Genomic DNA, 71,375 nt, shown 5'->3' with positions numbered 1-71,375 from the left:
ACCCTGGGTGACAGAGCAAGACCCTGTCTCAAAACCTAAAAAACAAAACTGAAATATCAAATATATATTGAAAACAGCGCTGGTCATGGGTACATAGATGATGGGATTTTATAAAGTGGATGCACATGTAACCAGCATCCAGTCCAGGACACGCTCCTGACTCCCCGATTCCCCTTCCGCTCAGTGCCCACCCTCTCGAGGGTGGTGTCCTGACTTGTAAGTGTCGATTACTCTTGCCTGGATGGAATTGTACACGTGTTCTTTTGTGTCTGCCTTCTTTAATTAAACATTGTGAGATTCATCTAAGAGTTTCAGACGGTGTGGTTGTGGCTTACTTTTTCACTGTGGCGTTAAGTATTCAACTGCATGAATAGACCACAGTTTATGAATCTTACTTCACATGGTGTCCTTTTGGGTTGTTGCCAGGGTTTAGCTATTACGATTACTGAGACTGTGGACGTTTCTGTGTATGTGTTTTGGTGCATGTATGTACACATTTCTGTTGGGTGTACACTGTATACCAGCTTTTCAAGTCAAGGAATCTAATATCCCTGCCAGCTGCGCATGAGAGTTGGCATCCTCGTCAACACCCAGTGTTGTGTTTTGCATTTTACCTGCTCTGGTGGGTGTGTGGATTTGGTATATGTTTCACTGATGACTAATCCAGTTTTGTAGATTTGCTGCTCATTTGGATATCCTGTTTTTGAGTTGCTTGTTTAAGTCTTTGGCCCATTTTACTATTAGGGTTTTTTTTTTTTTTCCTAGTTCTAATTGAGATTCCAGGTATTCCTGATATAGTTTGGCTGAGTCCTGTAACACATATAGTTTTGTGAATATCATTTTCCTTTCAGTGGCTTTTTTTTCTTTTTTCTTTTTTTGAGGCAGAGTCTCGCTCCGTTGCCAGGCTGGAGTGTAATGGCACGATCTTGGCTCACTGCAACCTCTGCCTCCTGGGTTCAAGCGATTCTCCTGCCTCAACCTCCTGAGTAGCTGCGGTTACAGGCACCTACCAACATGCCCAGCTGATTTTTGTATTTTTAGTAGAGATGGGGTTTTACCATGTTGGTCAGGCTGGTCTCGAACTCCTGACCTCAGGTGATCCACCCGTCTCGGCCTCCCAAAGTGCTGGGATTACAGCTGTGAGCCACCATGCCCCGCCTCTGTGGCTTTTTATGCTCTTAATAGGAGTATTTTGATAAGTAGAAGTTCTTAAATGTTATATTGTCCAATTTGAAATTATATTTTCTTTTATAGCTTGTATTGTTTTCTCTTGCACTTAGATCATATACTCCACCTGGAATTGATTTTTGTTGTTCATGTGAGGAGAGGGGTTAAACTTTTTTTTTCCCCCTAGAGATAGAAGCTTAAATCATTGATTTCAACCTTTCTTCTTTCTAATACATAGATCAGAACTCTTAATTTTCTTCTAAAATTGCTTTAGATGTAACAATGAATTTTGATATATTTTCAATATCACTCAGTTTCAAATGTTTTCTGATTTCTGTTACAATTTCTTCTGGTGTACCATGGGCTTTTTAGAAGTAAGCATGTGGCTTAATTTTGAAAGGCAGGATTTTTTAGTTACTTTTTCTTATTGATCTCTGGCTTAATTTCACTGTGGCCAGAAAACAAATTGAGGAATGCTAATCCCTTGAAATTTGTTGCAACTTGTTTTATGACTTGGTACAGCTATTCGTGTGCACTTGAGAAGAAAGTGTATTCTGTTGTTGAGTGCAGGGCTCCAAATATGTAATTTAGATCCAGTTTGCTACTTGTGTTGTTCACCTAGTTGGATATTTACTGATGTTCTTGTCTGCTTATAGAGTCTCTGTCTTGGTTCAGGCTGCCATAACAATACCACAGACTGGGCAGCTTAAACAGCAGGAATTTATTTCTCACAACTCTGGAGGCTGGGATGACCAAGACCAAGGTGCTGGCCTCAGTTCCTGCTGAGGCTGCTCTTCGTGGCTGGCAGATGGGCACCTTCTCCCTGTGCCCTTACTTGGCAGGGAGAGAGAAAGGGAGTGCTCTTGCGTCTCCTCTTGTAAGGGCACTAATCCTGCTGGATCAGGGCTTCACCCTATGGCCTCCTTTGACCTTAATGGCATCTGTAAAGGCCACATGTCCCACAACAGTCACACTGGGTATTAGAGCTTCAACACAGGAATTTGGGGAGACACAATTCAGTCCATAGCATTCTGCTTCTGGCCCCTGAAAATACACGTAGAAAATAGATTCCACCCCAGCAGCCCTCAAAGTCTTAACTCATCTTTAGATGCTCTATAGTTCAGAATCTTATTTAAATATCACCTAAATCAGCCGTGGGTGAGACTCGAGCTACGATTCACCCTAAGGCAAAATTCCCTCTCTGGCTGTGAGCCTGTGAAACCGAACGTGTGATCCAGAGTAAAAAGATGGGCCAGGCCTGAGGTAGACACCCCTATTTCAAAAGGGAGAAGTAGAAGGAAGGGATCACAGGTCTCAAGCAAGCCCAAAACCTAGCAAGACAAATTCCATCAGATCCTAGGGCTCGAGAATGATCCTCTTTGGTTGGTGCTATGGCCCCGGGCCCCTGGGGTGGCAGTGTCACCGCCATGACTTGGCGAGGCTACCCTCCCCTGGTTTCTCTCTGCAAGGGCAGCCCACTCTAGAGGCCTGCAAGACCAGGGAGCAGGCCATCTTTGAAACTGAGGAAGAAATGGTCTCGTCCCTGGGCCTGGGGTGGAAGTGTTGGCTCTGATGCTCTCCAGCACCTTAGGGGTCATTCTTTCCCTTCTGTGGAGAGTGGTGCATGTTTGCAGCCCAGCAGCTCTGTGGGTTGGTCCTGTGGAATCCAGAAGTCTGACAACCCACCACTGTTCCACTCCCTTTCTCTGAGATGGCTGATTAATGAGCTGCACCATGATTTCTTTATCAAACAGTTGCTCAGTCACACCGTTAGTGTTGTCTTCAGAACATGCTTTTTCATATTTTTGCAATATGGATAGACTGAGGATTTTCCAAATCTTCAAGTTCTGATTCTTTTTTGCTTAATAATTCCTTCATCGATTCATCTCTCTCACGTTTTATGACAAGCAACCAGGAGGACCAAGGGGTCCCTTCAACAGTTTGCTTAGAAATCTCTTCAGCTAGGCTGGGTGTGGTGGCTCATTCCTGTAATCCCAGCACTTTAAGAGGCTGAGGCAGGCAGATCACCTGAGGTCAGGAGTTTGAGACCAGCCTGGCCAACATGGAGAAACCCCGTCTCTACTAAAAATACAAAATTAGCCGGGTGTGGTGGTGCTTACCTGTAATCCCAGCTACTCGGGAGACTGAGGCAGGAGAATTGCTTGAACCTGGGAGGTGGAGGGTGCAGTGAGCCAAGGTTGTGCCACTGTGCTCCAGCCTGGGCAACAAAGTGAGACTCTGTCTGAAAAAAAAAAAAAAAAAGAAAAGGAAAAGTAAAGAAAGAAGACAAAAGAAATCTTTCCTCAGCTAAATATTCAGTTTCGTCACCTTGGCCTGGCCTTCTGTAAAACACTGGAACACAGTCCAGCCAAGTTCTTTAAAGTTCTTTGCCACTTTCTAACAAGGATGGCCTTTCCCCCAGTTTCCAATAACACGCTCCTCAGTTCCACCTGAGACTCATCAGAATCCCCCTGATGTCCATATTTCTAGCAAGCTCCTTAAAATGATTCCAACCTTTGCATATGACTCGCTTCTGAAGCTGCTTGCATGTATTTAGGTGTTTGTTTCAGTAGCACCCCACTTCTTGCTAACAAAACCTGTAGTAGGGTTTTCTAGAGAAACAAAACCAACAGGGTGTTCGTGTGTGTGTGTGTGTGTGTGTTTGAGAAATGGGGGTGGGAAGAGGAAAACGTTATCTTGGTAGGTGCAACCAGTCATCTTGGTAGAGCGCGTTTGTAGAATTTGGAGGTCTACCAGAGGGAGAGGCTGCGGCTTCCCGAGGGAGATGGGAGCTGAAGCTCCGGAGCGAGAGGTCCCAAGTCCTGGAAGGGCTGAGGAGTGCCTTGTCCTCTGTGATGAAGAGAGTGTTGTGAAAGTGTGGGGCAGGCTTAGGTACTGAAGGCCTCATTGGAGGTTCCTGTCCCTCTGCAGTGAGCGTTATCTGCAGGCAGCCAGGAGGGTGAAGCTTGGGGAGGAAGTTTGAGGAGAGTGAAAGGCATAAGTAACAGCTAAGGAGCATGACGAGGATGTGGCGTCTCCAGCCAGCTCCGCCTGGGAGTGGGAGCCTTCAAGCTGTTGCAGGGCCCGGCGGTGGAGGGCCATGGTGGAATGGACAGTGAGCCCAGGATGGAGGATCCCTTCCTCACCACCCACCTCTCACCGCCCAACTGGTTAGGTTTCAAATGGAGGCGGGTAATGGTGCCTGAGGGTTTGGATTTCCCTTCTGACACTTTGTGAAGAGAAAGCCTCGGCTGGCTGGCCTTGTGACGACGTAAGCTCCTGTCGGCAGCTGAATACCTGCACTGAGGGTGGTGCTTCCCGGGACCCCACATCCAGCCAGGGCTACCCAGACACAAGTCACACCCCTTCCCTCGGGCGGTGGCCAGGCCCAGCATACAGCGGCCTCTTGGCCCACTCAGCCCTTGCTTCTCCTCCAGTCAGGACCTGCAGCAGTGTCCCGAGGGACCAGGGAGGTGTGGAGGGGAATTCCCAGGCCCCTGACCACAGTCCTTGGAAAAGCAATTGAGTAAAACCCTCCCTCTCCCCTTGGTTAAAGATCTCACCACCTGTCTAGATGTAAAATGCCCCTTTTATCCATAGTGAGAGGATGTGCAAATATTTACAAGTCTAAAAAGTGATGGAGCAAATTATTATATTTTAATAAGTGTTAATTAGGAAAGAATAGATGCAACCTAAACATTCTCCTTTTCTTTTTTTTAATTTAAATCAGTTTTAAGAATTTCCAACATCGACAACTCATAAAAAGCAGCCAAGCACAGGACACAGAACTGCAGCAAACAGCATTCTTACGGGTAGCTAACAGACATTAGAACTTGCACCCTTCTTTGAGACACCTGAGCTCACTGGTGGCCTCTGCTTGCAAGTCCTCCTGCAAAGCACACCATGACCTCAGTCCACGTTCTCAGCTCATCAGCTTCAGTTCATGTTGCCACACTTACGTGTCAGTAACAGAAGAGAACACACACCACACAGCATTCACAGCAGTTGACAAAGCAGGAGGGGGAATCCGAGTACCATTTCACTTAACATATTCAACTAGTGTGGGTTACTAAGAACAAAAGCTCACTTAAAGCCTTCCAACAGAGGAGGATGTCCTTTGAATGCAAAAAACATTTGTACATTATTTGCTGCCATTGCTCTCTGCACACTCTCTCACCAAAGCCACAGGATTGAGAGACGCATCTTTCCAAGTTAAAAACTATCCATTGTGTCCCACCAAGTCTCTGCATGTGCTCTCCTTTTCTCACTCATACTAGTCTTTCATGCCTCGGCACCACCATCAGTCCCACCTCACCCAGCTAGTTTTTTTTTTTGTATTTTTTAGTAGAGACGGGGTTTCACCGGGTTAGCCAGGATGGTCTCGATCTCCTGACCTCGTGATCTGCCCACCTTGGCCTCCCAAAGTGCTGGGATCACAGGCTTGAGCCACTGTGCCCGGCAAAGCATATCCATTTCTTTTTTTTTTTGAGACGGAGTCTCGCTGTGTCGCCCGGGCTGGGNTCTCGGCCTCCCAAAGTGCTGGGATTACAGGCTTGAGCCACCGCGCCCGGCCAACCACACATTTATTGTCTGTCTCTATAGATTTGCCTGTTCTGGACATCTCATATAGACTGGATTGTACAATACACAATTTGTTGAAGGGGTGGCCTGCCCCTCCACACCTGTGGACATTTCTCATCAGGTGTGATGAGAGACTGAGAAAAGAAATAAGAGACAGAGACAAAGTATAGAGAAAGAAAAGTGGGCCCAGGGGACCAGCGCTCAGCCCCAGGGGAGAAGCGCCGGCACCGGTCTCTGAGTTCTCTCAGTATTTATTGGTCATTATTTCTACCATCTTGGAGAGGGGGATGTGGCAGGACAATAGGGTAATGGTGGGCAGAGGGTCAGCAGGAAATCATGTGTACAAAGGTCTCTGTGTCATTAATAAGTTTAAGGAAAGGTGCTGTGCTTTGATGTGCAGGTACACAAACATCTCCGTGCATTAAAGAGCAGTATTGCTGCTAGCACGTCTCACCTCCAGCCCTAAGGCGGTTTTCTCCTATCTCAGTAAATAGAACATACAATCGGGTTTTACACTGAGACATTCTATTCCCAGGGAGCAGCAGGAGACAGATGCCTTCCTCTTATCTCAACTGCAAAGAGGCCTTCCTCTTTCACTATCTTCCTCAGCACAGACCCTCCCCTCCCACAAGGCCATATCTCAGGCTATCAGATGGGGAGAAACCTTGGACAATACCTGGCTTTCCTAGGTCCCTGCGGCCCCAGTATATTGTGTCCCTGGGTACTTGAGATTAGAGAATGGTGATGACTTTTAACAAGCATACTGCCTTCAAGCACTTTTTTTAACAAAGCAGATCCTGCGTAGCCCTAAATTCATTAAACCTTGAGTCAACATGGCACCTGTCTCTGCAAGCACAGGGTTGGGGCTAGGGTTACAGATTAACAGCATCTCAAGGCAGAAGAATTTCTCTTAGTACAGAGCAAGATGGAGTCTCTTATGTCTACTTCTTTCTACATAGACACAGTAACAGTCTGATCTCTCTTTCTTTTCCCCACATTTGTGACTGGCTTCTTTCGTTTAGCATCATATTTTCAAGATCTCATTGTAGTATGTATCAGAACATTCTTTTTTTTGGCGGGCGGGAGAGGGGGACGGAGTTTCGCTCTTGTTGCTCAAGCTGGAGTGCAATGGCGTCATCTCAGATCACTGCAACCTCTGCCTCCTGGGTTCAAGTGATTCTCCTGCCTCAGCCTCCTGAGTAGCTGGGACTACAGGCACCTGCCACCACGCCCAGCTAATTTTTGCATTTTTAATAGAGACAGGGTTTCACCATATTGACCAGGATGGTGTTGATCTCTTGACCTTGTGATCTGCCCACCTTGGCCTCCTGAAGTGCTGGAATTACAGGCGTGAGACATTCCTTTTTATGTATGAATAATATTCCATTGCATGGATATACTACATTTTGTTTATTCATTTTATCTGGTGGTTGGCATTTGGGCTGCTTGTGCATTTTGGCTATTATGAACAATGCTGCTGTAAACATTCACCTACAATTTTTTTTTTTTTTTTTGAGACAAAGTCTTGCTCTGTCACCCAGGGTGGAGTGCAGTGGCGCGATCTCGGCTCACTGCAAGCTCTGCCTCCTGGGTTCACGCCATTCTCCTGCCTCAGCCTCCCAAGTAGTTGGAACTACAGGCACCCACCACCACACCCAGCTAATTTTTTGTATTTTTTTAGTACAGACGAGGTTTCACCGTTTCAGCCAGGATAGTCTCCATCTCCTGACCTCATGATCTGCCCACTTTGGCCTCCTAAAGTGCTGGGACTACAGGCATGAGCTACCGTGCCCGGCCCAGAAAACAGTTCTTAATTCAAGGTCATGAAGATTTACTCCTATAAACTCTTCTAAGAGTTTTATAGTCTTAGTTCTTACTAATGGTAAAATACTGAAAGCTTTTACTCTAAGATCAGGAGAAAGTTAAGAATGCCTGCTTTTGCTACTTTTATTCAACACAGTACTGGAAGTTCTAGCCAGAGCAATTAGGCAACAAAAAGGAATGAAAGGTATGCAAATTGGAAAGAAACATAAAATTATCTGTCTGCAGGTGATATAACTGTGAATGTAGAAAACCTTTACGATTCCACATACACATAAAAAACTGGTAGAACTAATAAATGAATTTAGAAAAGTTGCAGGATACAAAGTTAGCACACAAAAATCAGTTGCATTTTCTTTACACTAACAATGAACAGTCTGAAAAGAAAATTAAGAAAACAATTTCATTTACAACAGCATCAAAAAGAATAAAATACTTAGAAATTAACCAAGAAAATGAAAGGCTTCTACAATGAAATCTATGAAATATTTCTGAAAGAAAGGAGACATAAAGCCCATGTTCATGGATTGGAAATCTTAATATTGTTAAGATGTCAATACTACCTAAAGATTCAATGCAACCCATATCAAAATCCCAATGATTTTTTGAAACCCATTCTAAAATTTATATGGAATCTCAAGAAACCGCAAGTAGCCAAAACAATCCTGAAAAAGAACAAAGCTGAAAGGCTCACACTTTCTGATGTCAAAATTAACTACAAAGCTACAGTAATTAAAACAGTGTGGTATTGGCATAAAGACAGACATACATATATAAACCAATGAAATAGAATAGAGCCCAGAAATAAACTCTCACATGTATGGTCAAATGATTTTTGACAAGGGTGCCAATACCATTTAGTGGGGAAAAGACAATCTTTCAAAAATGGTGCTGGGAAAACTGGATAGCAACATGCAAAAGAATGAAGTTGGATCCTTAGCTAAGACCATATACAAAAACTAACCAAACTAAGGACCTAAAAGTAAAACCAAGAACTGTAAGACTTATAGAATAATACACAGGGCAAAAGTTTTATGACATTGGATTTGGCAAGGATTTTTTTGGATATGACACCAAAAGTACAGGCAGCAAAAAAACAAAACAAAGCAACAAACAAGTGGGACTTTCTAAAGATAAAAAAAGTGCATCTTAAGACATTACCAGCAAAGTGAAAAGACAACCCACAGAATGGAAGAAAATATTTGCAAGTCCTATATCTGATAAGAGATTAATATCCAAAATATATAGAAAACTCTTAAAACTCAACAACAACTTGATTCAAAAATGGACAAAGGACTTCTAGACATTTCTCCAGAGAAGATATACACATGGCCAATACGCCCATGAAAAGATGTTCAACATCACTGAACATTAGGGATATGCAAAATAAAACTACAAAATGACAATGAGATACTGCCTCATGCCTATTCAGATGGCTATTATAAAAACTAAACAAAATTAAACAAAATTTTTAAAGATAGCACATGTTGGTAAGATTGTGGAGAAATTAGAAAACTTGCACACTGTTGGTGGGAATATAAAATGGTTAAGCTGCTGTAGAAAACAGTATAGCAGTTTCTTCAAAAAGTAAACAGAATTATATATGATCCAACAATTCCACTTCTGAGGATATAGTAAAAAGAATTGAAAGCCAAGTCTCAAAGAGATATTTCTACAGTGCTAAACCAACGAGTATCTGAGACAGGCCTCAATCAATTTAGAAGCTGATTCGAAGTTAAGAAGTTAAATTGTTGTTTACTTGTTAACTTGTTTAGAAGTTAAGTTTTTGTTTACAGTCTCTAGCCAGCTGTCCATGGAACCACAGTCAAGCCTCTTTTAATGCTGCCTGCTGGTGCCAGTCCTTGCTCTGTCCTTGCTGACAGGCTGCCCCTGGCCTTATGAGATCCCTGCCCAGGGGATAGGTTACCCTCATGTAATTAGTAGAACAAGGTGAGTTGGTGTTAAAAAGACAGGCATGGCTGGGCGCTGTGGCTCACGCCTGTAATCCTAGCACTTTGGGAGGCTGAGGGGGACAGATTGCCTGATCTCAGGAGTTTGAGACCAGCCTGGGCAACACGGTGAAACCCTGTCTCTATTAAAATACAAGAAATTAGCTGGGCGCAGCAGTGTGTGCCTATAATCCCAGCTACTCGGGATGCTGAAACAGGAGAATTGCTTGAACCCGGGAGGCGGAGGTTGCCATGAGCTGAGATCATGTCACTGCACTCCAGCCTGGGCAACAGCACAAAAGACAGGCATGATTTTGTACTTACCACTCAGCTTTATAACCACTGGGGGTCCAAATGCTCACCTGGATTCTAACTTTGTTGACATCTGGGCTGAAAAGCCCTGATGCAGGTGAGCAATGTGCCTGCTGGCCAGGGCTCTGTGCCTGGTGGGCTCTGTGCACCTGGTGGACTCTGTGCCTGGTGGGCTCTGTGCTCCTGGCGGGCCCTGTGTGCTCCTGCTTTTGCCCTCCTGCCTCCCACCCTGGTTTGTTGTGGATGCTGTTTCAGGAATTGCAGGTGTGCAGTTTCTCTGGACAGATTTTGACCAGGACAGGTGGTGAATGGATGCCTCTGGTTACGCTGTGTTTGGGCTGGAGGGTTTATGTGTGTATGGTGAGAACATGGGAATGTTAGCATGATGGGATGTGTATGTCACATGCACAGGAGTGGCAAGTCTGGCCTGGGGTGTGAGACACAACCCCTTGGATATCCCCAGCTCTGGTGAGCCCCTGGTAACGAAACTTCAGTTCACAAAGTATGGTGCTTATGATGTTTTGTTTTGTTTTGTTTTTGAGATGCAGTCTCACTCTATTGCCTATGCTGGAGTGTAGTGGTACAGTCTTGGCTCACTACAATCTCTGCCTCCAGGGTTCAAATGATCCTCCGGCCTCAGCCTCCCAAGTAGCTGAGACTACCGGCGCACGCCACCCCGCCCAGCTAATTTTTACATTTTTAGTAGAGACAGGGTTTCACCATGTTGGCCGGGCTGGTCTTGAACTCCTGACCTCAGGTGATCTTCCCGCCTCGGCCTCCCAAGTGCTAGGATTATAGGCGTGAGCCACCATGCCTGGCCTATGGTGCATTTTTGATATTCTTTTTTTGTGGATGTTTTTAAAAATCAAACCTGCAGTGAGTGTCTCAGACTCACACCTGGGAATGTGGGAGAAACAAGCTCCAGTCCTGATGGGGCCCAGGTGAAGACACTGGCTGCCACCCACCAGCTCCGGGGTGGCTCGCTGGTACTGGTCAGTGCTGGGTTAAGGTGACTTTCCAGCCTGCGCCCTGTCATGAGGTTTCTGTGCCACTGAGTCCTTCATGTCTGCAAGCTGACAGCTGGAGTGTCTGACCCCAGAGGCCACAAAGCAATCTCAATATTGTGACAGGAAGGCCTCATCCCAGACACACTTGACTGGATCTTTACAAAATATGCTTCTCCACACACACGCAGACACATGCCTTGCCGTGCCCCGAGGGGTCCAGACGGTGCACTTGAGGCCCCTTTCTCTGGAATTCAGCTGTCAACCGCATCAGCGGCCTTTTCGCACAGCGGGGAGTTTGCTAATGTGTGTGCAGCCAAATGAACTTGGATAAAACCGTAGACAGCCAGCTGGGTACCTCCAGCCACCACAATCTCTCTGCAGAGTAACCATGAAAAATTACCCGGAAGGGTTTTCAGCAGCAGGTTCTCCATGCTGGAGAACCCACCTCCAATCCAGACCTTGCACTGGAAGGCCAGGCATGTCCAGCCTCTCGGGTGCTGCCTTCACCGTGATCAGTCCCCTCACCCTGTGTTCCCTGAGTGTGGTGAGCTTGGCCTGGGGGACTCACCAGCCTTGCACCTCACTCGCGTGTGGAGTACTGAAGAGTGGGGGACCTGGTGAGCCAAGGCTGAGGCCTTGTTTTTAGTCCTGGAGTGCTGAGTCCTCTACACCAGAGTTCCCCACCTGGCACTGAGGACGTGGGTACAGCACAGGTGTCAGCGTGAACAGGACAGACAAGGCTGAGCTGTGGCCAGATGTCTTTGTTGATGTCGAGGCTTGGTCCGTCACCAGAGGATGCTCAGCCCACAGCCTCCCTTAGTACAAAGACAGTCACCTCCACTGCACAACCCATGTTTTTAGAGACAAGGTCTCACTCTGTGGTGCAGGCTGGAGTGCAGTGCCACGATCATAGCTCACTGCGTCTTTGACCTCCAAGCCTCAGCCTCCCAGGTAGCTGGGACCACAGACACCTGCCGCCACGCCTGGCTCCTGCAACTTTTAAAAACAATTCTTTTTATTTTTTGTAGAGACAAGGTCTCACTGTGTTACCCAGGCTGGTCTCGAACTCCTGGGCTCAAGTGATCCTCCTGCCTTGGGCTCCCAAAGTGCTGAGATGACAGGTGTGAGCCACCGTGTTCAGCCCAACTGCAACATTTAAAAAAGTCAGTGGGAGCAAGTGGGTTCTCAGCCTCACGAATGTGTTCGGGGTGGGTTTCCTTTAACTGGGAGGCTCTTGGAGGTTGCCTTAGTGAACTGGATACTGGCCCAGCCTGGAGATGAACTGGAGATCAGAGGTTGACGAGGTCACATCCTGACTGTGGATCAACTTCCCTGTTCCGACCTACACCTCCCCAGCTGTTGGCCTGTCAGAGTCCATCTGGACGTTCCATGGGTGTCTGGGGCACCATCACACTTTATGGCCAAACAAGAAGGGGGGTCCCACTGTCAGCTTAAGAAGGTGACTGACCCCCATGTGTGACCCACGGTCCCTCTCTCCCTCTCACTAATCGTATCATGTGCTGGGCCCCAGCAGACACTATGGCCCCTGCCAACAGGGGCCTATGGAGAGCTTATCATGAGAACCTGCAGGAGCTGCAGGGCCACCGGAAGGACAGGATGAGGCAGTTGCCTCTGTCTTATTGCTCTCATTGGACAAAAGCAACCAAAACTGAGGCTCCAGGAGACTGCTGGAGCCACCGCTGCAGGCAGCACACAGGATGCAGAGGGGCTGAGGGAGGGTCAGGAGGCCAACGGGGGGCATCCTGCTTGGTCACCCCAGGACAGGCCAGAGGCACTTAGCAGCCCCATCAGGTGAGTAGGCAGCCCTTTGCCCACCCCAGCACTTGCACCCCTACAGGGAGGCTTTGAGTTTTTGGTAGGAGCTATCAGTGGCCAGTGCCTGGGGAGGGCCTGTGCCCATCACCCCTCCACGGGCAAGGAGCAAGCTCACTCCTAAGAGTGTGTAGGGAAAACAAGGAGGCCAGGGGAGCCTCATCCCCCAGGAGTAAGTGGATATGTATCAGGGGAGGAGAGTCAGAGGGAGTCCCACAGATCGTACCTGAGGAAAGAGTGGGAGGGCCGCACAGCACATCAGAGCTTCCCCATGGGTGTTCACTGTAGGCTGATGTCACAGGCATGGTGGGTTTAGGGGCCTCTAATTTGTATATTTGTTTTGAGTTTACATTGAGTTTATATCAGTATATATTTGTTATATGATTAAAAACAACTTAGCTTGGCATTAGTGAGTTATGAGATTTTTTTTTCTTTAGAAATTGTCCATGCATTATTCATGCAAGAAACACTGGCCTTGCATGACACAGGACCCGTGTCCCTGGCACTGTAGTGCAGGGGGTGCTAATCAGGATGTGCTGCACTTTGCTGTGAAGACCAGTACCCCACCTCACTGGCATCTTGGGAAAGGTTTTTTTCTTTGTGGGGCTCTGTTCCTGCCCTTCCTGCATCTCAGGGATGTGGTAAGGATGAAGTGTATGGAAGTGCTTAGGAATCTGCATGAGAGACACACTCCAGCCCGTCATCTGTCAATCTATCCGACCATTTGCCAAATCTCTATTGAACCCTCTTAATCCCTCTGCTAGAGGCAGGCCCATTCACACTTAGGGATGCCCACAGAGCTCTGAAAGTCACATTATTCCTCATTTACAGATTAATAAATGGAGCTTGAAGAGGTTGAGAGGCTTCCCCAAGGTCACCCGGCTGCCAGGCAGGCACCAGACTGCCCACGTGTTGTGACAGGCACTGGAGTGATGGATGGTGATTTTGGGTATGTTAAGAGCAGGTCCCCTGTGGGATGGAAAAGGGGTGGGATGGGCAGGCATTGGCTTCTCCATTGCCTCTGCAGGGCTTGCCTTCCCCTAATGCACGGACCTCATCTGAGCTGTTCTGCTCTACTGCACATGGCCCGGGGGCCGTGAGTAATGCTGGAGGAGCTGGGCCCTGGGGAGAGCGAGGGATTGTCTTTCAGGGAAGACTGACCACATCAGCTGGAAGTACTGTAAGTGTGGCCTCACAATGAGTGAAATTAAAAGAATACAAAATGAAATTTTATTAACCCACTCTGAAAGTGAGTACATCGTCTGCCACATGAGGAGCTCTGAACAGATGCAGAGCAAAGTAAATTGAGTTGTGGCAGTGGTGACGCTGTGTTGGTGGTGATGGTGAGATGAAGATGATGTGAAGATGGTGGTGACGGTGATGATCACGATGGTGATGAAGATGATGATGGGGGTGGCAATGGTGAGGATTATGATATGAGGATGATGAAAATGGTGGTGGTGATGACTGTGAGAATGATACTGATAATGATATTGATGATCACTACCACTCATTGCTACTTTAGACCAGACTCTGTATGGGACATCAGACTGGAGTGCAGTGGCACCATCAGAGCTCACTTGCAGCCTCCACCTCCCTGGGCTCAGGCAATCCTCCCACCTCAGCCTCCTGTGTAGCTGGGATTCCAGATTCTGCCCTGTTCTGTCTGAAGTCTTCCTCTGCCTGTCTCTTGTAGGGACACTTGAGATTTCATTTAGGGCCCATTCATAGTCTAGGATAATCTCTACATTACCAGATCTTCAACAATCATTTGCAAAGGCCATTCTTTCCCAATATAATGTAATGTTTACAGATTCCAGGGACTAGGACCTGATATCCTGTGGGGCCATTTATCAGATTACCTCAAACCACCAGTCCCACAGCTGAGCACCAGCCAACTATGGGTGTGGAAGAGAGTCCAGATGAGACAAACTGAGGAATCCCATCTAACCCAGCTAGAACTGATAACCACAGAATCCTGAGCTAATAAATGAGCATTGTTTTAAACCATTAAGTTTTGGAGAAGTTTGTTATGCAGCAAAAGCTAACTGATATATAATAATTTTGTTTGACTGACAGTACCTAAAACCCACTTTTAATCCCAACCTCCCCTCTGGATTTAGTTTATTTTTACAACATGCCTTGTGAAAACACTTGTTTAAGAATTTCCGGCCGGTTGCGGTGGCTCAAGCCTGTAATCCCAGCACTTTGGGAGGCCGAGATGGGCGGATCACGAGGTCAGGAGATCAAGACCATCCTGGCTAACACGGTGAAACCCCGTCTCTACTAAGAAATACAAAAACTAGCCGGGCGAGGTGGCGGTGCCTGTAGTCCCAGCTGCTCCGGAGGCTGAGGCAGGAGAATGGCATGAACCCAGGAGGCAGAGCTTGCAGTGAGCCGAGATCCGGCCACTGCCCTCCAGTCTGGGCGACAGAGCCAGACTCCGTCTCAAAAAAAAAAAAAAAAAAAAAAAGACAAATGGTTACAGAGAAACAAAGTTTCTAGGTGCAGGGGCTCTAAATCTTTCATAAGATGTTATATATGTGGGTTCTGCCAGACACATACTCAAGGTTTTATTGTTATCTCTTGAGTAAAATCCAGGGAACTTCCTACCTTGCTTGCTTCAGTACCTTATCAGTTAATTGGACTCTGAAATGTTGAGAGTCAGCTTACCCANAAAAAAAAAAAAAAAAAAAAAAAAAGACAAATGGTTACAGAGAAACAAAGTTTCTAGGTGCAGGGGCTCTAAATCTTTCATAAGATGTTATATATGTGGGTTCTGCCAGACACATACTCAAGGTTTTATTGTTATCTCTTGAGTAAAATCCAGGGAACTTCCTACCTTGCTTGCTTCAGTACCTTATCAGTTAATTGGACTCTGAAATGTTGAGAGTCAGCTTACCCAAGTTAACTCCTTGAGGAAGGGGGTGGGTAAGGAGTCCTTGAAGCCTTGCAAATGACAGAGCCAAATGGAGTTCGTCCATACGGCTTTCTCAGCTGAGGGAGAGCTTATTCATGTGGAAACAAGGCTAGGTGATGAAGGGAGAAAGGGAGAGTCTACAAACAAAGTTGGTAAAAAACAAGGTTAGGTATTACAAGAGCAGGGCAGAGGAAAGCATAAACAGCACTCCGGCTAGACCTCTGCCTGTCAGGGCACAATGCTGCCCACATTCAGATTCTATGTGAGATTAGAAATCGAACCTTACCTCACAATGGGACGTTTTCATTTGAGGGAGAAGGTTAAAGCATTACTGAGTGCTGGTGATTGTTTTGGTGTTATTTGCACCCTCTGTGTCAAGTTGCAGGGCTTTGTTTCTTTGATGTCTCAGTGTTTTTTGGCTTAAGAGTCCAAGATAACGGACTTCCTGTCATAAAACAACATCATCAACACCCAGGAATCCACAATGCTGTTGAAAAATGGGCAAAAATGGCTTCCCTCTTCTTTCCCCTGCTGTGTGCAGCTCAACAGTCTCTAACGAGCAGAGGACGAGAGGGGTCCCCGCCTGGGCTCTGCACTGGGTGAGTCCCTTGACCTCCTGGTCTTTAGTTCTGTGGTTTCTTTGTCCACTCATCCATTCATTCCTTCATTCACTTGTTCATACACAGAACAAATACTCATGAAGCACCCACTGTGTGTCTGGTTTTTGGGTGACAGTCGTGAGCAGGACAAATGGTCCCTGGCCATCCGGTCATGCCTGTGGACCCATGCTAACTAAGGAGGTCTTACTGGTGATATTCAGGGCTCATTTTAGTTCCTCAACAATGAATTCTGTGGTTCTAAGTCACAGGAGTGAATGGAAGTGCTAGAGTAAGCCTTTGCGGTTCTGAACGCTTTATGGAAGGAGAAGCAGCGGCTATCTGAGCCTCGCCAGGCTCTCTTCTTTTGCTCTGCGGTGGGACTGAGGCCCCACACACCCTGCATTTCAAGGTGTCCTGTGGCCTAAATGTTCCAGTCAACCCCATCCCTGCAGCCCCTTCAGACTGGACACCATCTTCCTGTGGCCTAAATGTTCCAATCAACCCTATCCCTGCACCCCCTTCAGACACCGCCTTCCTGCACACAGACTCCACAGACCACCCAGACTCCGCAGACCAGCCCCTTGTCCTGTGTCCAGATAGTGAATTATGAGCCCCTTTCAGGTGTCCAGGCCAAAGGCTCACTCTTACCTTCTCTGTCTGCGGCCGTCAGGTCAGTGCCCTACGGTGATCTAAGAACTGGGCATCCAGTGGCCTCTACCTGGCCACCTGGGATGGCCCTGATTGCAGAAAGGAGGCCGTGTGGTCCCCCACTCATTCGATGCTGAGCCTCAGCCCTCAGCTTGGAAACATGGTCACCAGACACCATGGTTGTGGGGCCCCTTCCGGGTGAACGTCTGGGCATGTCTGCTGCTGCATGCTCCTCGTGTCCCTTTCCTTTGAACATTTTTGTGGGTTCATAAATAACTTTTTAAGCAAAGAGAATTCTGTATGCATTTCCTGTAGTATAAAATGCACTGAATTAAATGAAGTCGAAAAGTATATCTTTGGAATCCAGAGATTAAGCTTTCAAATATGTGTAATTATACCCATAGAAATAAGTTAAATATTCACCCAGCAATCTGAGAGTTTAAGAAACTTTAATTTTAAGGAAAATGTCAGTAGTTAAGGCCCCAAATCACTTGTGTAGAGATGCAAAGCACGACATCATCTTAACGTCAGACCTGGGAGAAAAATGTCTTTGCTGTTGGGCCTGGAACCCCCAGTGCCATCTTGCGGCCTTCGTTTTGGGAACACTGCTGTTAGGAAAACAGGAAACTGAGTAAGAACAGATTTGCTGAAAAGAGAAGAGGGTTAGTTCAAGGAGTCTAAAATTGATACTTGCTTATTCAGGCTTTGATTAGGAATCTGTTTATTTTGGTTTCAGGAAAGTTTATCAAACCTGGTCTTCAGATTTTCTAACCTACAACAGATGAAAACAAAACACTGGGAAGAGAAGTGAGCAGGGACCCTAGAGATGGGCAGCCTGAGATCCCTGAAAGCAGAAGTGAGGGGTTGCAGTGTCCAATGAGAAGGGACAGAAAACCCAGCAAAGTTGGGGGAGGACTCAAGATGTGGCTATTTGGGGCCATTTAGGGTTCAGGGAAACAGCTGTATATCCCTGCTCAGTCCTGAGGGCATCACCCAGAAACCACAACAGGAGCTGAGGGAAGCAGCAGCACTGTCATGTGATTTCCATCCAAAGCTGCATTTCTGGGGGAAAGTTAGTTACCTGAAGACTTTATGCCTACAGAGGGCCTCAATCCCCAGCAGCACCAGGCAAAGAGAAGTGCCGGTCTCTGCATGGGGTGCTGGAAGTGGTGCATGCAGGGAGTTGCAAGAGGACCACATTCAAATCTCTATGACTAATTCAAGTTTTGGGGGTCCAAAGATAGGCTAAATTATGGGGAGCATCCAGGCTGCTCAGCAATGGCCCAGGAGACACCAAATGGGGCCCTACAGGGGGCTGTGGCTGCCACCACTACTGGCTTCACGTGACCCACATGGCAGTAACCTGCTACCTTTGCAAAATCCGTGTCCCCACTCTGGACCCCACAGCAACCCAAGCCAAGGCTGGGCCAGCTCCATTGCCCCTCCTTGTACTGTCTCTCTGGGCTAAGGCCCTGACATGTCCACATTTGCCAGCAGCTCTGTACTTGACCAGTGTGGTGGGGTGCCCTTCCCTGCTGGTCCCGGTTTTCTGAGACCCTGTGTACCAACACCCACCCGGAGCCTAATGTCATAGCTGCCCTGCATGGACGTGGGAGGCCAGGCCAGGTCAGGGGGGCAGATAGGCTGGGCCAGGCTAGGTGGCACCTGTGGTCTGTCTTTGACTTGTCCCATAAGCTCTGCTGGGCTGCTGTAGTGGTTGCCACCTGAATGTGCGGAGCTGTTGGCAGAGTCAGGAGAGGGGAAGTTCTGCTGAGGAGCCTGGGGAATGGCATCTCTCAGGTGGCCAGCCTGGTGATGGACACGTGGTGCCCCTTCTCTCACCTGCCAACAGTGCTCCTGGCTCTGCAGCACCCCCTGCACCCACTGCTGCTGCTTGGTGGCTGGGTTGGGGTCTGCAGTGTAAGAGCCCCGCATGGCTGAGGATCCAGGCAGAAGTACTGGGGAAGGACAGGCTGGACTCCTGGAAAGCTGGTTTGGCTCCAGCGAGTGGGGTGGATGCTCTCCCTCTCCAGATTTTTCCTCTGGTGTCCCAGGTGCCCCCTGCACAGACGGGGGCTGACCTCTGTACAAGCTGGGACTGGGTGGCCATGTCCATGGAAGGCAGGAGTCAACCATCCATGGGCAGCTGAAGGGGTCAGGCTGGGCCTGCCCTGCTTTCTGCTCTGCCACCACCTCCATGGGGACTGCAACTGGGTGGCCCTGGATGGGGGAATCCCAAATGCTGCCCAAATGGTGGGTACCACATGGGTTGACACATAAAGTGGGGTCTGAGGGGATCAAGGACCCCTGGCCCTGACCACTGTGTGTGGAGGTCCAGGGCATAGATTCCTTGCAAAAATTCAGAACACCAGGGCCTAGTGGAGCCAGGTATCCAGGAACATTTTCTCCTAAAGAGAGAAAGGGTGTATGGCTTGGCTGAAAACCCTGAGCAGGCCGGCTTGGGCTGGAGGCCTGAGGCAGTGGGCTGAGGTCAAATGTTGGCTTCTGACACATCTCAAAGTTCGAAGGCACTGCCTGGCTGTGCCGAGGCCACCACTGTGGGGGGCCCTGGAGGGGGTTCTGGAGTGTGGGGCCAGGGAGAGAATGACCAGTGATAAGACAATCCTGGGGCTGTGCTTGAGGGTAGCTGGGCACCAAGCCCACATTTGGAGGTGGAGTTACTTCTGTGGCTAGCTGGGCTGAGCCCTGAGAAGATGGTGGATTCAGGGTCTGTGGAGAAGTCATGCTGGCTGGTGGGGGCAACCCCACGTTGCCAGTGTCATAAAACTGGGTCTCCTTCTCCCTGTGGAGTTTTCTTCCTTGGCTGGGTGGTGGCAGGTGGCAGTTCTGAGGTCCTGCAGGGCCCAAGTCAACTCCTTGAAGCTTCTCTTCCCACAGACGCTGGTTGAGATTGGTGACAGCCAGGTGCTGGAGGGTGGAGTAAAGGTCGGGCTGTTCTTCCTTGTCCTTCTCCAGCAGGGTCTCGATGAGGGCCAGGAGGGAGCTGCCTTCCTCCTTCTCTTTCTCTTCCTTGTCCTCACATCTGTTATCAGACCCCTGCCTCTCTAAGGGTGAGCCCTGGAGGGTGGGAGCAATGCAGGACAAGTACACGGATTCATTTTGCTGCATCATGGCTCCAAGGAGAGATCCGGGGCACGAAGAGTCCTGGCCAGCTGGAAGACCCTTCCTACCCCTGGTCCTCTTCCTGGCTGGGAGGGCAGTCAGGGCGCTTGGGAGGCTGCTCTCATACAGGACGGCCTCCCCCGTAGTGAAGGTGAACGGCAGCTGCAGGGCCCGTTTGCGCAGGTGCTCCTCCCCCTCCAAGTTCCTGTGGTTAAGGAAACACAAGCCCACATCCAGGAGCTGGTATATGAATGACAAAGGGGCAGGACACCATCTTTTTTTTTTTTTTGGAGACGGAGTCTCGCTCTGTTGCCCAGGCTGGAGTGCAGTGGCCGGATCTCAGCTCACTGCAAGCTCCGCCTCCCGGGTTCCCGCCATTCTCCTGCCTCAGCCTCCCGAGTAGCTGGGACTACAGGCGCCCGCCACCTCGCCCGGCTAGTTTTGTATTTTAGTAGAGACGGGGTTTCACCGTGTTAGCCAGGATGGTCTCGATCTCCTGACCTCGTGATCCGCCCGTCTCGGCCTCCCAAAGTGCTGGGATTACAGGCTTGAGCCACCGCACCCGGCCTACATCTAATTACTTTCAATCTTTTAGTGTCATTATTTAAAACTGTATCTTGTTTAGAAGGCATACAGTTAGGTCTTGATTTTTAATCCATTCTGACAATCTGTGTCCTTTAATTGGAGTTGTCTTAGTCTGTTTCGTGTTGATATAATAAAATACCTGAGACTGGGTAAGAAAAGTTTATTTGGCTCACAATTCTGGAGGCTGGAAAGTCCAAAATCGGGCAGCCTACCTAGTGAGGGTCTTGTGCTGCTTCAATTCATGGTAAAAAGCAGAAAAGGCAAGTGTGCATGTGCACAAAGACCAAACACAAGGAAGAACAACCCGCTCTGTAGTAATGAATTCAGTCCTGCAAGAATGAGAACTCATTCCAGAGAGAGGGAATGAATCTATTCATGAGAGCTCCACCCCATGGCCCAAACACCTCTTACTAGGCCTCATCTCTCAGCACCACCACACTGGGAATCAAATTTCAACATGAATTTTGGCAGGGACAAACCACGTCCAAACAATAGCAGAAGTCTTTTGTCGACTAACCTGTAGATGTAATTATTGATATGGTTGAATTTGGGGCTTCTGTTTTACTGTTTGCTTTCTGTTTGTCACCTCTGCTTTTTATTCCTCTGTTCTGCAGAAAAAGTCCTGCCTAGAGAGAGGATTTTTTTTTTTTTTTTTAAAGAAACTCATCTCAACTTGCCTACTTTTGGCTACACCTTTTGCATTATATTTTATAGGAACTACTTTACACTATTGACTTTTCATTGTCTACTTAGAATTAATACTGTGACACTTTACATAAAACATACGCACCTTGCAACTGTATAGTACACACACCCCTAATGCCTGTTCTTTATGTTAGAGTTGGCAGATTTACCACATCCACATGTTATAAATCCTACAATATGCTATTTTTTTTTTTTTTTTTTTTGCTTTAAGCAGTCATTTGTACTTTAAATAAAGGGGAAAATAATCTTTTATATTTATCCACCTGTTTACCATTTCCCAAACTCTCCATTCCTGTCTCAAGTTTCAATGTTTCACCAGGTATTCTTTCCCTTCATCTTGACAAATTTCTGTTAGCATTTCTTGTCTATTTTTGGCAACAAAGTATTAGCTTTTAAAATTCAAATGATACTGTCATTCATTACAAAATTCAGAGTTGACCAGTTTTAAAGCACTTTAAATATATTGTTCTAATGTCTTCTGATCTCCATTGTTTCTCAGAATTCTATAATAATTGTAATCAGTGTTCCCTATGTATAATGTACTTTTCTCTCTGATTGCTTTCAAAGCTTTTCTCTTTATTTTTGGTATTTGACGGTCTGACTAGATATGCCTTTGTATAGTTTTCTTTGTATTTATCTTGTTTGGAATTTGATGATTGTTCTGATCCATAAAGTTACAATGTTCACTAAATTGGGAAAGTTTCCAGCCATTATTTCTTCAAATCTTTCTTTTCTCAGCTCCATTTGATCTCTGCTCTTCTTCTGGGACTCTATTTGCCCATATATTAGACCTTTTATTATTGTCCTGCAGATCCCTGAAGCTGTTTATTTCTTTTTTCAATCTTTTAAAATCTTTGTTCTTCAGATTGGATAATTCTATTGCTCTATCTTCAAGTTCACAAACTCTCCTGCCATCTTCGATCTGTTACGTACACCCAGTGAATTATTTATTTGTAGATATTGTTCCAAATATTCTTTCTATTTTTTTTTCTGCTGAGATTTCTTATCTTTTCATTCATCATAAATACATTTTCCTTTATGTCCATGAGCATAATTATAATAGTTGCTATAAAATTCTGTATCCCAGGGCTGCGGTGCGGGTGGGCCTCATTGCCTGTAAAAATTCCAGCACTTTGGGAGGCCAAGGAAGCAGCATCACGAGGGTCAGGAGATAAAGGAACCTCCTGGCCTAAACACAAGCTGAAAACCCTGTCTGCCTTTACTAAAAAAATACAAAAAAAATTTAAGCCGGGCGTGCGGTGGCGGCTGCACCTGTAGCCCAGCTACTTGGGGAGGCTGACGCGCCAGGAGAATGGTGTTGAACCCAGCGGCAGGTGGAAAACTTTGCCAAGTGAAGGCCGGAAGATTCACGCCACTGCACTCCAGCCTGGGTGACAGAGCTGAGAACTTTCTCTCTCAAAAAAAAAAAAAAAAAAAAAAAAAAAAAAAAAAAAAAAATTTTCTTGAAAAATTCTTGTCCAATACTTGGGTCGTCTTAGGATTGGTCTCTATTGGTTGCATATTCTTCTGAGATCTTCTTTCCTGTTTCCTCATATGTCAAGTAATTTTGGATTATAGCCTGGATATCATGATGACACACTGTTGATTTTGTATTCTATTCTATCCTTCCAAAGAGTATTGAGTTTTTTGTTTTGTTTTGTGTAACTGGATGACTTAAAATGCAAATGCAAACTATGTTTCCCTTGTGGTGGGCAACAGTGGAAATCTCTGTTCAGTTCTTTTGATCTTAAGTTGGTTGCTGTAAGTCTATCTCAATGCTTGCATGATTCAGTGGTCAGCAGAAATTTAGATTGAGTTAATTCATAAAATATAAAGGCTCCTCTTTTCTAGATCATTCATTTCTAGCTTTGCTCCTTCATTTGCAGCTGCTGCAGTTACCATAATCTATGTTCTCTGGTTCTTGAGATATTACGATGATGAGTCAACATTTCAGTTTTTAACTGCCCAGCACCAAGTAGAGTTTTCTCAGACAGAAAGCAGTAAAAAGTAGGAAACTCAACAAGGGCCATTCCTTTCTTTCAAGCATTGACTCTCCAGTGCCTTGTTTTAAAACAATATTTTGGCCAGCTATTTCAGCTATAGTTGTTATGGCTATTACTTATGAGAGGGTTGATGCAAAAAGAGCAACTTCAACATTACAGTAGTGGAACTGTTCCAGAAGAGTTTAACAAAAAGAGTACCATATCTGGATACATTTTTGTGGTAAAAGGTATGAGGGAGGGATTTAACTTTCCTCCCCCAACTCCCTGTAAATCGCTAAACTGTTGTCCCAACCTTACCTACAACTTTGTCCTGTCCTCATGGGTTTAAGATACTTCTTTAATTTAACAATTCAGTCTTCATACCTCCACCTAGATCTGTTTCTTGACAACCTGCCTCTTCATCACTCTGTCTATCTGATGCTAGGATGACTCTGTGCTAAACCTGTATTGCATTAAGCCTGGCCAGAGAATAATTTGGTGTAGGCTCTCTGGAGAACAATTTGACAATAGTATCAAAGAATTTTGAAATGCTTAAATCCTTTGACCTAAAAGTTCCACTCTTGAGATTCTAAGGAAACTGGAATAGCAGCCAGTTATTTACATATAAATTTCCATTTATCACAATATCGTCATAGTAATTTAAAAAACCCAACCCTAAATTTCAATATTTAATGAAAGGCCATCACGTATCCATATGGGAGCATATGAAACAACAATAAAGGCATTTATGGATAATTTTGATATGAAAATTGCTTTCAATTTATTCTCATGTGGAAAAAGTAAGATATGAAACATACTGTATAATTTCAAATATAAAATTTCAATGTGTCAAAACTTACTTGAAGTAAATGTATTAAGATACTGACAACATTTTTTTCTCTGACTAGTAGCACAATAGCTATTTCACTGTTGCAGTGTTTTCATTTTCTAAATTTTCTACAATGAGCATGTATTATTTTTGCACTTGATGAAATAAACACTATTTAACAAAACTATTGATTTATGAACTTCTTGCTTAGTAAATCCAAAGAATAGTAGAGCTGATAAGAGCCATAGAAAATGCACACTAAAGCCCTCTCAGTTTTGCATGGCAGGAAGGTGAGGCACATTTATAAGGTGGTTTTCTGAGACCAGAGTGGAATCAAGCTCAGAATCCAAGTTGTTTGACACAGTTCTGTGATTTTCACATGATCTAAATATTTCTCAGCAAGGTTTCAGGCTCCAAAGGCAGGAAAGTTTGTTACCTATGGCATATTTTCACATTACTGGATCTCTGATCACTGTTCATAACGTGGCACTAATGGGAATGGTCCAGATAGCTTCTCTTGGCTCATTTGTTTACACAGTTTGAATATTTTTCCCCTCCAAAGCTCATGTTGAAACAATCCCCAGTGTGGCAGTCTTGAGAGGTAGGGCCTTCAGGTGGGGACTGGATCATGAGAGCTCTGTCCTTATGAATGGATTAATCCCCTAATGGATTAGTGAACTGATAGGTTATCATGGTGGGGGGGCTTGTTGGCCACACTGGAACTCTACAGAGTCCCTACCAGCAAGAAGGCTGTCATCAGATGCGGCCCCTGGACCTTGGACTTCTCAGCCTCCATAAACTGTAAGAAATAAACTGCTTCTCTTTATAAATTACCAAGTTTCAGGAATTCTGTTAAAAGAAACAGAAAATGAACGAAGACGTTCATCATCCCTTACATTTCCCATTTTGACCATCCATTTTATAAAGACATGCCACAGATCCACATGGGGGCTGGGCCATGCTGGTTCACTAGTTGGAAGATAACATTGTGTGGTCTGATATCCTGGCAATGTAAAAATAAATAAAAACAATGAAATGCTTTCTGTTAGTATGCACATTATAGTTTACAAAGTATGTTGTAGATTGACAAGACTTCAACATGGAATCTTGGTCTTCTGGAAGTTAATGACAGACACTCTGCATCACCCAGAAAGTGTCATGGGAGCTGTTATTAGCCTGCCCTGCCCTGAGATGAGTCTACAGAATGATAGCTTTGATTCCTTTCCTCTTAAAAGACCACATGGCACAGAATTATAGCAGAAGTGAGTACGGTAGGTTGAAGGAATGCCATTTCTGAGGAGGCACATTTTTAGTGTAAACCAAAGAGTATATGAGACAGGTCTCAATCACTTTAGAAGTTTATTGTGCCGAGGTTAAGGACATGCACCTAGGAGACAAGTCTCTTCTCCAAAGATGATTTTGAGGGTGTCAGTATTTAAAGGGGAAAAGCAGGCTGGAGGGGAAAGAGAGAGGGTATGGTCATATTACTGAATCCACATGTTGCAAGAGAAAGGGAGCAAGTAGGGCAATAGTCAATATATATTCGTCTCCCACTCAGTAAGATAAGGTGAACTTAGAGTAGCTACTTGTGGAGATATTTAACTTTTTATCTGTAACTATCTACTCAGGAACAAAAGGAAATACAGCTTCTTGCATGACTCAGCTTTCAGCTTAATTTTTCCTTTGGCAGAGTGAATTGGGATCCCAAGTTTTTATTTTCATTCACATTTCATTTCTGCAGCATGCAATGGAAAACAGCAACTTCTGCTGAATATGGTTGATGGAAGATTCTAGATTAAGAGTTTGAATTCTGGGCAAATGGAGTCTTGAATTCTTTGCAGTTAGTATTCAGGGCCTCAATACTTGTAGCCATTTTGGTACAGGCCTAAGAATTTGGCATATTAGTGTAACTGAGTAATAGAGCTTCAAAATACATTAAAATATTTTCTTCTTTCTCCTTTTCTCCTTTTGTTCCCCCCAGTTTCAAGGTGTAACCTTGAAGCAAATTACAGAAGCCTTTTCCTTAGTCTTAAAATATGGCTGTGAAATGCACTTTAAAACTCCACTCCCTTCTCTTTCCCACCTTACACTCCCTTGCCTTGTGCACATTTATCTAACTGAATGCTTGTTAAACTCACACCATGCACACTTATCTAACTATATGTTTGTTAAGAAGTACCAGAGGCTAATTTAAAAAGAAACAAGCACAAACACCCAGCTGTTGAATTCTCTCTTTCTTACAGACTCTCTCAAGATGAATAAACTACCACCCAGTCACTGTCAAGATGGCATCAGCCTGAAGCTCCAGGTGGACCGTAACTCAAGACAGGCACTGGGGCAAGACACACATCCACTGAATCCTGCACAACTCCTGCATGCCTCCCATATCAAGGTTCCCTTTTTAAAATCGCTTCCCTCAGCCCAAACTTTTGAAGTGGTTCTAGAGGCATACACCAGTTGTTTCCCCACTGCTAGCTTTGGAAAATAAAGTCACTTTCCTTTGACTGCACTTGGTCCTTGTCGTTGGCTTTGCAAGCAGTGAGCAGCTAAGCCTGCAGTACAGGAGGAAGAGAATCAGTGAACCCAGAGAATGAAGTTTCCCATTCCGGATGTCAGAGGCATTCGAACCAGAGTGACTCTATCATGAGTGAGGGTGAGGAAAAATGAGGCTTGGACTTGCTGGGCTCCATTTCCAGGAGTTTAGGCATTCCTAGCCTCTAGATGTTTACGGTTAAGGGAACAGATTCATAACGTTTACTAAACAGACCCAGACTCAGGAATGTCCCAATATCCCAGTATCTTGAGAACAAAGACGTTCCTAAATTTGCTTTAAAGATAATAGTATTGATTCTTGCAAAATATAGTAATTAAAAAATCAATCCTTTATCACAAACCCTTGTATTAATAGTAGAGCACATCCCTGCATTTTGTTATCCTATATGTAAACAAATATTGTACCTAGGATGGGCGTGTTCCTCCTCTTACTTTCAGGAATGCCCTACTCTTTCTATACAGTAGCGTTTCTTTCACCACTCCACTTTCTTAATAAATTTGCTTTCGTTTTGCACTGTGAACTCTCACTGAATTCTTTCTTGTGCGAGATTCAAGAACCTTCTCTTGGAGTCTGGATTGGGAACACTTTCCTGGCAAACCCCATGGGGATTCTACTGAAGAGACCCTCCACCCAAAGGAAAGTCATCTGCTTGCAACACCAATTGGCCAACTTTGGGTAAGTGGGGTGCGTTTACCCGGGTAGAGGATGGGATTGGGTTAGAGGCTCAATTAGGGGAGTTAGAGTCTCTCCTAAGACAGACAGGGTTAAAGGCCCCTCTTTAAAAAAGGTAAATATGCTTGACTCAACTGGCATTTGAGGCCCAACTTAGGAGGTTAGAGTCCTTCCTAAGATTTAGGGGTTTGGAGTAAAGTCCCTCTAAGCTAAGAGAAGGTTTGGTATCACAGGATGTTAACTGTTATGCTCTTAGTATTAATCTGCCTTTTCCTCTTTGCTGCATGAATCAATTTCTTGGTTGGTATCTCTGTTTCACCATCATTTTCAGAAGTCTTCATTTAACTGGTCTTAGGGATTTTAACCTTTCTCTTCTCCTGTGTACCTCCTGATTTCTGCCTGTTTGCTTGTGAAACACGGGGGGAAAAAGGCACTGCAGGATTTGGTTTACTTTGGTTTATTTTAAGACTGTAGCTGCTTAGCCTTCACCCCTAAAACTGCTGATTAAGATTTGGTATTTAACAGCTATGAGCAATATGATTAGATAGGTGTGGTTGTGTTTTGTTGGAAATCAGGGGACTTTTCTCCTTGCTGTTTTGTTCCATTTGCACACTAAAAAACTTCTTTCCTTTCTTGGATCCGGGCAAATTGTCTTTGCTTGTCCAGCCCACGCTGGCACTACTGGCCAGAGGCTGCTTGCTCTGGTCATCTCCATCTAAGTTCTCTTCATTTCCTTTGCCTTATTCAACATTTATTTTGTCAGATCCATGTTGTGGTTAATCTAAGATTAATGGCTCAGCTCATTTATGTTATTTGGATAGTGTGAATAAGAGAATTTGATTTTCAGCAGGGATCCCCTCATTAATGCAGCTGGCCTTAAAAACCTCTCTTATACTTTTTAGTGGAACTCGGCCAGTAACAATACAATCTCATAGGTTTGGAACTTTTCTTTCAACATCACCTGCCTCCTTCTCAGGAACCATGACATTGATCCCAAAGGACTCACTGCTAGTATGTATTCTTGAACACTGGAACTGTTTAAACTAAATGGGCTTAAGAAGAGAATACTGATGTTTCTATGTAATACTTTTTGGCCTCAGTATTAGCTGGAAAAATAAGAGAAATGGCCTCCCACTGGAACTATGGCCTTTAATACTATACTTCCACTTCATTTGTTTTGTAAGAGACGAAAATGAGATAAAATACCATATGTTCAAATATTTTTGCTGTTCAGTTGGGATAAAACCCTGCAACAGGCATGTGCATGTTTAATGAGAGGGAATGAAGAAAATGAACTAGACATACTAGATATTAGATGATCCCTTGATGCAAGCCCCCAGAGTTCAGTAAGCATTTCTGAATGGAGCAGAACCTCCTTCTGTCATCTCTGAAGGTTCAGGTGTGTCGACCCTTTCTCCCTTTAGTTGACCTGGAAGTTCTATTGAGACCTCTTTGTCTCCACCTCCTTACCCGCCTAGTCCCACTCTATACCCACCACTCCCTGAAGAACCTAGCCTTGTGAGGACTACTCATAGTGGAGCCTCTTATTAACCTCCAAAGGGAAATCTTTGTCCACTTAGAGAGGTGGCAGATGGGGAAGAAGGCACTGTGAGAGTACATATCCCCAACTGGGTGCAGAGGCTCGCACCTGTAATCCCAGCACTTTGCGAGGCCGAGGCAGGTGAATCACAAGGTCAGGAGATTGAGACCATCCTGGCTAACACGGTGAAACCCCGTCTATACTAAAAATACAAAAAATTAGCTAGGCGTGGCGGTGTGTGCCTGTAGTCCCAGCTGCTGGGCAGGCTGAGGCAGGAGAATGGTGTAAACCTAGGAGGTGGAGCTTGCAGTGAGCTGAGATTGCACCATTGCACTCCAGCCTGGGCGAGAGAGGGAGACTCTGTCTCAAAAAAACAAACAAACAAACAAAAACCAGGAAACCAAAAAACAAACAAACAAACAAAAACAAAAAAGAGTACATATCCCCTTTTCTATGTCTGATTTGACTCTACGTAAGGAGAAGTTTGGTCATTTCTCTGAAGATCCAGGAAAACTCATAGACGAGTTTGAGAAATTAACTCTGACCTATAGTTTAACTTGGAAGGATCTGCATGTTCTGTTGTCTCTGTGTTGTAAAGTGAAAGAGAAACAACGCATCCTGGGACGGCTGGGATCCATGCTGATGAGTGAGGACTTAGGGAGGAGAGATCATATGGTCACTTGTTTGTTGGAAGGGATGAAGAAGTGTATGACAAAGCCTGTTAACTATGAAAAGGTTAAGGAAGTTCCTCAGGGTAAAGATAAGAATCCAGCTTTGTTCCAACAGTGTTTAGTTGGGGCTACTAGGAAATATATTAATACAGATCCTGACTCAAGGGAAGGACAGACCCTTTGGGGAGTACATTTTATAACCCAGTCTGCCCCGATAACTGTAAGAAACTACAAAGCACAGCTATGGGTCCCCAGACACCTATAAATCAGCTTTTGAATATGGCATTTTCATTTTAATAACAGGGACAGAACAGGGAAAGCAGAAAGAGCAAAAAGAACCTCCCACAAGGTGCAGCTCTTGGCTGAACTAGTGAAGCAAAAAGGTGGAACGCCCAGAGCTGGGCATTTGAGTTACCATGTCTTGGATGTTCATCAGTGTGTACACTGTAAGAAAACTGGCCATTGGAAAAGGGAATGCCCACCGTTCCGAAGGGAGCCATTGGCACCCAAACCAATGATGGCCAAAATAGCCAAGCAAGCCCAAGAGTGCTGGGGCCCACGATGTTCTTACACACCTCCTGTTGGACAACTAGCCACATCTTCAGAGGAGCCTCAGGTAACCCTTAAGTGAAGGTAAGAATATTACCTTCCTTCTGGATATGGGAGCTGCTTACTCTGTTTTGACCCATTATAATGAGCTTCTGTCACCCCAAAAGCGTATGATCATGGGGTTAAACAGACAAGCTCACCGATGCCACTTTACCTATCCTGTAAGCTGCCCATCAGGGACTTTGGTTTCCTCATAAAGTTTTCTTTCTTATAATTTGCCTTTCTTATAATGCCTGACTGTTCCACCCCTTTATTGGGAAGGGATTTGTTGATCAGCTGCAAACAGTGGTACCTTTTGGAAATAACAAGGCAGATGAAAGATTGCTCCTTCTCCTTTTCTGTGATAAGGGAGTAAAGTTAATGGGGACTTATCTAGCTAACCTACCGAAGTAACCCCCCAAGTAAATCCTATAGTATGGGACACTGAGGTTCCAGGCAAAGCATTAAACAGTCCCCTGGTTTGCATCCAACTTAAGCCTAGTGCCCTGTACCCCTGGAAGAGACAATGGCCTTTAAAGCTCGAGGCACAAAGAGGGATTGGACCATTAATAGCCAAGTTTTTGCAATTCTGGTTGTTAAGGCCCTGTGAGTCTGCTTGTAATACTCTAGTCTTGCCAGTTGAAAAGCCAAAGAGCGACTATAGATTTGTTCAATAGCTTCAGGCTTTCAATGAGGCTGTCGTTCCCATATATCCTGTAGTGCCCAATCCCTATGTGCTGTTAGCCCAGGTCCCTGGGGATGCTGACTGATTTACAATCTTAGATCTTAAAGATGCCATTTTTTTGGCATTCCATTACACCCTGATTCATAATTCACCTTTGCGTTTGAACAGACAGATCCCAAGTTAATTGAGTCATTTAGTTTCTCAGTTAACTTGGACGGTTCTTCCCAGGGAAGGCTCTCAGGCAGAGCCTTCATCTGTTTGGAAATGCATTGGCTAGGAAATTAAGGCTATTACAATTGAATAAGGTCACTATTATCCAATATGTGGATGATTTATTGGTTGCTAGCACAACCAAAAGAGACTCGGAAGAAAACACCATTAAGTTGGTAAATTTTCTGGGAGCTAATGGGTATAGGACCTTGCTGCATAAGGCCCAGGTTTCATCTCAAGAGGTTACATACTTAGGATATGTATCAACCCCTGTGGCACTTGGGCAATAGCCCCAGCGTGAAGGGACGCTATCCTGGGCATTCCAGAACCCAAAACCAGAAAGCAGCTGCAGGCTTTCCTAGGGCTGGCAGGATTCTGCTGTTTATGGCTGCCTGGATTTGAGCGTATGGCCAAGCCGTTATATGAGGCCCTAAAAGGAGCAGATGTAGATCCTTTTGAATGGGATAGCAATTGCAAAAAAGCTTTTAATCCTTTCAAGGAGAAATTTGGATCAGCTCCAGCCCTGGAGATCCCTAATCTTGATAAGCCATTTTCCTTTATGTGGCTGAAAACAAGGAACTGCTTTGGGTATCCTTGTCCAGAAGCTGGGACAAGCCTACAAGAGGCATATTTTTCTACAATTAGACCAGGAAGCTTCAGGATGGCCTGGATGCCCCAGCTGCTCTTTTGGTAGATGAAGCCAATAAACTGACTTTAAGACAACATGTGGAGGTTTTAACCCCACATCAAGTACAAGGAATCCTAGAAGCTGAAGGACACCACTGGATGACAGGGGGATACTTAGTGAACTATTAGGCTTTGTTGCTAGACACTCCTGCAGTAACTCCTAAAGAATGCCAGATTTTGAATCCAGCTACCTATCTGCCTGATCCTACAGGCACTCTAGATCATTCTTGTATACGAGTTATGGAGCAAGTTTATTCCAGCTGGCCAGATTTAAAGGATGAACCTCTAGATAATCCTGAGCTAGAATGGTTTACAGATGGAAGCTGCTTTATGCACCAGGGAAGCAGAAAACGTGGGCATGCAGTTGTCAGTCAACACGAGGTAATTGAATCTTAAAGGGCCTTACCAGCTTCTATCTTGGCTCAAAACGTGGAATTAATAGCTCTTCTCAGAGCCTTGCAATTGGGAAGGGACTTAAGAATTAACATTTACACTGATTTTAGTTATGCCTTTCTTTATGCTCAAGCTGCTATCTGGAAGGAATGGGGACTCCGTCTCAAAAAAAAAAAAAAGCCACAGACACTTTCTCCGGTGGAACTCGGCCTCCAAGGCTCTGCACGCCAAGCCTGGAAAAAGTGACCCATCCCACTGGCTCCACATCAGGAAACCACCCGGAGGGTGCACTCTCCCTGGTCTACAGGAGTAACCGAGGCCCGTGAGGGGTTCAGCCTTCCGTCCAATGTCAAACAACTAGACAAGAGGGGCCCGGGGCCATCGGCTCAGGCCTGGAGGCTACTGAGGGACTTCTGGGGTGGCGGTCTCACGGTGCTCGCCGCCATCAGCCCGCCTTACGTCTGGCTCTCATTTCCGACCCTCAGGACAAGGCCCGGACTAACAGCGTGGCCTGTGGGGCTTCACTTCCATCTCGCCTGGCAACGACCCTTACATCGGAACCTCACTTACGACCGCAACCAGGCCAGGGGATCTTCATGTACTACCGGGCCGCGGAAGCTCACTGGGGAGCCGGCTCTCACCGGAACCGCCAGGGGACTCCACTTCCGGCAGGGTGCGCCGCTGAGGTGCGACCGCGGCTTCTGCCAGGGCCCCTGGCCACTTACGTGAGGGCCCGCTGTCGGGCGACGATGCACTCGGGCCGGCCGCCGCGGAACACCAGGCGCGCGTTGGACTGCACCCACAGCCAGCGCCCCTGCTTGGTGAGCAGCCGGAACACCGTGAGGCCGCTCTCGTCCGTCTTCATCACTGCAGGAGGAGAGACGAGGCTCGTGTCTGACGCCGCCGCCCACCACCCCGCTCGGAGCCCTCAGGAGCCGGCCCCGCGGGAGGTGGGGAGGAGCCCCGGGCAGGGTGCAGGGGTCTAGCCGGCCTCCCACGGGGCAGTGTGAGACCCGCAGGGCGCCTCTGGAACTCACTTCGCACGTGGTTCTCTGCGCAGTACATCATGTCTGCAGCGTGGATGAACTGGTAGCCAGATCCCCTCCTGCAGAGCTCGCTGGCGGTGTAGCCCAGAATCACCTTCCCTCTGTGTAGAGGAGACATCGCACATCCTTTTATTTCAGCCCGGAAGCGGAATGCCAGAAGGAATGAAGAGTCACTGCCCCACGCCACGCTTTGCGCAGCTCCTCCCAGTTCTCATTCACAGTTCTCATCGAGCCAAGGAGGGACCTTAGGGCCCCCTCTGGAAACCCAGGTCTGGGAAGGGCACCCCTCCCCCATCAGCACGGCTGGGGCGAGAACTTTAAGGGGCTGCCACACTGAAAAGATTGTGGTGTCCTCTCAGACACTTCTGCCACACGTGCAGTTTCAGAATTCTGCTTTAAGCCTGTTTTTATTTGCCTGTGGTGTGGAGCAAGCGTTCTTGTCCTGGAGTAAAGAGAATCCCTGAAACTGTACACAAAATTGTGCTTGTGGGAGAACAATTGGAATTTTTGTTAAGAAGTTCCACAGCTTTCATCAAACGGGTGACCATTATCTTAGCAGAAAAGGTAAATCTTGCAAGTCATACTACTTGCTGTTAAGCCAGTGTTTTCTAGACTATGTTCTAAGAAACACTGGTATTGTTGCATGTTAGTTGATGTTCACCCAAGAAGGCTTCCATTGTCAAGTAAGTTTGAAAAAAAAAAATGAACTAATTAGATTTCTTCCTAGTGGGACTGCTTGGGGCTTTGCTATGATCTGTTAATGGGAATCTCCAAGAAGGAGATAAGCTTTTCTCCCTATCACACTCTCACTCAAATGCCCTATCTTACATGGAAGATTTGGTACATTGTCTCTATAAATGCAGCATATTTTCTACTGACTCATTTCACGGAACCTATTTGGACAGGACTGGCTAATTATTCGTGCTTTGCTTTGGTTCTAGGCTCAGGATTTGGGCCATAACTAGTCTTGAAGCACTACTCCTAAGAGTCATGATTTTCAGTCAGAGGGATATACCTGGAATCACAGGCTATAGGTGTGAAATCCAATTTGTGTTTTGTTTGGAAAATAAATGTTTTGTTTTGGAGCTCCAGGATGGTGAGAGGCTGACGAGGTGTTGCAGTGGCAAACAGGGTAAGGTGAGGAGACAAGAAGGTGCCGTCTTCTGACTTAGTGTTCTGCCCAGGGAGGAATTTGAGATGGCCCTGGAAATTCAATTCCTGGAAAAAGAAAACCGCGAACATAATGAGCACAGAAGGTAAGAGGATGTTAAGTAGCTAAAACTGTATGGAACTTGCCCCGTTATGGAATTCAGAGGAGTCCAGTATCCTGCTGGGAGCCAAACAGGCAGAGCTCTCCTTGAACCCCCAACATAGCACAGGTGTTTGCAGGCCTAGAATCTAATTCTTCTGGCCTGCCCAGCAGGCACTCATCATTTTTCATGGCTCCTCAGCCCTCCCTCAGGGCCCTGCCCCATACAGCCCTTTTCCCAAAGCTGCAGAGCATAGTGTTAGTTAAGCTGTGAGGGGATATACAATTCCAGGTGATGGTGAAGAAGATGAATGTTAACATCCTGAGTTCACCAGGGACTCCCCGTGTAGGGCTGTACCAGAGGTAACAGGTGTATCTGAATCCTAAGTAAACATATCCCAAGTCTTAACTAGGCAGAGGAAGTTTCAAAAGACAACTGCATCTTCAACAGGCTGACCCTCTGAAATGTTAGTAAGTCGAAGGCCTGAGAACCCCTCCTGGGGAGGTGAGGAGGCTAGGCCCAACCCTTGGGCAGTGTTCCACCTGAGCAGACTTACATACTGGTTTTGCTAGTCCTGACCCTGTAAAGACAATATGGTTACCAGAAACCCAGAAGAATTGTCCAGCAGGCAGCGGAACCGACAGACAAAGCTTCTCTCCAGGTAGGAAGGGTCTTCCAAGGGCAGATGCTGAACGCTGGCAGGAGAGGTGCCACTAAGTGGGAGGGAACTCTCTCCAGGCAGAGCTGGAAGGACAGAGACACACACTGAGGAGACTCCACCAGTGCAGCCATCGTCACAGAGGTGAAATACTATAGCTATGGAAGCAGCTGGTGGGTCAAAAAAATGGGTCACAAGCCCTGTGGCCAAGTGAACTGTGACCTTCACTTGGCTGGATGACTTTGATCAGCCACTCAGGCTGGATTTCTCACACATCACATGATGCTAGTAGTCCTTCCTGCCTGCCTTCCTTCGCCATGTCATGAGGACCAAGATAAAAATGGGATGATACACTATAACATATATATCCTCCATTGGTTACCCTGTTGGCTCCACTGTTGAGCTACAGCATAGAGCCAACCACTTGTCATCCCCTTCACCTCTACTGTGCTGGTCAGTTTCCTTGTCATGAGATGAGCAAAACATTATGGTGAACCTGGACCCAGACTGGAGCCTCACTTGTTTTGTGACTCTGGTTAGATTATTTAACCTCTCTACGGGCCTCAGTTTTCTCATCTGACTTAATAAGGTTGCTAGGAAAATTAGACAACTTTACATACGTAAAGCACTTGGAATAGTACGTGGTACATTATAACCTTTATAAGACTTGGCTGTTACTATCACTTTTTTTTTCTTGTCTTAACTTTGCCATTGCATTCTAACTGGTATCCCTGCATCCACCCTTGCACCCTACCATCTGTCCTTCACTCAGCTGCCATAGCGACATAAAATATGTCACATCATGTCATTTATCTGCTTAGAACTCTCCAGTTACTTCCCACCTGAGAGTCTTCATAGTGGCCTGAGAGGCTCACCTAATATGCACCCTCAACCCTGCAATCTCTTACCAGTCTTCCCTTCACTTTGTGACCTCCCTGCACTCCTTGCTATTCCATAGCTATGCTAAGTGCACTTCTGCCTTAGGGCCTTTGCACCCTTGCCAGTCCTTCCACCTGCATTGTTCTCCCCCAATTTATCCATACCTCTTTATTTTTAATTGACAAGTAAAATATGTATATATTTACGGTATAAAACTTTTGATATATGTATACATTGTAGAATGGCTAAAGGAAGCTATTTAACATATGCATTACCTCACATACTTATTTTTGTGGCTATCCATACCTCTTCAAATGATAGTGTGCCCATCCGGTAACTTTTCTCTTCCCTTAATTTAGTTTCTTCTTGGCACTTCCCCACCAGAAACATTACATATTTATTCATGTCTTTATTTTTGGCCCCCTTACCCCATTGAAATTTAAGATCCATCAGAATAGGTACTTGGTCTATTTTTCTCTCTACTCTGTGCCTAGAACATAGCCTGGCACATAATAGGTGCTCAGTAAACATTAAATGGAAAACTGAACCAAGTGTGGTAGGAGTGATAATTTTCTCCTTCTCATTTTCTAGAGTGAATGTCAGTTACTGCTACTTCAGCAGGAAAAGAAAACATTAGGCACAGAAAAGTGACTGGATAGTCTCTCTTACCAGGAAAAAAACACTTTTGTGGAGAATGCTACTTTCATCTTTTTTGGAGTGCTGATTCAGCCTCCTCTCTTTCCCATCCGAGGAATTTGTAGAGAAGTCCTCTCAGAGAGTAATAAGAGGAAAGTCAAATTCTTGGGGTTAAAAATGAAAGTCTCATTTATGCCTCATTAGAAAGTCAAGGATGCAAAACCCAAATTGTTTTGTTAGAATTCTCAACGTGACAAGTCTGATTATATGTACACCGATGGTTCTCCCTTTGTCACATAAAAATTTAATTCATCTAGACTCAAGTTTTGTGGAAGAATAAGATGAAAGCAAGCTTGTAATAGATTAGCAATCCTAAATGTTTTCATGGGAGGGATGAAGGGAAGAATTTAATCAGAGTCTGGTAAGTTTTACTACTGTTTCTTCTTAATCTGATTTAATAAGGCCCCTAGCACAGTGCCTGGCATATGGTAGACCCTCAGTAAATGTTGGAACATATACACATGTGCAAAAAGTGTACATCAACTTGAATTTGGGTTAGATGGAGTGGTCTGTAGATGTTTTCTGGCATGTTTATAGCACTGTGATGAAGGTTTTACTTGTATTTTGAGGACTTGTCATGCACACGTAGACATGGAGGTAGATTACTGCGTAGTTTCTGCTACTGTGGCAGCATAAGGGTATAAAAGGAATTAAAAATGTGAAATTTTATGTAAAATTTCAGAATATTCACTGTTAAGGACATAATTCAAACTTGCTGCTGTCAGGATGTGTGCAAAATCCTGCAAATTGTGACATTCACAAATGTATTTTGACTATGGTTTAAAATCCAGGAAACTCTTCTTAAATGGGGATGAAAATTCCAATTAATATTTGAGGTGGAAAAAAGAATGAAAGATTCCAGGGAAGTGAAATCAAGGATTATAATGGTACATTGTAAATTTACCTTAGGGCTTGCTGCCTCAAAGTATATTTATACCTTACATATAAAATAAGGCATAAATAAAAGTGATAGTATTTCATACTTGACTTCAAAGTGCTAGGAATGAAGTGAGATAATTTGGAGTATTGTTGACCTCACTATCTTTTGAACAAATGCTAGAACTGTTAGGGCACAGCTATTCAATTTATTCAACAGAAAACCTGTTGAGTTATTACTAACAGTGTTTTAAGTTTTCTCAAATATTTTAGATTTATGTATGAAAATGTAATTGGAACACAAAGTTACTGGTTTCTTTGAGAAAGAAATGAATAAACATAAGGAACCACTAAGTTAGACACAGTAACAGTGTAGGACCTAGCGAGGGGTGAGGATACTGGACTGTTGGTGTCGTGTCTTGGCTTTAGACTACTTGGGTGGCAAAAATCCCCACTCTGCTCCGATGCTTTGTTTCTAGAACTCTAACACAGAGGAGTTGGAGTAGGTGCCCACTCAACTCCCACAGCCCAGGCTGAACTTCAGACCTCTGTTCCTTCCCCTCAGACTCCTGACCAGTCAATGTGGACAGGGTGGGACACAGAATGAGTCATCACACAGAGGTGCAAAGCTCAATGCTGAGGATAAGGATCCTGACTGACTTCAAGGAGCTGAAAATCTGATGGGGGGTCAGGAGGAAGAAAGTAAAGATATATTTTGTGATAAGTAACCACCCAGTTGACCTTAGGCTGGTTGAGAGAGTCTTGTGTGGAACTTCTAGAGAGGAAGCAGCTTTGGAGAAAGATGGATTAAAGTTTTCACACTAGCCAAAGTTGATCTGAATTAAAGCCAAGTCTCCAGAAGTCACACAACTATACTTATAGTGAGCCTTTTAAGTTCATTTTTGTTTAATATTTTAGACTCCCTACCATGAAAAGGACATCATTAGTGTGCAGATATTGGCCCATGGCTTCATCATTTTTCTTGGTCAAACCTCCAGTTTTGAGTATTCTTTTCTGATCATCATTCACAACAAAACAGTGAAAAGCCTTTCCTTCCGTCCCGTGTGGATGCATAAAATGCACTCTAAATCCCTGGAGAAGGGACCTGTGTCTGTGCTTACAAAATGGCATTTACCTGTAAATAACAATATTGCCTGTTGGTGAGTGTCTGTGGTTTCCCACCAGCCAACGGAGTAACACACATCTAGGGCATAATGGCCACCCACCTGTGTGCTCATCAGATACACAGATGTGAGACTCTTGGCCACCTGAACGCGATTTAGGGGATGCAGGGCATTTCCTCCAGTGCGAGTCCTGCCAGATGGACCCATATGGGCAGCCTCAATCTCCTCATCTGCACATTCATTCATTCAAGCAACTAATATTTACTGAGTCACTGTGTGTCAGGTACTCTGCTAGGCACTGAGGATATTATCAGTAAACAAGACAGTCAAAATCCCTTCCTGCATCCTATTGGTAGTAAAAACAACAGAAATTCATGCCACAGGTATGTTTTCCAGTTAACAGATGGACTTCAAGGGTTGAAACATAGGTACAGGGTTGATTTCATTTCCACCCCCGTTTCCTCTGAGATGGTGACTTACGGCTGGTGTCCGGATCTGCTTCTCTGCTGACTGATGCTGTGTCTGGAGGCCAGCGTAACTGGCTCTGGAACATGGCTCTGTCCTCCTTGTGGATCAGCTCGAACACACTCTGGTAGATGACATCTGACTACAAAGACCAAGGGGCAGAATCATACTCCTAAAGGTTTCTGTCTTCCCAAGGCCAGCATGTGACCCATTTACTTCAAATGTCCCTGAGTCTGTCCAGCCGCTCTGAAACCCTCCCCATGTAACTATGCATCCTTGTCCCCACTGTCCTTAAGGCTAGCTGGTACACTCTGCTCCCTACTTCCCTCTTCTGGTCTTGCACAGCCCATCTTCTCAGGCTGCTGCTCTCACCAGACCAAGAACACAGTGTATGAGGCAGGTATCCTATGGTTTTGGAGGTCATGTCGGTACTTTGTGGCAAAAAGGATGGCAGTTCTTGGGGGCCTGCCCAGGAGATGTCTGAGACGGGGATACCCATGGGAAGGTGTTGAAACAGCCCTGAAAGTTGGCTTGAAGTTCTATGCAAGAAGAATGTGGAGTTTCCATGGAAGTCACTCATCAGCTCCTCTGGGTAACTGATATGGTTTGGCTCTGTGTCCCCACCCAAATCTCATGTCGAGTCGTGATCCTGGGTGGTGGAGGAGGGGCCTGGTGGGAGGCAACTTGATCATGAGGGCAGACTTCTCTCTTGCTGTTCTCATGACAATGAGTGAGTTTTTGCAGGATCTGGTGATTTAAAAGTGTGTGGCACTTCCCCCTTCATTCTCTTCCTCCGGCTCTGGCCATGTGAAGATGTGCCTTGCTTCCCCTTCCTCTTCTGCCATGACTGTAAGTTTCCTGAGGCCTCCCCAGCCATGTAGAACTGTGAGTCGATTAAACCTCTTTTTATAAATTATGCAGCCTCAGGTATGTCTTTATAGCAATGTGAGAATGGACACCACAGTGGGTGTGGGTAGAGGCTCTGGCAGGTGCTGTGGCCTCAGGACTGTCTTTAACAAATAAAACCCCTTCTCAGATTCCCAGCTAGATACAGCATAATGATATTGACAGAATACCTTTTTAAGGAAAGGTGAGGAGACTGTAAAACTTCTGTACATGTATTTTCTCATCACAAGTTAGAGGGAAAGGTCTCAGTGCAGTTGTCAGGTATGTTGTAGGATACATGTGGGGGTGGGAGTGGGAATGTGTGTGGGATGGAGAAGGAGGGACTCTGAGTCTTTGCATTGCCTTGATTTCAGAAAATTCTCTACTGCTACAACATTAAAACAAATTTTAGTTGACGCATAATCATTATATTTATGGAATACAGAGAGATATTTCCATATGTATATACAAATGTGTAATGATCAAATCAGAGTAATGAGTATATCCATCACCTCAAACATTTATTTCTTAATGTTGTGAACATTCAGACCCTATTTTCCAGTTTTTTGAAAATATACAATAAGTTATTATTAACCATATTTGCCCTACAGTGCTATAGAACAGTAGAACTTATTCCTTATGTAGTAATTTTATATGTTAACCAACCTCTCCCTACCTCCCTTGACCCCTATTCTTTCCAGCCTCTAGTAACCACAATTCTACTGTCTACTTTTATGAACTTAGTTTTTTTCACCTTCCACATATGAGTGAAAACCTATGGCATCTCTCTTTCAGTGCCTGACTTATTTCACTTAACATAATGTCCTCCAGGCTCATCCATGTTGCTACAAAGGACAGGATTCCTTTTTGTTTGTGACCAAATAGTATTCCTTTGTGTATACATACCGAATTTTCTTTATCTATTCATCCATTGATGGACTCTTAGGTTGATTTTATATCTTTGTTATTGTGAGTAGTGCTGCAGTATACATGGGGTGAAGTATACCTTTGCATATTGATTTCCTTTCCTTTTGATGAATACCCAGTAGTGGGTTGCTGGATCATATGGTAGTTCCATTTTTAGTTTTTTTTTGAGAAACCTCCATACGGTTTACTATAATGGTAATTTTCATTCTTACTAACAGTGTATAAGGGCTTCCTTTTCTTGATAGCCTTGCCAGCATCTGTTATTTTTTGTCTTTTTGATAAAGGCCATTTTAACTGGAATAAGACGATATCCCATTGTGGTTTGGATTTGTATTTCACTGATGATTAGTGATGATAAGCATTTTTTTGTCATACACCTGTTGGCCATTTGTATGTCTTTTAAGAAATGTCCATTCAGATCTTTTGCCCACTTTTAAATGAGGTTATTTGGTTTTTGTTTCATTTATGTATTTAGCTGCTGAGTTCCTTATGTATTCTGGATATTATTTCCTTGTCAGGTGAATAACTTGCAAATAACTCTTATTCTACAGATTGTCTCTTCAATCTGTTGACTCTTTCCTTTGCTGTGCAGAAGCTTCTTAGTGTAACACAGTCCTACTTGTCTATTTTTGTTTTTGTTGCCTGTGCTTTTGAGGTCTTAGCCATAAAAACTTTGCTTAGATCAGTGTCCTGAAGCACTTCCCCTGTTTTCTTCTAGTAGTCTTATAGTTTCAGGTCTTATATTTAAATCTTCACTCCATTTGAATTGATTTTTGTATATAGTGAGAGATAATGGTCTGGTTTCATTCTTCTGCATATGGATATCCAGATTTCCCAATATCATTTATTGAAGGGAGTGTCCTTTCTCCAACATGTGTTCTTGGCATCTTTGTTGATAATCAGTTGGCTATAATATATGGCTTTATTTCTGGGTTCTGTATTCTGTTTCACGTATTTATGTGTCTCAGATTATTATTATGTTGTTTTCGTTACTATAGATTTGTAGTATAGTTTGAAGTCAGTGTGGTGCCTCCAGCTCTGTTCTTTTTGCTCAGTATCACTTTAGCTCTGTAGAGTGTTTTGAGTTCCATATGAAGTTCAAATATTGTTTTTATATTTCTGTGAAGAATGTCACTGGTATTTTAATAGGGATTGCATTGAATCTGTAGATTGCTTTAGGCAGTATGGTCATTCTAACAATATTGATCTTCCAATCCATAAAAATGGGAAGCGTTTCCATTTATTTTTGTGTCTGCTTCAATTTCTTTCATTAGTGTTTCGTAGTTTTCATTACAGAGATCTTTCACCTCCTTCTTAAATTTGTTTGTAGGTATTTTTTGTAGCTATTGTGAATGGAATTTTTTTTTTTTTTTTTCTTTTTTCTTTTTTTTTTTGAGACGGAGTCTGGGGCTCTGTCCCCCAGGCTGGAGTGGCGGTGGCTGGATCTCAGCTGCACTGGCAAGCTCCGCCTCCCCAGGCGTTCAATGCCATTCTCCTGCCTCAGCTCCCCAAAGTAGCGCTGGGACTACAGGCGGCCCGCCCTCGTCGCCCCCGACCTAGTTTTTTGTATTCTTTAGTAGAGAACAGGGGTTTCACCGTATTAGCCAGGGTGGTCTCGATCTCCTGACGCTTGTGATCCGCCCGTCTCGGGCCTCCAAGTGCTAGGATTACAGGACTTGAGGCCACCACCGCGCCCGGCCGTGAATGGAATTTTTTAAAATTTCTTTTCAGCTAGTTCATTATTGGTGTATGGAAATGCTATTGATTTTTGCGTGTTGATTTTCCATCATGCAACTTTACTGAATTCATTTATCAGTTTTAAGAGTTTTTGGTGGAGCTTTTGGACACTTCTAGATACAAGATCATGTTGTTTACAAAGACGGATGATTTAACTTCCTCTTTTCCAATTTTGATGCGTTATATTTCTCTCTCTTGCCTAATTGCTCTGGCTAGAACTTCCAGTACTATGTTGAATAACAGTGGTAAAAAGTGGGCATCCTCACCTTGATCCAGTTCTTAGTGAAAAGACCTTCATTTTTTTTCCATTCAGTATGATATTAGCTGTGAGTTTATCAAATCTGGCCTTTATTGTGTTGAGGTACATTATTGTTTTTTTTTTTTTTTTTTGAGATGGAGTCTCGCTCTGTCGCCCAGGCTGGAGTGCAGTGGCCGGATCTCAGCTCACTGCAAGCTCCGCCTCCCGGGTTTACGCCATTCTCCTGCCTCAGCCTCCCGAGTAGCTGGGACTACAGGCGCCCGCCACCTCGCCCGGCTAGTTTTTTGTATTTTTTTTTTAGTAGAGACGGGGTTTCACCGTGTTAGCCAGGATGGTCTCGATCTCCTGACCTCGTGATCTGCCCGTCTCGGCCTCCCAAAGTGCTGGGATTATAGGCTTGAGCCGCCGCGCCCGGCCGAGGTACATTATTGTTTGTACGCCTAATTTGTTGAGAGTTTTTATCATTAAGTGATGTTGACATTTATCAAATGCTTTTCTGCATCTGTTGAGATACTCATGTGGTTTTAATTCTTCATTCTGTTGAAGTGATGTATTATCATGTCTATTGATTTGCATATGTTGAACCATCCTTCCATCGCTGGGATAAATCCCACTTGATTATGGTGTATTATGTTTTTGATGTGCTACTGGATTTGATTTGCTAGTATTTTGTTAAGATATTTGCATTTGAAAACATACAATAACTTATTGTGTATTCGACATAAGGATATTGGCCTACAGTTTCTTTTTTTTCGTTGGGTCCCTGTCTGGTTATCAGGGTAATCCTGGCTGCATAGAATGAGTCAGGAAGAATTCTCTCGTCTTTCATTTTTTGGAATAGTTTGAGAAAAACTGGTGTTAGTTCTTGTTTAAATGTTTGGTAGAATTTAACAATAAAGACATCCTATCTTAGGGTTTTTTTTGTTGTTGTTGGGAGACTTTTTATGACTGATTCAATCGTGTTATTCATTATTAGTCTGTTCAGGTTTGCTATTTCTTCCTGGTTCAGTCTTGCTGGATTATATATGTCTAGGAATTTATCCATTAAGTTTTCCAGTTTGTGGGCATACACTTGTTCATAATAGTCTCTAATGGTCCTTTGTATTTCTGTGGTATTTGTTGTAATGTCTCCTTATTTGTTTCTGATTTATTTGGGTCTTTTCACTTTTTTCCTTATATGTCTAGCTAATGGTTTGTTGATGTTATCTTTCAAAGAGACTGACTTTTCCTGTCATTCCTCTTTCATGTTGTTCTTTTGTCTCTATTTCAATAGGTTCTGCTCTGATATTTATTATTTCTTACCCTCTGGTAATTTTGGGTTTGCTTTGTTCTTGCTTTTCTAGTTCCTTGAGGTGCATTGTTAGGTGGTTTATTTAAGATCTTTCTACTTTTAATTGCTATAAACTTCTCTCAGTACTTCTTTTGCTGTTTCCCATAAGTTTTGGTTGGTGTGTTCCTATTTTCATTTCTTTTGATAAATTTTTTCATTTCTTTCTTAATTTCTTCATTGACCCAATGGTCACTGAGGAGCAGGATGTTTAATTTCCATGTATTTTTACAGTTTCTAATGTTTTTCTTGTTATTGATTTCTAGTTTCATTCCATTGTGGTCTGAGAAAATACTTTATATAATTTTGATTTTTAAAAGTTTGTTGACACTTATTTTGTGGCCTAACATATAATCTACCCTGGAGAATGTTCCATGTGCTAATAAGAAGAATGTGTATACTACAGCTCTTGGATGAAATGTTCTGTAAATTTGCTGTATAGTGCAGTTTAAGTCTGATGTTTCTTTGTTGACTTTCTCAATCTACACAGTGCTGAAAGTGCGGTGTTGAAATTCCCAATGACTATTGTATTGGGGTCTGTCTCTTTTTAGCTCTAATATTTGCTTTATGTATTTGTGTGCTCTGGTGTTTAGTGCATATATATTTACAATTTTTTATTTCCTCTTGTTGAATTGCTCACTTTATCATTAAATAATGACCTTCTTATCTATTTTTATGTTTTTGATTTAAAGTCTATTTTATCCTGTGTAAATATAGATGCTCCTGCATGCTTGTGGTTTCCATTTGGTGTAATACCTTTTTCCATCTTTTCACTTTCAGTCTGTGTGTGCCTGTACAGAAGAAGTGAGTTTCTTGTAGCCAGCATATAGTTGTGTCTTTTTAAAAAAATTCATTCAGCCAGTCTATATCTTTTAATAGGGGAATTTAAGCCATTTATGTTTGAGATTGTTATTGACGGGTGAGGACTTACTCCTGTCATTTATTAAATGTTTTCTGAGGCCAGGCATGGTGGCTCATGCCTGTAATCCCAGCACTTTGGGAGGCTGAGATGGGTGGATCATGAGGTCAGGAGTTCAAGACCAGCCTGGCCAACATGGTGAAACCCTGTCTCTACTAAAAATACAAAAAATTAGCTGGGTCTGGTGGCGGGCACCTGTAATCCCAGCTACTCGGGAGGCTGAGGCAGAGAATTGCTTGAACCCAGGAGGCAGAGGTTGCAGTGAGCCAAGATTGTGCCACTGTACTCCAGCCTGGGTGATAGAGTGAGACTCCATCTCAGAAAAAAAAAAAAGCTTTCTGGTGGTTTTGTACAACTTTTGTTCCTTTTTTCCTCTTATTGTTTATCTTTTTGATTTTGTGGTTTTCTCTAGTGATATGTTTATTTTTCTCATTTGTGTATCTGCTCTACCAGTGAATTTTATACTTTTGCATGGTTTCACAATGATAGATATTATCATCTTTTTGCTTCCAGATGTAGGAATCTCTTAAACATTTCTTGTAGAACTGGTCTAGGGTTGATGAATTTCCTCAAATTTTGTTTATCTGGGAAATACTTTATTTCTCCTTTATTTCTGAAGGATGGCTTTGCAGGGCACAACATCCTTGTCTGGCAGGTTTTTCCTTTCAGCACTTTGAATGTGTCATCTCTCCTGGCTTATAAGATTTCTGCTGAGAAATCTGCTATCAGTCTGATGGGAATTTTATGTGACTTGATATTTTATCACATTTTATGTGACTTGATATTTTTCTCTTGCTGACTTTAGAATTCTCTATGTCTTTTACTTTTGACAGTTTGACTAATGTTCCTCAGAGGGGACCTTTTTGGGTTGAATATTTGAGGAACTTTGAGCTTCCTATGCCTGGATGTCTATTTCTCCCTGAAGACCTTGGAAGTTTTCAGCTGTTATTTTATTAAATAGGTTTTCCATTTCTTCTCCTTGTGCAACTTCCAAAATATGAATATGTGTTTGCTTAATGGTGTCCCATATGTCATGTAGGCCTCCTTCATTCTTTTATTTTCTTTCTTTCTTTCTTTTGTCTGGGTTATTTCAAAAGACCTATCATCAAGTTCAGAAAGTCTTTCTTTTTGATATATATATAATTTTTTTTTTTTTGAGATGAAGTCTCATTCACTCTGTCCCCCAGGCTGGCATACAATGGCACAATCTTGGCTCACTGCAACCTCAGTCTCCTGGATTAAAGTGATTCTCCTGCCTCAGCCTCCTGAGTAGCTGGGATTACAGGTGCCTACCTCCATACCCAGCTAATTTTTGTATTTTTAGTAGAGATAGGGTTTCACCACGTTGGCCAGGCTGGTCTCAAACTCCTGATCTCAAGTGATCTGCCCACCTTGTGTGAGCCACTGTGCCCGGCCTTCAGTTGTATTTTTTATTTCATTCATTGAATTCTTCAGTTCCAGGATTTCTACTGGTTCTTCGTAAGTGATATCTATCTTTTTGTTGAATTTTTCATTCAGGTCACAAAATTTTTCCTAACTTCTTTGTATTGTCTATCTGTGTTCTTTTGAATCTCACTGAGTTTCTTTCTTTCTTTTTTTTTTTTTGAGATGGAGTCTCCTTCTGTCACCTGGGCTGGAGTGCAGTGGCCGGATCTCAGCTCACTGCAAGCTCCGCCTCCCAGGTTTACGCCATTCTCCTGCCTCAGCCTTCTGAGTAGCTGGGACCACAGGCGTCCGCCACCACGACCGGCTAATTTTTTGTATTTTTTAGTAGAGACAGGGTTTCACCATGTTAGCCAGGATGGTCTCGATCTCCTGACCTCATGATCCGCCCATCTTGGCCTCCCAAAGTGCTGGGATTACAGGCTTGAGCCACTGCGCCCGGCCTCACTGAGTTTCTTTAAGATCATTATTTTGAAATCCATTTTAGACATTTCTAGATTTACTTTTCTTCAAGCTCTGTTACTGGAGAATTATTGTGTCTTTAGAGGGGTCAGTTTTCTTGCTTTTTAATGCATCTTGTGTCCCTACATTGATATCTGTGCATCTGGTATAACAGTTGCTTCCTCGAATTTGTAGAGTAGCTTGGGGGAAGACTTTTTTCTGTAGATGTATCTATAGTATCATTTGGGTAGGACACATTGGCTTTGGTTCTGGTTGGGCATGGTAGCATAGTCTCTATATTTCTTTGGCTGCAATCAATGTCAGTGGTGTCTGTGAGTTCCTCAGTGGCTTACAATGTGGTTGTTTCTGAAGGTTGTGGCAAGGCTTTACTGCTGGTGGGGATGCTAGTGGACCAGACCTCTGGGTCCTGGTGGGCACTGGTAGTGGTAGTGGTCAACTTTGGGTGGGCCATTCCTTGGGCTCCTGGGTGATGAGTGCAGGCACATGGCAGCTCCACTGTTAGAGTGGACAGGATTGCTAGTGGTGGTGAAAGACCAGTTCTGGGCCCCCCAGGTGGTGCATGTGGGTGCCAATTGTCATGGTGGTGGTGGGCCCTGAGCAGGTTGGTTTTCCGGCCCCCAGCAGCCCATGTGGACACCAGCTATGGTGGCAGCTGGCCCTAGGCAGGCTAGTCCTTGGGCCCCTTGGCTGTTGCACAGGTACTGGCTATGGTGGCAGTGAGCCCCAGAAAGGGTGGTCCTTGAACCCCAGATAGTGTGCATGGGGAGCTGGCGGTGGCAGTGATGGGCCTGGATGAGTCAGTTCTTGGGCCCCCTGGTGGCCCATGCTGGCACCAGTGGTTCTGACAGCAGGCCCTAGGTGGTCCAGTCCTCAGCCCCTGGTGGTATGCATGGGTATGCAGTAGGCCCACTGCTGGACATTGTGGGATGGCTGTTGGTGGCAGCAGCCTTGAGCAGATGGCTCAGAGGCTTTGGGGATTGCCTTCTTTGGCTCTGTATGAACTGAGAGTAGCCCTTCTGATGTGCTGGACTGCCTGTTCCCCAGTGTGTAGGGTGCTGATAGGTTCAGGTGCCAGGGATGTGGCCCACCTCTGCATCTAGCTAGTATTGCAACACTGCAGCCCTCTGGGTGGATACAGGGGGATGTTAGTGGGGCCTGTGATGTGGAGAGGCAGAGGCTACTGGGCCCCAGGGCAGGATGTGGTCTGGTAGTGGCTCTACTCTCAAAATGGTGCTGGGTTATAGCAGCTTGGGTTCCAGGAGTAGGTGGGACCCAGAATGAATTCCTTATCTGGAACGATGCTGTTTTGTGGACTCCAAACAGCTCCCTATACTAGGCTAAGGGCCTGTGAGGGTTGAGGGGCTTTCCTGTAGCTAGGATTGCCAATATCTGTGGTGGGAATGCAGACTGCTGTGGATCTCCTGCTTACCTTTTCCTGGCAATGGAGAATCCCTCCTTTGTCTGAGCCCATCCCAGCTGGGTACTTTACTTACCTCTCCATGCTGCTGTTTTGAGTTTCTGTGCTTCAGAGGGTCATTGTCACTTTCCTGCTGAATTCCATTATTCTCCCTTAGGTATTTTATTCAGTATGTGATTATCTTCTTGCTGTTTTCGTCCTTCTTTGTGGAGGAGGTGAGTGGTGAGTACCTCTAGTCAGCCAACTTGATGATATCTCCTATTGCTATAGAATTTTAATAAATCCTTTCCACTGCATGGCATTCTTGGTGTATAAGGTGCTTGCATATGCATTGCTGTTATTCAGTCTGCACAACAGTACTGTGAGGTATGGAATATCTTCCCTCAGTGGTGGTGGTTAAAATGCAGATTTCCAGCTGCAGGGAGTATAACTAAGTCACGCCCTCAGCTGCTGCACTCTGAAATGCTGTGGCTTTAAGACAAGCATGGTCCTGGTAGACACAGGACTTCTCTATGGGAACTCTGGCTTGAGGGCTCCCCTTTGGCCTTGTCAAACTTCCTTAGAGCTGTACCACAGTCTAAGACTTTCCCATGTAACCTTCCTCTTCCATCCCTCCTTCTTTCACAAGGGCCAGAGCTGCACTTCTTAGGACTCAGGATTGCACACCCTAGTGAGGACCCCAGAAAATGGGGCAAACTCATTGCTGGGGTAGCTGCTAGAATTCTGGGAAAAGCCAATGGTTGGCAACATGGTAGTACCTGAGTTGTCCTGGCAGATGGCAGAAGAAGGAATAAAGGCGCTGAGAGAAAGGTGTGTGCTGGAATAAATGCATTTTATGACTCCAGAAGACCCATCAGAAATTATGTTCCTTGGGAGGGCCCAGGAGCTACACCACTCTCCAAGGCCATCAGGAGTGCAACAGGGGAGGGATACCAGCGTCACTGTGAGGTCTGGTGGCAGGCAGCTCTTCTATGCAGGTCAGCACTTTGGCAGGAGAAGAAGCCACAGAGTTGGGCTCATTAATATCCATAGAGACAATGGAGCCCTAAAGTAATAGAGGCCAGGTGGTGGCACTTGCCCAGCAGAAGCCAGCAGGCTGCACTTATAGTGACAACTGGCAAGGCTGAGGCACAGCCAAGAGGCTTGGCCCATAGGGAGTGGTGGAGGTGGTTAACAGAGAGCGGTGCCCCTAGGGGCAGAAGAGATGGCAGCCAGCAATAATGCTGCTTAACAGAAAAAGAGCCAGCATGGACGTTAGAAGGCTGAGGGCTTTTGCCTCAGTGAAAAGTGGCAATCTCTTGCTCAGTTTTGAATCTGAGACAATTTCCAGACCTGTAATTCATTGACTGAAGATCTGGCAGGGTCCCTAGGAGTAAGAGCACTGAAATACCATGGCAAGACATTCACTCAGGTGACCACACCTTCTGTCCAACAGAGGAAAATATCTGGATATTCTCCTTTCTCCCACTGTACGGTCACCTGAGTAATATCTGCAGGTGCATTTAGGGAATCCTCACAGTACGTAGCTGCCACTGTAGCTACTCTGCCTACTGCCCATCGTGCTAGTTCTGGGGCAGCCAGTGATGGAGGCGGGCTCATGCCACGTGGCCCAGTCATCCTGTCTGCCTGGCTGAGTAGTGCCTTTTCTACGGGGGCTTCTTTCTGTGAACACTGATGAGTGAAACAAAAATCTTCACCCTTGGCACCCACTCTCATACATTCAGCAACATGCCCTATTTCAGACATCCTTGTCTCTGATCTTCCTGCTTTTTCCTTCCAGGCCCCAACGTGACAGACAGACCACTGGCCACTGCTGAAGAATCTAGATACATTTGCATTGTGGCTCACGTCTCCCTCCACATGAGGCTGATGACCAGGTGCTCTGCTCTCACCTCTGTCCCTTCAAAGCCGGCAGCCTTCTTTCACTTTGGAGGGGACCTGACCACTGGACCCTGAAAAGCTGCCCCGAAGTGCAGCTCTCTGCATTTTAATAGGCTCATCTCCCTCCCACAGGGGCAACCATGTCTTGAGGCCTGCCCTCCCTAATCTCCTCTTGCTCCTCCTGCCCAGTCAGCATATCACTGTCACTGTAAATGGTCAGTGTCATGTCCTATGGGATGTCCAGGCCTCCTCAGATTGTGTTAGGACACAGGGGAAGGGTTAACATGGCCTTGAAGCAAATGTTTAAATGAATATTTTCTGTCCCACATGAACATGGTTTTTTTCTGATTTCTCTTTTTTTAAACTGTAATGGGAAAGAATACATTTGCCAAATCACTGGCCACATACCATGCACCTGAGGGCCTGTTAATCTGTTTGAGCAGTGGTAGTATGTTCTGCTCACAGCTGAAATCAGGCCCACGGTTTGGTTACATCTAAGCAGTCTGAAGTAATCACTGGGAACCTTCCGTTTCTTTAGGGCGCATTCAGGGGAATCCAGTGGAAACAACCAGGAACTCTGCGTTGTTTAGGCTTTCATGATGGCCTGCTTTCTGCCACCTCCCTGGATATGACTTACTATCTTGGTTTCAGAGATTCCCCTTGGCTTTGTCCACTATGATGCCTCTGACTCCACAGGCCAAGGATCCAGTATGGAAATCAGTCCAACTGTCAATCAACTATATTGATCCCAATGGTAAGTGCAGGGAATAGGTCGGTGACCACCGGGTGGGTCCAGGGACTCCGTGGGTTTGTGTTGGCCAGACTGTAGCTTGCATTTGATTTATTTTCTGGCCCCAGCAGCCCCCACCCTGATGTGGGGGCCACAATGACGCTTTGGGTGTCTGTGCTCAGACCCACAGGAATGAACATTTGGGTCACAGCAGCACATGCTGACGTGAGGCTGAGGGTAGGTGGGTTCAGAACAGGGGCTGGGGAGGGAAAGTTTGCTACCCCCAGATCAACTGCACTGATTGGGGGCTGCAGTTTGCCCCACTAACCTCTCCTTTTTGGGCTTCCCTCAGGAAGAGAGACTCACGGGAACCAAGGAGGGAGGAGCTGCTCCACACACCCACAGGGAGAACTCGCTCTGAGCAGCACCTGGGAGCGTGGCATTCGCGGAAATGTGCCCCTGGGCTCTGACTGCGGGGCTCGTGCCTACTACACCTCATGGCTCCACCACCGTGTTCAGGGCCATGATCTTGCAGTGTCCCCAGCCAGTGACTGAGTGTGGCAGGGACACCAAGGCTGGCCTGTTCCCAGGGGACTCTGATTGCCTCTGATGGGCAATTCGGGATTAAGAACTTCCCATCAGCCTTGCCGAATTCTCTTAGAACTTCTAGCTATACACGTTTCTCCTCTGTCTCCTGCCCAAGGGCCAGACCTGCGTGGAAGTGTGGCAGCTCCCCTGTCCACAGCTGCCTCCCCGTGTTCTGTTCCTCGGAAGATGCTCCCTGAGGAATCGCACTCATCTCATCCTGTGCGGCATCTGCTTAAAGGACCTGGCCTAACATGCCCTGCAACAGGTGAGGAAGCCAGCATGTCGGGAAGGTTCATTTCTGAGACATATGAGTGTGTGTAGGAGGGACTGAGACTTCCATTATAGTACCTCAGAGACCAGGCTGCACATGGCCCATGGCCCTGTCCCATCTCCAACTCACTCACTTCCCTGAAATGAAACAAAACTGCTCACTTGATGAAATCCCAGGTAGTCCTGGACTGTGGGAGAGACGTAAAAGATGTAGCCATCCTCTGTGACTGCCATGAGGAAGCCGTTGAGGGCCTGGGGAGAGGCAGAGAAGAGAGTGTGTTCAGACTGGTCCGTTAATTTGTCTCGCTTCTGGGCATGTGGAGCTCCTGAAGGCCCAGGTCCAGGCCCTGGGTGTTTCTGTGGAACTACTTTGGCATTGACTGCCACCACATCCTGGGCTGTCCCTTCCAAAAGCAGGGCCCAGGGCACCCACAGAAAACTGGGGAGGGTGGGGAGTGAAGGCTGCCCATTTCTTACAGAGGATGACAGGAAGCCTTACTTTACATCAGATGGGTTTGAGGGAGCCCCGAACTGAGAGCATCTGAGGTTCTGTGAGGCGGTAGAGAAAAAAAGGTTTGTGTTTCTGTATGGTTAGGAATTCTGGGAAAATCAGAGTGAAACTTGGGACCCGGGCTAAAAGAGCAGCAAACTGCAGAAGTTAATTCACAACTGTAGCTTGTGAAAACTTCAAAGAGATTTTTGGCTCTGGTGGTATTTGTTATTTCATTTTTTTTTTTTTTCTTTTTTAAGAGATGGGGTCTGGCTCTGCTGCCCAGGCTGGATTGCAGGGGCATGATCCTAGCTCACTGTACCCTCAAACTCCTGGCGTCAAGGGATCGTCCTTCCTTGGTCTCCCAAAGTGCCGGGACTACAGAGTTGTTTACCTTTCAAGGGAGGCTGAGACCCAGGAACATGGAGACATCCTGGGTTATAAATCTGGAGACCGACGGTCTTATGTTTCCCTTGGGAAGATTTATTTACATTCTAAATGGTTAAAGTAATAACTCAGGATCCTTTCCAAGGCTTTTATCCCTCCTTTCAGTAGGGGAGGGAGAAAATATGTATATGAATGCCTAAATTTATATTTCTGCATTTCCTGCAGGCTTGATGAGTAGGATAACCTCTGCTTTCATTGCATTGTCTAGAGGTAAGGAATTGGGGCACAAGAGAACCAAACAGTTCTTGTTTGGTTATAAGTAAATAATTCTTGTTTGCTTGTCAGTAAATAATAATCTGCTCTCCTCTTGTGTGTACATTCAGGGTTATGGAAACAAATGAAGACCAACCAAATGAAAAAAGCAAAGGCTATTTCTTCAGAGCTTTCTAAGGTAAGGGAGCCAGCCACTGTCACTTTTTGCATTTTGGCAAAGACTTCAGTGCAGGCAGAGGAGTGGGACGTTTTACAGAGTTAAAAAAGGGAAGGTTTCAGGTTTCAGGGGTGCACTGATTACAGGCTGCTCGCCGGGGAAGCTGTGGAATCATGAGCTAACTGGAAATGGGCTTCCTGTGTAGCAGGGTAGGCTGCACATTTGGCTTTCTCTGGTTGGTTCTAAGTTGGAAGCAGGGGCAAAAATTAGGGAAGCTGTCAGTTATTAATGAAGTCCTGGCCATTTGGGGCCAGTTGTTATAGAAGTTATTGTTTAGCTTCCTGGTTTGTTATTGGAAATGGTCTTACCTCCTGTAAATCTGACTTACAGCAGGCTGGCCTTCTGGGCTGTTCATTGTAGACAAGGGACTGGTTTCCTGTGCAGGCTGTGGGTCAGAGTTCTGTTTTTATATATGGTCTAGCCATTGTTTGTTTGTGTATTCAGTCTCTCAGAGTAATATTAATGAAGATAGATATTTAAAGCTTAGCCGTTTTCCTTCCCTGGTAAGATTCAAGAAGTGATTTCCTGATGAGTCTTGGCAGAGGGTGCCTGGGACATATCAGAGTGCTACCCCAGCCTAGAATGGGCAGGAGAGCTTGATGACCCTGGGCGGTGAGGATACTAGTGCTCAGGAGCAAGGGAAGTTATCAGGGTCTGCATGGATGCACATCCAGAGAACAGGAAGGGAACATGAAGCCTGCAGAAATTGCCGGCACCCTGATCAGGTGCCTTCCAGTTCCCAAACCTTGGCACCATGCAGGTCTTCATGAACTTAGATCAGTTTCAAGAAAGAGGGTAGGAACTCATGAATTGATAGAAATTTATGTTTCCACTTGGAAAAATAAAGTCTTAAAATGTTAAGTTATAGAAAAACAGTGAAAACTATGGTTCTTGCATGCCTCAGTGTGTGACTTGAGATAGTCACACTGCCTTAATTATAATAATGATAACAACAATGATAAAAATAGTAATGATAATCATGTTGAAACACATTACGTTCTCCTTTAGTATTATAGTTTTACTATATATCTATCATTGTAATGATTCCTTTGTGTACATCCTCAAATCCTATGTTCTCTTGATTCACTGAACTCAATTAGGATTTGTGACTGTGTACCTCAAACGGCCGCTAATGCCACCCATAAATCCTGATACATTTCCCTGGTGCATTCACTTTCCCATTCTCTTAGATGACTGTTTCACATCATTTTCTCTCAAACCATCAATACCTCCTGCCTTCTCCTTATACTCAACTTTGCTTACTATTTCATTGAAAAGAAAATGCAGTCAGAACTTCTACATACTCCCACTGATATGGTTTGGATCTGTGTCCTTCAACCAAAAATAAAACTTTAAGCCCCCCAACCATCTAAATGGACCTCTCCTCTTGGCCAAGGGCATTCCAAAGTTAACCTGTAAAACTAGTTTAGGCCATGATGGGAACAGGAGGTTGGACACACCTCCTTACTGTTAATATCAACACAGACCTTAAGACTGATGGAACAGACTCTTTAAGTCTGACAGGAAACATTTACCATCTCTTCTCTTTGAAGCCTGCTACCTGGAGGCTTCCTCTACGTGATAAAACCTTGGTCTCCACAACCCCTTATTATAACCCAGACATTCCTTTCTTTTGATTCCAGGTCTTTAGATGATAACTCAACCAACTGCCAATCAGAAAATTTTTGAATCCGTGTGTGACCCGAAAGCCCCCAGTTCCAGTTGTCCCTCCTTTCTGGATTGAATTGATTGATGTTTTAAGTCTCCCTAAAACCAAGTTGTAGGCTGACCACCTCGGGCCCATGTCATCAGGACCTCCTGAGGCTGTGTCACAGGCGTGTCCTTAACTTTGGTAAAATAAACTCCTAAATTACTTGAGACTTGTTTCAGATACTCTTTGGTTTATAGTCTCCACCCAAATCTCAGGTTGAACTGTAATCCCCAGTGTTGGAGGTGGGGCCCAGTGGGAGGTGACTGGATCGTGGGGGCAAATTTCTCATGGATGGTATAGCATCCTCCCCTTTGGGCTGTCCTCACAAGAGTGAGTGAGTTCTTAGGAGATCTGGTTATTTAAAAGTGTGTGTGGCCCCTCCCTCGTTGCCCTCTTGCTCCTGCTCTGGCCATGTGACATGTCTGCTCCCCCTTTGCCTTCTGCCATGATTGTAAATTTCTTCAGGCTTCCCAAGAAGCTGAGCGAATGCCAGAATGTTGCTTCCTGTACAGCCCGCAGAACCGTGAGCCAATTAGATCTCTTTTCTTTATAAATTACTCAATCTTGACTGTTCCATTATAGCAATGAGAGAATGGACTAATACAGCCACCACTCTCTCCTACCTATTTTATAGGCTCTGCCTCACCTCTTGTTACCATGCATGAACTCTCCATGCTTCAAGCCAAGCCCAACCCCTACATCCCAGTTGCGTAGGCAGTTATAAGCAATGTAAATATATATCTTAATACTGTTATTCCTAGTTATATGGAATGGTAGAAGGAGAATTGAAACAATTAAGCAGTTCTTACATTGGAAATATGAGAACAATGCAGAATAACAAATAAGTAAAACTGATATTTAAAAGTAACTACAGGCTGCGTACGGTGGCTCACACCTGTAATCCCAGCACTTTGGGAGGCCGAGGCAGGCAGATCACCTGAGGTTAGGAGTTTGAGGCCAGCCTAGTGAACATGGCAGAACCTCGTCTCTACTGAAAATACAAAAATTAGCTGGGTGAGGTGGTGCATGCCTGTAGTCCCAGCTACTTGGAAGACTGAGGCATGAGAATTGCCTGAACCCAGAAGGCAGAGGTTACAGTGAGCCGAGATTGCACCACTGCACTCTAGCCTGGATGACACAGCAAGACTTGTATAAAAAAAAGTAAATAAAATATAACTGTAGGCATTTTTCAATTAAATCAAGGATGACAATTTTGGTAAAATAAAATACCTCAATCCAAGCTTATAGGACACAGATACAAAAACGAGCAAAGAACTGCCTTGATTTAAAGACTTTTAAAAAGAAACTTCTGAATATTCTGTTTCTTCAAGGGGCTAGTATTAAGTGACACCAATCTACATATAATAATTCTGTTTTCCAAATTGATATATAGTTTACATACATCGAATTGCACATTTCCTAAGTGTACAACCCGATAGATTTTTGACAAATACATTCACTTTCCCTACCAAGATATAGAGTATTTTCCAGAAAGTTCCATCATGATCCTTCCTAGCCAACCTCTACCTCTCTCCACTCTTGATGACACACCCAATACTTTATTTTATTTTTTTATTTTACTTTAAGTTCTAGAGTACATGTGCACAATGTGCAGGTTTGTTACATATGTATCCATGTGCCATGTTGGTGTGCTGCACCCATTAACTCGTCATTTACATTAGGTATATCTCTAAAGCTATCCCTCCCCCCTCCTACCACCCCACGACAGGCCCCGGTGTGTGATGTTCCCCACCCTGTGTCCAAATGTTCTCATTGTTCAATTCCCACCTATGAGTGAGAACATGTGGTGTTTGGTTTTCTGTCCTTGCAATAGTTTGCTAAGAATGATGGTTTCCAGCTTCATCCATGTCTCTACAAAGGACATGAACTCATCCTTTTTTATGGCTGCATAGTATTCCATGGTGTATATGTGCCACATTTTCTTAATCCTGTCTATCATTGATGGACATTTGGGTTGGTTCCAAGTCTTTGCTATTGTGAATAGTGCCACAACAAACATATGACACACCTAATACTTTAAATTAATTTTGCCTGTTGTAGAATTTCATACACATGAATTTAGTATAGACCCTTGTGTTTGACTTTAATTCAGCACAAAGGCTTTAAGGCTTATGTATCTTGTTGCATGGACTAATGATTCATTACTTTTTATTGTTGAGTCCATTACACAAACACACCAATTGTTTACTCTCCTGTTTTCAGAAATTAGACTAGAATAGTTTGGTGTCCTCTGTATTTATCTTGCTTCAAGGTCATTGAGTTTTATGGCTCCATGGGCTAATATTTTTCATCAAAGTTGGAAAAATTTCAGCCATTATCTGTTGATATCCTTTTTTCTGCCCAATCTCTTTCTACATTCCTTTTGTGACTCAATTACATGTATGTTAGGCTGCATGATAATGTAGCACAGACCACTGAGACTATTTTAATTTTTTTCATTTTTCTCTTTGTGATTTTATTTGGATGGTTGCCATTGACCTATCTTCAAATTCAATGACCTGTTTTCTTCCACTGAATCTAATCTGCTGTGAAGCATATGAAGTCCTTTCTTTCTAGTCAGATGTTCTGTTTTTCAGTTCTAGGATCTCCATTTAGTTCTTTTTATAGTTTCCATTTCTCTTTTGAGACTTCTCATCTGTTACTTATTAGGCCCATCTTTTTCTTTAAATCATGGAGCATATGTACAATAACTGTTTCAAAGTATTGACAATTTTTTCAAAACAAAACAAAACAAAACTCAGCTGTGATTCTGATACGTTTGTGTTGAATTATGTAGGACGATTTGGAGAATATTGCTATCTTAACAATATTAAGACTTCTGACCCATAACATAGGATTTCTTTCCATTTTTTATGTCTTCTTCAATTTCTTTCTACAATGTTTTAGTTTTCAGTGTGCAAGACTAGCTTAGTCAGCCAAATTTATTCCCAAGTATTTTATTATTTTTAATGCTATTGTAAATGGAATTGTTTTATTAGTTTCATTTTTAAATTGTTCACAGTAATGTATACAAATGTAGCTGGTTTTTGCTTATGATCTTGTATCCTGCAACTTTGCTAAACTCTTAGTTTCAATAGTTTTGTAATATATTCTCTAATATTTTCTATACATGATATGACATCATCTGCAAATAGAGATAACTTTATTTCTTCATTTCCAGTATGGAAACTTTAAATCTAATTTTTCTTGCCTAATTTCCCTAGAACCTGCAGTACTATGTTATGTTAAGTGTACCAATATACATGTAATGGGAACACCAAAAGAAAACAAGGGAGAAAAGGAGCAGAAAAGATATTTAAGGAAATAATGGCTTAATATTTTTTCAAGAGTACTCCTAGGTGTACATTTTCCAAGCTCTGTTCCAAATAATATCAGTCCCCTTAGAGAGCTGAACAGATCTCTGTTCTTATGACCTATCTTTCTCCAGTGCCACTGCATTGGAACTGGGATCATGGGTGGCAGTTGCTTCTCTCAGTTATAGCTTTGCTCTATGGCTGGGGTCCTGGGCATGGACAGTAACCCCTGATCATCTTGGCTTGCCTCTCTGGTTTGGATTCTCCCTGCTACACGTAAGCTGAGTTGGGGAAATTTGGGGCCAGTATTTTCAGCCTGCTGTGCCTGGGATAGAGTTTCTACCCTATGAGTTGGGGCTAGGTGGAGAAAGGGAGCTCCAGTCTTCTCAGCCATGTTTTCCTGGAGAAGAACTTCAGCAATACAAGTGAGGGGTGATGAAACGTGTCGGCAGCCTGCCTTTCCTGGGTAAAACCATAATCCTAGGCTGGGAACTTGGAAAAAGAGAGTCCCATTTTCTTGGCTCCTGGCTGCACCCATCACACTGAGCTGGGGGTAGGGGCCATCTGTCAAGCTTCTCACATTGCCAGTCCAGAAATCCCACCTCTCCACATCCTTTTATTTATTTACTTATTTTGAGACAGGGTTTTGCTCTGACACTCAGGCTGGAGTGCAGTGGTATGAACTTAGTTCACTGCAGCCTTGACCTCCCGGGCTCAAGTGATCCTTTCACTTCAGCATCCCCAGTAGCTGGAAATACAAGGTGTGCAGCACCACACCCAGCTATTTTTTTTCTTTGTAGAGATGGGGTTTTGCCACATTGCCCAGGCTGGTCTTGAACTCCTGGGCTCAAGCAGTCTGCCCGCCTCCGCCTCCCAAAGTCCTGGAATTACAGGTTTGAGCTGCTGTGCCGGCCTCCATATCATTATTACAACCAAACAAATAGAACAGCAATAGATATTCTATTTGGATTGCAAATCATTCATATTTTTACTGTTTTTAAAAATTCCTTTATACTTTATGTCTGGTCTTTGTTCACAGTATCTGTGTCTGATGTACTTTTAGAAAAAATAGAATAATTTAAATTCGATTTGATTTTAAATCCTAAATATCTGAATGTGTTCCCACAAAATGAAGTTGAATATTTCTTTATCAGTTTAAACAAGATTTTTGTCTTTAGCAACTGAAACTAATTCTTGTTAACAGCCACTTAGGAAACACCTAAATATAAAGCTGTGATGGTTAATTTTATGTGTCAGTTCGGTTGGACTGTAATGTCCAAATGTGTGAGCAAATATTAGTCTAGATGTTTCTGCAAAGGTATTTTTTGATTGACATTTGTCTTAGTCCATCTGTATTGCTATAACGAAATACCTACGACTGGGTAATTTATAAATAATATAAATTTATTTGTGTCTTAGTCCATCTGTATTGCTGTAACGAAATACCTACGACTGGGTAATTTATAAATAATATAAATTTGTTTGTCATAGTTATAGAGTCAGAGAAGTTCAAGATCAGAGCACTGGGAGGTTCAGTGTCTGGTGAGGGCCCCATTCCCTGCTTCCAAAATGATGCCTTGTTGCTGCACCCTCCAGAGGGGACTAATGCTGTGTGTCCATATGGCAGAAGGCAGAAGGCAAAAGGGCCTCAGCCTGTTCCTCCATCCCTCTTACAAGGCACTAATCCATTCACAAGGGCAGAGCTCTCATGTCTTAATGACTCCCCAAAGGTCCCCACCTCTTAATATCACCACAATGGGATTAATTTCCAACATGGATTTTGGGGGACACATTGAAACATTTAAATAAGCAAACTTTGAGTAAAACAGATTCGCCTTTATAATGTTGGTGGGTCAAATCCAATCAATCAATCAATTGAATCCCTTAAGAGAAACAGATTGAGATCCCCTGAAGAAGGAAAATTCTGCCTCCAGACAGCTTTTCGACTTCAGACTGAAACATCAACTCTGCCCTGGGTCTCCAGGCTGCTGGTCTCTCCTGCAAATTTTGGACTTATCCCACAATCACATGATCCAATTCCTTAAAATTTATCTCTCTCTTTTTTTCTTTTTTCTTTTCTTTTTTTTTTTTGGAGACGGAGTCTTGCTCTGTCGCCCAGGCTGGAGTGCAGTGGCCGGATCTCAGCTCACTGCAAGCTCAAGCTCCACCTCCTGGGTTCACGCTATTCTCCTGCCTCAGCCTCCGGAGTAGCTGGGACTACAGGCGCCCGCCACCTCGCCCGGCTAGTTTTTTTTGTATTTTTTAGTAGAGACGGGGTTTCACCGTGTTAGCCAGGATGGTCTCGATCTCCTGACTTTGTGATCCGCCCGTCTTGGCCTCCCAAAGTGCTGGGATTACAGGCTTGAGCCACCGCGCCCGGCCTATCTCTCTCTTTCTACACACGCAAACACATACATCCTATTGGTTCTGTTACTCTGGAGAATCCAGATTAATACAGAAGCCCTATTGGGAATTTTCAGCCAAACAAACTAATTCTAAATAATTCTTAGGAATTCCATTTCAAGAGATTTTGTTGTGTTAAATTTCTATTTTAAAGGAGAAACACAAAAGATTTCAAACTTACGAAAAAGTGAAGAGAACAATATAACCTATGCATAGATATCTTAACATACGCTAACACGTTGACAAGGTCTTTGTAGCAGATCTCTTTTGAGTTTATAAAAAGATCCCTCACCTTGTGGTTGGGCACATGAAACTACAGACTTTTAAGACAGAGTATGCTGAGACTAAACCCGCAGCCAGAGAAGAGCCTAATGATTTGCCAATAGATAAATAAGCCTTAACCAGATAAATGAAGATGGAGTGTTCTTTCATGCCACCTTCTCTTACCTAAAGAAGAGACCCACCTGCTTCTAATCATAATCCTTGAGGGAGTTCACAGGGGATGACCAATCAACCAGTGGTTATGTATGTTCTTTGTGGACTGTCTGCTGAAGTTTCATACTTCTGGTGTGTAAGGTAAAAAATCTGCTATATTTATGACACCCAGAATGTGGATTCCTTTGTGAGGTAGCAGGAATATATCGTATTTAGATAGAAAATTAAAGAGAAAGAAATGTTTCAATTGCTTAAAATAGTAAAAATGAAATATGATATGGTAATGTTTTTCATCTACACACAGTTCTTCCTTTGTACAGTTTCTTCATGACTCAGGACATGATGGCTTACAGTATGATTTTCACATATATTCCTACATCTGAGTCTCACAGCCCCTGGGGCATATAGAGAAGATGGAATATCACTTTTGGGGAGGTAGTGACTACCATTCTATTAGCAGGTGACCATCAGGGACTGATATCTAGAGTTTCTGACTCTTCCTACCCCAAGCATGATTCCCACCCGCATTGCACCATGAGTAGAGATTTGTCCAAAAATGGAAAATTAGATATAGAGTACTCGATTCAACCAGAAATTTAACATGATAATTAAATATATATTGAGTAAAAGTTGAAGCAAAATATTTTCTGGAAAACTCCGAGGCCTGATTCTGCTATAGTTATAACCACTGACATGAAGTAGAGATGGTCAATATTGTACAGTACCTGAAGAAGCAAGTCCCCTTCAGAAAACAAATCTACATTGATTTGTGGAAAGGTCTGTTCACTTCTTCCTGGGTTCATGGGTGGGTCGACTGAGCAGCTTGCATTGTTGTCCTTTAGGGTTGCTGAGAAAGAAAAATGGTGTTATTGTGAACATGTGCCATCCCACAGGGATGAAAAGGAGAATCCAGGCAACCCTGGTTCTCAGTTTCAGGATAGCAAGTGTCACTCTGTGTACTGGCACCTTGAGTTCTTCCAAGGTTCCAGTAAGAGCGGTCACATCTGATTGAACACTTACCTCCTCTAGCTGGGAAAAGAGCCCATTTTAATTTTTGTCTGGGCTGTTCCTACTGTGGCTTCTCTACAGGCAAAATATTAATTCAGTTCAAATTCTGCTTCCTCTGAGGTGCTCTTGCTATTTCTCCTGAGGAAAATTTGTTGTGCCTCCTTCGACTCCCTTAGCATTAAAGTCACTGCCATTAACATTGACTTGGTGTATGATGATTTCATTTTTGCCTTATCTATCAGGTCAGGTATAAGTGCATGACATGACCTGTTACCAAAAAATTGCAGATCCAGACCCTCACCTGTTTCACCACCTCTACCACTATTATCCCGGTCTGAGACATTATCAACTCTTGCTGGCCTTCCTGCTTCTACTTCTGCCCCGTGTAATGAATTCTCTGAATAGAAGTGTGCATGACATTTCTGAAAAATTATATAACCTATAACATCACCCTTCTGCTCCAAAGGCCTCATATATGCACAAAACCCTCCAATGGCCTCATATACACACAAATCTTATGTCCTGACCATGACCATTAGTTAAGATTCATTTTTTTGTAACTAAAATTCCCCAAATAACAATAGCTTACAATATAAAAGCGTATCTCATGCTCATACTGTATCAGAATAGTGTAGTCAGGGATGTGTGCAGCCCTGTCCCATGAGGCTCCATGGGACCAGCTCCTTGGAGCTCATTCTCCGCCTTCCTGGACTCAGCCTCAAGGCCTCACCCCTTCTGCTCCCAGGAGGAGGGATCTGCAGAAGAAAGGGTGGCACCATCTCTCTCAAGGAAGCTGCCACCTGACTCCTTTGCTAATAGCCTAATAGAACCACCTCGTTCTAGTTCCCAAACGCTGTCATCACCTCAAATGAAACCCTAGTCCTCTTCCCCACAACCTGGGCCACCACCTGGAGTGTGTTTGGTCCTTGGAGGACGTTTCATGTTGTTGTTGGGAATGATTAAATAATTGCTGCCCTTCTGCAGTCACCATTGTACTTTGAGCAAAAGTTTCGTAAGTTTTCAGAATGTATTATCTGGGTTGACTGGATCCAATTTTAGTTTTTGAGTTTCTTTTCTGAACAGCTGTAACAATTTTAAAGATTAATATGTCCTGACTTTTGTTCTTTATTAGAGGTCTTCCAAAGAACAAAGATAAATCTATTTTAAAATAGAATAAAATTTATCCTGTCTTACAGTGATCATATGAGTCCATTTAACCCATATATAAATCTAAGATACATTCATCTTAGTGATTTTATTTAGTTTTTTAAATCTTGGAACATTTTGCTATTTTATCATCCTAAAAACGATTTCAAAGTTCATCATTTTTTTTTTTTTTTTTTTTGAGACGGAGGTCTTGCTCTGCCACCCAGGCTGGAGTGCAGTGGCCGGATCTCAGCTCACTGCAAGCTCCGCCTCCCGGGTTTACGCCATTCTCCTGCCTCAGCCTCCCAAGTAGCTGGGACTACAGGCGCCCGCCTCGTCGCCCGGCTAGTTTTTTGTATTTTTTAGTAGAGACAGGGTTTCACCGTATTAGCCAGGATGGTCTTGATCTCCTGACCTCGTGATCCGCCCGTCTCGGCCTCCCAAAGTGCTGGGATTACAGGCTTGAGCCACCGCGCCCGGCCCAAAGTTCATCATTAAGGATTCTCAGCTTTGCCACGAAGGCTAAAATAATATGAAAACAGAAGGATGATGGAACACAGAGAAAGATAACGTGATGCAGAAATCAGCATTCTTTGGTATTACCCTCCAGTTTTCTTGTTGCCAAAGTTCTATTCAAGAAGATGCATCTGAAGAAATGGAGATAGTGAGGGCTGTTTTGTCTTTAATTAAATACAGTGGGGGATTCAGAAGTTTCCATTTTCTTTCCATAGTGGCAAAGAGAAGACAACTGACAGAGAAAGAGGTTTTACAATTTTAGATGAGTTGGAAGATAATTTCCTGGGGAGATCAGTGCTTTCCCCTGTGATAATGGAAATGGCTTCATATTTGCTGTCCCAGCCACATGTGGCTACTGAGCTCTGAAAATGTGGTTGGTGTGACCAAGAAGCTAAGATTTTAATTTTACTTAATTTTAATTGATATAAGTTTAAATTTAAATAACTATCTATGGCTAATAGCTACCATACTGAATAGCAAAATTCTTGACTCTAACATTTAAAGTGAAAATGATCATATAAATGAAAGCTCAGCAGAGAAATGGAACTATAAAAAGAACCAAAGAGAAATGTTTGATCTGCAAAATATAATACCGGAAATAAAAAATATATTTAATAGGCTTAACAGCAAAATGAACCCTCGCAGAGAAAAGGACTGATAAGCTTAGAGACTGGTCAGTGGAAATTATCCAAAATGAAGCAGCAATGAGAAAACTGAACAAAGCACCAACGGCCTGTGGTACAGCATCAAGCAGTCTAAAATACATGTAATTTGAGTTCTACACAGAGAAGAGAGAGAGAAGACTCAGAGAAAGTATTTGAAGAAATAATGGCCAAAAGTTTATCAAATTTGATGAAAACGATGAATCCACATTTGTTCTTGTTGGAGTAGAGCTGGGGAGGAGTTTATTAAAAACTTCAGAGATGATGCTTACTTGGGAGATGACTTTTCTAAGTTGATGGTCTCATTATCAATCAACTTAGATATAAATTTAAATTTCCCCCAGATTTTCTCCCAAATTTCCAGCAATTCTAAAAAAGCTTTTTAAAAATAAAATAAATTTCATGAGAGGATTGTGACCATTTTTTAACCTTTTGTTCAGGCCCAGAATCTGCCTCCCTTGTCCATCCTCCCAGGACATGTCTCTGAGCTACAAAGGGGACACATTCTCCCTCATGAGAGGTGACACTGCAGGGAAGACAGGAGGCCACAGACTCACCCATGTTCGTTCAGCGTCACTGAATACAAGTTCCACTTGCGGGAATGGGTTAGAACATCTGTCTTTAAGTAGCAACACAGTTAATGAGCAAGCAGGACAAGGAAGAATAGATTGTGCCCTCTGTGTAATAGAAAATTTTAGGAGGAAAAGTTTTCAAGAAAACAAGAAGAAATAATATCCTAGATCCTATGTTATATTCAGAGAAAGAGGACCTTTGTTCTGAACCAAAGTTCTATAAGGTAGAGGAACACTTGGATCCTCACAAGAAATGACAAAGCAAAGGGAGGCAGGAGCACGGTGGTCGCGTTAAGGACTCTCCCTGGAGAATAACAGAGCCAGGCAAGGGGACTGGTGCCATCTCTTTCCACGAGCAGCCTGGGACAACAAGGAGCCAGGGTTTGCACCTCAGACAGGCACACTCCCAGGTGAGCGCCTGGCTCACCTAATGCACCTGTGTCGAGCAGGTGCCTCTCGCCTCTGCCTGAGGTCTGAAGGCAATGGTGCAGCTCTCACCAGGACAAAGGGTTAACCCAAGTTACCCCTTTTCCTCTTGTGGCCACAGCCTCCACCAGGGTCCCAGCAGGTGTCAGGAGGCCTCTCACCCTCGCTTTGTAACAGCAGCCACCACTTGCCTGCAAAGTAGTCCTTCACCTTCAGGTAGCCCACGATCAGCCTGAGGACGGACAGCTTGTCCAGCCGTGCACGCACGTCCTCAGGGAAGGGTAACAGGTTGGTGAGTCGGGTCAGCTCTTGATTCAGTCGGTCCCGGTGCCTTTTGGAAGGGTTGGTCTTGGCTCCCTCTGGAGGCAGTGGCTTAGGACTTGGGGGAGAGAGAAGAATGATCATGGCCCCACTTTCCACTGCCATTTCACTCTTGCATCACCCCAGGGGTTCCAACACTATGCCCCGCACTGTGCAGCCCAAATCCCTGGTGTTCAGAGGCACAATCCCTCATCCACTAAAAGTGGTGACACTTTCTCTACAATTGTTTTGTAGAGACTTGCTATGTTTTTTGTAGGTCTTGCTATGTTGCCCAGGCTTGTCTTAAACTCCTTGGCTCAAGCCATCCTCTCACCTCAGCCTCCCAAAGTGCTAGGATTACATGTGACAGCCACCACACCCAGCTCCAAATCATTTTTATGGGGCCAGCATAACCTCAAAGTCCAATCTAGTAAGGATAATTCCGTAAATAAAAAGTATGGGCCAGTCTCACTCACAAACAAAAATGCTGAATCATAAATTTAAAAATAACAAACCAAACGCACCAATAAAGTGACTGCATAGTATATTGCGATCAGGTAGAGCTTGTCTCAAGATTCAATTTTAGTTTAACGTTAGAAAATCACTAATGTAACTCACTATATTAAAAGACTAAAGGAAAAAATGTGATAATCTCAGTAGATGAAGAAAAGCATTTGATAAAATTTGGCGTTCTTTAATGATCGTTTTTTCAAAAGTCTTAGCAACTTGGAATAGAAAGAAATCCCCTAACCTGCAAAGGTCACTTGCAAAAACCAAAAAAACAAAAAACAAAAAGCAGAAACTCACCGCAAAAAGCACAGTTGATAGTAAACCATTGGAAACGTACTCTTTGAAACCAAGAGCACAAGAATGCCCACCATTACCACTTTTTTCTACGTTAGACTGAGGGACCTAGCCAGTCCGTTAAGGGAAGAAAAATAAGTGCTACGGTCTGAACGTCACCCAGAATTCATGTGTTGAAACTGAGCATGAGTTTGTGATAGTATTAAGAGGTAGGGCCTTTAGAAGACTGTGAAGTCATGAGGGTGAGCCCTCATGGGTGGGATGAGGGCCCTTGTGAAAGGTCTGGAGGGAATGGGTTTGCCCTCTTCTGCTCTTCCTGTGTGTGAGGATGCAGGAAGAAGGCCCTTGTCAGACACCAAGTAGCTGCGCCTTGATCTTGGACTTTCTGTTCCTTATAAATTACCCAGTCTGTGATATTTTGTTAAAGCAGCACAAACAAATTAGGACATAAAAGCTGAAATGGAAAAGGAAAAGAAGCCACTAATAGAAGATTATAAGAGTGTACCTGGGAGGCTCACAAACTTTCAGCCTGTCAGTCACTCCCTGTAGGGCTTGTGGCCCTGCCCGCACAGTTCAGGAGATCTGGGGTGAGGCAGGACTGTCTGCATGTCTAATGAGCTCCCAGGTTACCTAGTTCTGCTGTTCTGGAACCACACCTTAAGAACCACTGCTCTAAATAGAAGATTTGTAGGTTATTATGGGCTGCATTTTGCAAAATTCGTATGTTGAAACCCTGAAGTACCTCATAATGTGACTATATTTGGAGACGAGTTAAAGAGGTGGTGAATTTAAAATGAGGCCTTGGAGTGGGCCCTACTCCAATCTAACTGGTGTCTTTATAAGAAGAGAAGATTTGGATACACAGGGAGAGACACGAGACACATGCACACACAGAGGGAAGACCACTGGAGCTCACAGGAAGAAGACAGCTATCTGTAAGCCAAGGAGAGAGGTGTTGGAAGAAACCAACCCTGCTGACACCCTAACCTTGGACTTCCATCATCCAGAACTGTGAGAAACAAATTTCTGCTGTTTAAGCCACCTGGTCTGTGGTGCTTTGTTATTGCAGCCTTAGCAAATTTATGCAAAGATATATTGTTAGAATTAATAATAGGGTTTAATAAAGTTGGTAGATAAGAATCAAGATTCAGAAAACCATTACATTCTTATATACCAGCAACAATGAATTGGAAAAGGAATTTTTAAAAATACATCCTTTACAATTTCATAAAATTTAAAATGTTTAGAAATAAATATATTGTAAGGTATGCAAGGCCTAGAGAAAGACATTTATACAATATAAAGGAAGCCACTTTAAAAGGCCTATGTGTAGAGACAGATGATGCTTCAACAGGGCAAAGATGTTGATTTTCCCCAAAGACATTCGCAGATTTAATTCAGTTTCACTCAGCATCTCTAGAGGCCTTGTTTTTGTTTATTTTTCTTTTTTTTCTGAGGGAACTTAATAAGCTGATTCTATCTCATGATTGTTCTAAGGTTAATATAGATGTGCAGAGATCACAAAAGAGTCAGTCAGGCCTTCCTGAAGATGAAGAAACGTGTTGGGGCCATTAAAACTTATTGCAAAGTGGTGAACTTGGTCTGGACTGGGATCCAGGACCCAGGGACACAGCCATGCACACAGGGAACTGGATTTAGGACAGGGTGGGAACTGACAAGCCCAGTCAAAGGCTGGACTTATTGATGACTGTGCTGGCACAATTGGCTTTTCATATTGGAAAAAAAATAGAAATGGGATTCTCATCACACCACATCAAAAAATTACTTAAGGTGGACCATGGGCTTAAAATGTAAACAGCCAAACTATGAAACATTTGGAAGATAGTAGAGGTGGCTTTTTATGACATCATAGGTGGGAAGGACATTGTAAGCAAGACAAGAAAGTTCCAACCATGAAGGAACAGATGGATACATTTAAATAATTTGAAATTAAGAACTTCTGCTAATCAAAAATACCATGAAGAGAGTGAAAAGACAAACCACCAACCATGAGAAGGTATTTTAAACACATAGGGTTGCTTTACTTGATCCACACATGTTTAAAGAGAAATATTATACTCTTCTCTCTTCTCACTTCTTCACCCATCCATGTGACCAGTAGCCCTCGCAGGCTTCTCAGTCTGAATCCTAGATGCTTTGCTACTATTTAGATCACTGTTCACATGTTTTCCTATTATAGCTGAGCTGCCACAATGTCCTCGTAAGTAAATATGACTGCACATCCTTAGGTAATCCTCTGAGGATACATTCTTAGAAGTGGATATGCTGAGTGAAAGCAAAAAGACATTTTTAAGGCATTTGATAATTATTGACTACTTTTTTCCATAAAGGCTGCAGTAAGTTATGCTCTCACTAGCAATTTGAAAATGCTAGCTTCTTCCTAATCTAGAAAATTAGGTGCTATCAATATAAAAAGTCATTTTAAAATGCACAAAATGTAAATGTTCACATTAACATATTCATGTCACCAGAATCCTAGACATTCTCCTCCTAAAAGGTCACTGCCCTCCTGGTTTCTAATACCGTAGATTAATCTTGCCATTTGTGAGCCCTGTGGAAAGGAAGCTGCACAGCTTGTGCTTGCTGGTGTCTGGTTCCTGTCACCCAAGGTTATGTCCGAGAAAGTCACTCACGTTTTTTGTGTAGCCTAGTTCATGTTTGTTGCTGAGTAGTATTCTACTATGGAAACAGATGTTGCTTGATGTGTCCATCCTACTGTTGAAAGAAGTCTGGTGGCCTCCATCATGACATTTTCGTACATATGTACACATTTCTGTTCTCTCCAAATGGAAAGCGAATTTGCAGGGTCAACTTTAGTAGGCACTGCTAAATAGTTTTCCACAGTACGAGGTGCCTTCCTACTGGTTGCGCACGGTGGCTTCTGTTATTAATGTAAAAAAATGTATCTCATATTTGCCTGTTTTATCTGATAATGCCTTTCATATACTGATAGATGCCTTCCAGGAGGCCTGCTGTAAGGGCCACAGGGGATGACGGAGCCCTGGGCACAGAAACGAGGCAGACTGGATATCCTGGGGTGGAAATAGCAGCATTTGGAATGGTTTTCCAGAGAGGGAAGGACAACTCCGCAGGGTTCTCCCATGGGAGGGATGGGACAGGTAGGACAGGCCAGTCGGAATGGGCTAAGAAATTAGCCTGAAGATGAATGAGGGTAGTGTGTCACGCTCAGTGAATTTCCCGGCCCAAACCCTGACTGCCATTTCAGACTCCCACCTCCTGTCTTATAGCCTTACATATAACAACTTACTCTACGCAAATCCTAATCTGCATTTTCTTCCAACGCTACTGCAGATTCCCAGACCACTCCACCCTCCATGATTCCCTGTCAAAAAAGGCCACCACGGGCCCTCTGTCTGGAGCCCCCAGGTAGTCCCCCACTGTCCTCTTGACTTCTACCCTCCACCTGTCTCTCTCCATAAAGCAACCAGAACCATCCAACACACCATTCCCCTGCCAGAACCTTCAGTGACACTCTTTTCCTGAACCTTCATCTCTCTGCTGTTTCCATCACTCAGCTCCAGTTTTGCTCCAAGCGAAGCCCACCTCAGGGAATTTGCATTCACACTCTCCCTCAGATGGCTTGTATCATGTCCTGATGTATATTTATTATGTTTAGGATGTAGGCTACAGAAGGGAAGGTTTTGTTCTTTGCTGGATTCCTCATGCCTAGGACAGGGTCTGTCAGAGTCAATGTTCAGAATGAATCTGTCAAATGAGTGAATAAGTGAAGTTTCTGACTCCTCCCCTTTCCTTATGCTCTGACATTCTTAATATGTTGACTCTTATCTTCCTGCCTTATGGCCACTATGTGGCTAGAGCTATGGTATTGCATCTGCATCCCAGGCAGAAGTTGGCCATGCTCATTGCCTTGGATCAGGAGAGCAGAAGCCTTCCCAGAACTCCCAGAAGACTTCCACTTGGGTCCCATTGGCCAGAATGAGGTCACATGTCTGTCCTCAGCTGCAAGGGAGCCTGGGAAATGGGCCTTGATATGTTCCGCCCATCCTGGTCCATTGCCTGGGCCAGTTGCTCTGCTGCCGAAACCTTGTGCAGATTTGACCCTGGGGAGAATGAGGTTGGAGGTGTTTTGATGGCAGAGGCATATGTTTTGCATGACATCCTTGCACCTTCACTGAGGTCCTCTGTTCCTAGACAGATATGAGTGTCCTTTGCACCAGAGGGTTGCAGGGCTAAGTGCCAGCTTCCATGTTAAGAAAGAAACATCCCCCAAGGTCACGCTAGTTACAACTTGTTTTCTATGTGGTATGAGTAAAGAAACCTGCCAAGCTGGAAAGCTTCGTGGATGCTGAGAGACCTCACAGCCTCTCTGACTCCCCGACCAACACACACACTAAACCTGCTCTGGACTTGACTTTACCTTGCAAAGGAAGACCAAACCTGTGAGAACAAGCAGCCAAGTCTGCAGGTCTGCACTCCAGCCCCTGATCTCTCCTGGCTCAGAATCTCACCCAGGGGAAGATAGTCTTCCCCTAGCACAAGCCTCACACTTCTTCTGTGGAAGAAGAACTCATGGTTGTTCTAATGACCAAGTCCAACTCCCATCAATGCATGTACAGATTCTGAGGGTCTGATGGGAAAATATTTTCCAAGAATAAATCACCTGCTATGAAAAAAAAAAAGTTGTTTTAATCCCACTCAAAGGGGAACTGCTGCAGAGATGCTTCTATTACAAAAGAAATAATATTTAACAAGAAAACGAATAAGAAAAGAGTCATGAAATACTTTTTCTGCCTTCAGGAAAAAAATAA

At 44.2% G+C, this 71,375-nt stretch overlaps 2 protein-coding genes across 3 annotated transcripts; one reads left to right on the top strand and one right to left on the bottom strand.

Moving 5' to 3' along the window:
• Positions 1-13,499: 13,499 nt before the first annotated feature.
• LOC108512161 (uncharacterized) lies at positions 13,500-32,879 on the top strand. Of its 2 annotated transcripts, none has more exons than XM_017847302.1 (4): positions 13,500-13,619; positions 26,305-27,290; positions 29,802-30,114; positions 32,195-32,879. In XM_017847302.1, the coding sequence occupies exons 2-4, from the start codon at positions 27,025-27,027 to the stop codon at positions 32,372-32,374; spliced, it is 759 nt and encodes a 252-aa protein (XP_017702791.1). In that variant the 5' UTR covers positions 13,500-13,619; positions 26,305-27,024; the 3' UTR covers positions 32,375-32,879. The 2 variants fall into 2 exon arrangements, with proteins under 2 accessions (XP_017702791.1, XP_017702789.1); XM_017847300.1 differs by lacking the exon at positions 13,500-13,619 and adding an exon at positions 16,069-16,189.
• LOC108512144 (aryl hydrocarbon receptor-like) lies at positions 17,287-65,865 on the bottom strand. Its single transcript, XM_017847266.1, has 11 exons — positions 65,652-65,865; positions 61,856-61,977; positions 52,063-52,152; positions 39,125-39,197; positions 36,781-36,789; positions 34,959-35,101; positions 34,123-34,325; positions 33,099-33,208; positions 32,787-32,928; positions 18,680-20,165; positions 17,287-17,445 (listed from the first exon to the last, which is right to left on the bottom strand). The coding sequence occupies exons 1-11, from the start codon at positions 65,863-65,865 to the stop codon at positions 17,365-17,367; spliced, it is 2,673 nt and encodes an 890-aa protein (XP_017702755.1). The 3' UTR covers positions 17,287-17,364.
• Between the last annotated feature and the right edge of the window lie 5,510 nt (positions 65,866-71,375).

This window comes from Rhinopithecus bieti, unplaced genomic scaffold, assembly GCF_001698545.2.
Source record: "Rhinopithecus bieti isolate Rb0 unplaced genomic scaffold, ASM169854v2 scaffold_29990, whole genome shotgun sequence".
NCBI lineage: Eukaryota > Metazoa > Chordata > Mammalia > Primates > Cercopithecidae > Rhinopithecus > Rhinopithecus bieti.
Note: the sequence above shows the minus strand (reverse complement) of the source record. Positions and strands in the feature narration are given on the sequence as shown.

Bases quoted from the DNA above. Each gene is read 5' to 3' on its own strand.
- LOC108512161 (XM_017847302.1), top strand. From the start codon at position 27,025: ATGGGCGTGTTCCTCCTCTTACTTTCAGGAATGCCCTACTCTTTCTAT. The intron at 27,291-29,801 runs GTAAGTGGGGTG...TTTTAATAACAG, and splicing joins CACCAATTGGCCAACTTTGG to GGACAGAACAGGGAAAGCAG. The intron at 30,115-32,194 runs GTAACCCTTAAG...TTTATGCTCAAG, and splicing joins CATCTTCAGAGGAGCCTCAG to CTGCTATCTGGAAGGAATGG.
- LOC108512144 (XM_017847266.1), bottom strand. From the start codon at position 65,865: ATGATCATTCTTCTCTCTCCCCCAAGTCCTAAGCCACTGCCTCCAGAG. The intron at 33,209-34,122 runs GTATATCCCTCT...TCCTCTACACAG, and splicing joins CCTATAGCCTGTGATTCCAG to AGGGAAGGTGATTCTGGGCT. The intron at 17,446-18,679 runs GTGAGAGAAGGG...TTTTCCTAACAG, and splicing joins GCCAGGAGCACTGTTGGCAG to CAGTGTTCCCAAAACGAAGG.